This window comes from Anastrepha ludens, chromosome 6 (assembly GCF_028408465.1).
Source record: "Anastrepha ludens isolate Willacy chromosome 6, idAnaLude1.1, whole genome shotgun sequence".
Taxonomy (NCBI): Eukaryota; Metazoa; Arthropoda; class Insecta; order Diptera; family Tephritidae; genus Anastrepha; species Anastrepha ludens.
In genome coordinates this window covers 46709162-46778263 of record NC_071502.1, presented here as the reverse complement: position 1 = coordinate 46778263, position 69102 = coordinate 46709162, and the positions used below count along the sequence as shown (strand labels likewise).

At 34.6% G+C, this 69102-nt stretch overlaps 5 protein-coding genes across 5 annotated transcripts; 2 read left to right on the top strand and 3 right to left on the bottom strand.

Annotated features, from left to right (window-relative positions):
• Positions 1 to 6335: 6335 nt before the first annotated feature.
• LOC128865985 (polypeptide N-acetylgalactosaminyltransferase 3) lies at positions 6336 to 10115 on the top strand. Its single transcript, XM_054106434.1, has 7 exons — positions 6336 to 7008; positions 7339 to 7439; positions 7658 to 7838; positions 8113 to 8282; positions 8449 to 8906; positions 9022 to 9810; positions 9898 to 10115. The coding sequence occupies exons 1-7, from the start codon at positions 6875 to 6877 to the stop codon at positions 10057 to 10059; spliced, it is 1995 nt and encodes a 664-aa protein (XP_053962409.1). The 5' UTR covers positions 6336 to 6874; the 3' UTR covers positions 10060 to 10115.
• A 1766-nt stretch (positions 10116 to 11881) lies between these two features.
• Positions 11882 to 17811, top strand: LOC128865986 (protein late bloomer). Its single transcript, XM_054106436.1, has 5 exons — positions 11882 to 12094; positions 13868 to 14041; positions 14132 to 14287; positions 17265 to 17462; positions 17532 to 17811. The coding sequence occupies exons 1-5, from the start codon at positions 12035 to 12037 to the stop codon at positions 17688 to 17690; spliced, it is 747 nt and encodes a 248-aa protein (XP_053962411.1). The 5' UTR covers positions 11882 to 12034; the 3' UTR covers positions 17691 to 17811.
• LOC128865987 (tetraspanin-9-like) lies at positions 17722 to 29230 on the bottom strand. The gene is made up of 5 exons (XM_054106437.1): positions 28871 to 29230; positions 28533 to 28700; positions 25367 to 25522; positions 24852 to 25043; positions 17722 to 18189 (listed from the first exon to the last, which is right to left on the bottom strand). Exons 1-5 carry the CDS (start codon positions 28928 to 28930, stop codon positions 18118 to 18120), a joined length of 648 nt encoding a protein of 215 aa, XP_053962412.1. The 5' UTR covers positions 28931 to 29230; the 3' UTR covers positions 17722 to 18117.
• An 8439-nt stretch (positions 29231 to 37669) lies between these two features.
• On the bottom strand, positions 37670 to 49665 carry LOC128867333 (protein late bloomer-like). The gene is made up of 5 exons (XM_054108457.1): positions 49473 to 49665; positions 38347 to 38520; positions 38111 to 38266; positions 37846 to 38043; positions 37670 to 37788 (listed from the first exon to the last, which is right to left on the bottom strand). The coding sequence occupies exons 1-5, from the start codon at positions 49542 to 49544 to the stop codon at positions 37717 to 37719; spliced, it is 672 nt and encodes a 223-aa protein (XP_053964432.1). The 5' UTR covers positions 49545 to 49665; the 3' UTR covers positions 37670 to 37716.
• Positions 49666 to 56856: 7191 nt separating this feature from the next.
• LOC128867690 (23 kDa integral membrane protein) lies at positions 56857 to 67113 on the bottom strand. Its single transcript, XM_054109134.1, has 5 exons — positions 66662 to 67113; positions 66427 to 66600; positions 62694 to 62849; positions 62448 to 62633; positions 56857 to 57186 (listed from the first exon to the last, which is right to left on the bottom strand). The coding sequence occupies exons 1-5, from the start codon at positions 66719 to 66721 to the stop codon at positions 57106 to 57108; spliced, it is 657 nt and encodes a 218-aa protein (XP_053965109.1). The 5' UTR covers positions 66722 to 67113; the 3' UTR covers positions 56857 to 57105.
• Positions 67114 to 69102: the final 1989 nt, after the last annotated feature.

Genomic DNA, 69102 nt, shown 5'->3' with positions numbered 1-69102 from the left:
CTTGTGTACCTGTGTCCAGATCCCGCTTTTCATCTGGTGAATTTTTTTTTGTGAAACCCACATTTCCTCGCTGTTCGGCATCTTTTCGATTACATTTTCAGTGGTTATGTGACCGACTGTATTCTCCAGCATTTGACGTTCTTACGTTTAGCTATTCGGCTATGTCACCGCATATGCATGTGGACTGTCTTGCTATAGCCTTAGAGTTTCATCCTTTGTTTCGAGCGCTTCAGGTTTACTAACTCCTTTTTCCATCACCTCGTTCTTTAATGACCACAATTTTTTCCTCTCAAAGGCTACAAAATCTATCGGTATTGGACTGCTTATCTCTTGAACAGCCCTTGAACTTGGGCCTGATACTGTGCGGTAGGCAGGTACAATTGCCGTTCGTTGTACCGACATGCTGAAAAATAGCAGTTGGTTGAATCAAATTTGAATCATTGCCGCAACTTGCTTCAACAGAGTGGATGATGCGTTGCCGGAATAGTAAGACTTTTAAAAAGAAATTTCAATTGAAAATGAATTACAACAACTGTGACTTTTAGATCCATAAAGTGGCGCCAAAAGTAGCAGCTTATTTGAAGATGTGGGCCAAAAAGCTCCTTCGATTTTGTGCACTTTTAAAAGCTTCCCGCAATAGAATATTGTACTTTCAAAAGAACAAAAAAAATTGTGACTTAATCTTCAATGAAGTGATAAGTAAAGTCAAGGCGAATCTATTAAATGTGGTGTTGGTAAATCAGCTGAGTTGTTTTTTCTTCCTCCGTGTCCTTGTGGCTGTCAGCTCAGAATGAAACAAGGCGAATTATATATTTGTTTTTTAGTTTCTCAATACTTTGCTTTGACAATCAAACGTACAGAACAGTGTTGTTGGTCTAGTGCCACCTTAAGAATTTTCCCTTATAAATTTTAAAGAAATTAAGAATGTTCCCTTATAATTTTTTGCATAATCTGACGCTTGGAGGATGGTCAATACCTCGGCAGAAAAAATCGAGCTATTCGGAGTCAGCCAGCCATTGGATAATAGGCTTCCGTCATTCTCTACTACAGCAAAAGTTGTATTATGGTCAGTACGTGAACCATCGGGGAAAATCGTTACCCAACCCTTTTGGGGCTGCGAATGAATTATTTCCATAAAACGTTGTATAACAACTACCGCATTTTTGTTAATTTTACTGAGAGCATGAAGGTCGACATTTATTGAAGCAGGAAGGAGTTTCCAGGGGCTCTGACTACTAATTTTCGAGCAAGATGCCGGTAAAGATATACCTAGTTTGTTGCAGTTGTAGATGCAACTACGGATAACCGACCAAATTTTGAAAGAGCAATAATGCCGAGCTTAAATGTGATGAAAAGAAGTTTATTTGAAGTGCTTGAAAATTTGGTTATAAGTTTAAGAGTAGTTATTTGACATCTTTCAGTGATAGATGGAAGACCAGCTTCAGCTAAATCTATTATCCCCGAGGGCCCCAGGGGCCTAATGACAACTTTACAAACACGTGCAGATATCTTGGTCAGAAATCCCTTTTATATATGAAAAAACACGCAGTTAAAAATTATATTTCAAATTATTTCTGGAATATTAAAAAGAAAATTTCATTGAAAATATGTGCACTGTCTTCAGTGTTTTTTACTAGGAGTTCAAAAACTAGACTGTGAGAGAGATCAGATGGCTATTCGCTAGAACTTTGTCGCTGGAGAATTACTATTGGAAAAGTAAGCGAATGCGTTTGCATTCATCGACGATATTATTAATGGTAACATCTGAAATGGAATTGATACAATTTTATGTCCCTATAAAAAATCTTACGCAACATTTTTTGCCTTGTTGATGCTTGTACATAAGTCCAACTATGCCTTGAATGGACCAATCACTAGATCTTTAATTGAGTTTAATGCCATTATCCATTAAGTCACTTTTCATTTAAGATATCATTATTTTCTTTTATCTGGTAATTTGTAATTGCTCATTAAGTTTCTGTGAATTTATTATACATAGGTATGTTTGTGTATGTAGCTAGTCAGTATGATCTTATTGTTTCGTTGACTTACTTAAATAAACAAAGAAAAACATACAAATGTAAGTTACAATATTGTTTTTCATTTAGGTAAAGATTGTTGAAAAAACCCGGCTAGCAATGCACTATGGGGTTTTTGGTGTTTTTTTTTTTTTTTGGCATATATTTAAAAAGAACGTATCCTGTATTTTAAAATAAGCTTTATTTTTGTTTTTACCATACCCTAATTATTTGAGAAATTAGTCGTTAAAATTTTTTACGGTCACGCTGATTGAACGGTACGCCTTCAAAGTCAGCTGATTATCGTGTTCGCTTTGTGCACAGTTTGGTGGAATACATTGAAAAAAGTTTGATTGCTCCAGTTCTCCAAATAAAACAAAGAATCCAAATTTAAATGATGGAAGGTCATAGTCCAGGTATATAAGATTATAGTTTAGTAACAATGTTTCAATTATGTGTGGTTTAGATTTTGTATAGCGTATTTTATTCATATGTATTATTTAAATTAGTCTTAACAAGTATAGGTGCGTTTCGTATAATAGAACTTCCAAGGCGCACAGAAGTGCACAGAGTTTTAAATGTAGAGTTACTTACTAAAATGTCCACAATAATATGTAACTAACTTTGTTTGCACAAATTTGCCCCTTTTTGATAAAATCGCCTTTTACAGAGGGACCTTAAAAGACCTTAGTCTTACTATGTACTATTTATATAAACAAATAAATAAATATACGTTCGGAAATGTAGAGCTGCTAGATATTTATATCAAAAATAATCGGGCAGAGGTCGCAGTTAAGCAGTATATATTAAAAAAAATTGGTGATTTGTTCCTTTACAACAACTTTGGGACCATACAACTACCCGCATCCTTAAAATGCAACATGAGGTCCTAGGTATACTTCCAAACGTGACACATTGCAAGATAATTTTCAGTTATGGATATGAAGGTTCGACCGGGCACAGTATGTACAAGCGGCGTTTTCAAGACCATGTTAATATGTCTGACTATTCATTGTTCGTAACAACAATTATTCCTTTAAAACTGATTAATGAGACCGATTTGGGTCAATAAAGCACCCCATTCAGTTCGGTTTTGTCGGCCATTGAAGATTGAATTCATCAAGGAAAGTCATGCTCTCATTCTAACAGAAAAATAATACTTGGATACTGAGATTCGAAATCTGAAATCATATATATACGGGTATAAATGTAAAAAGATATTTGTAGAATATTTAGGACAAATGACCCTAATTGATGGGAAAGTTTTAAATATATTGTCGGGATGCAACTCATGCCAGTCTTGCCCCATCTGCGGAGCAAAGCCAATACAATTACTTAATATTAAAGATATTAATTCAGAAGTTTTCAAGGCCAAAACACATGCCCTTCAATATGGAATCAGCCCTTTGCATGCTTGGGTCCGCTTTTTCGAGTTTGTGTTGAAACTTTCATATAGAGTCGAGATGAAAAAGTGGCACGTTAAAGATTGCGATAAACCTCAATTAATAGCTCGAAAACAATTAATACAAAGGACACTTTTAAAGGAAATGGGCCTCAATGTAGACAAGCCTATTCCAAACGGCAGCGGAAACTCCAATGATGGCAACACAGCAAGGAGGGCATTTTCTGACGCAGCCTTATTAGCCCCAATTTTAAATGTTGAAGAACAATTACTGAAAAACTTCTATATAATTTTAGTGAGCATTTCCCGTGAGCATGAAATTAGCTCAAGTAAGTTTGAAACCTTTTGTGGAAAGGTTTTTGAACTGTACGATTATTGGTATCCTATGTCTCCTACTGTTCACAAGGTACTAGTACATGGTCATCAAATATTAAAACGCTCCTTGGTTCCTGTTGGCTGTCTTGGAGAACATGCATCCGAATCCCGAAATAAGTTTTATAAGAGCGATAGTAGGGGGCATGCAAGAAAATGCAGTTGGCTGTATTATGTGACAGAAGTTTTTAACAGAGCCTTAGATACTTCGGACCCATTTTTGTCCACTATCTTTTTAAAAGAACGACAAAACAAAAATAAAAAGAAAGGCATACCAAAAGAAGTTTTCGCGCTGCTTCAATCGCCATCTTTAAATATTTCAACAAATAATGTCAAAGATTATCAGGACGAAGATGAAGAATATGACGAAGATATTGAACTTGATGTGATTACTTCTGACGAAGAATATATTAAAATAGAAGAAAACTAAGTTCATATTGGTAGTAAGTAGTCTCAATAAGCTGTTTGTAAGTTACGTAATATTTTTCTTTCTTCTTAGAACACATATATGCAGTTTAAAAATGTACCTAAGCCATTTTGGAAGGGAATTATCCACCCAGACAAATTTAAGGCCGGCGGGCCAATTAGATGTCCTAAATTCAGTAGTTTTCGCGAAGCGTTGTAGGATGAAAAAAAAAAACAATTAGCGAAATGAAGTTTTGGGGATAGTTTAATATATATTTGAACTAAAAAAAAAAAAATTTGTACAATCTCGAACAATATATTGTAAGCCGAGTTATCAATAGATTCCCAGAGCGCCTTGCCACTGAAGTATCCAACTTCTGTACAAGATCCAACTTGCAATTTTCATCTGAAAACAAAAAAAAAAGATTATTAATTTTGATGTAATTATCTTCGATGTGAACTAAGAAAATTGGGAGAAACACGTAAAATTCGAATTTTTGGGGAAGGTAGAAAAAAAAGTGGGTTTTCAAGGAAAAAAAAACTTTTCAACTGGGTAAAAAAGTCGCTTAAAAAAAGTTTTTGGATGTTTTTTTTTAGTTCACATAGAAGAGAAAACAATACTGAAGATAACGCATTTTGAATGAAATGGATAGCTCGTTTAGTTTTTTTGCAATCGTGTACTTAAATTAGGTAAAATCGTGAAAATGAAAAGCCGAGAAAACGCGCTTCAAAGTTACAACAATAAGCGCACGGTTGCTCGACGCCGCACTACGCTCGGCTCTGTAGCTCTGCAAATACTTGGAATTTAACTCTGAAAATTTGTGTCTCATGTTCTTGAATATCTAAGCTATTGATTTCAGGAAAAAAAAAATCGATTTTTTTTACCTTTTAATTGGCCCGCCGGCCTTAAGGGGGTAGTATGGTATTTTTTTCATTTTTTTTTTTTTTTTTTTTTTAAATTATTCTATAACATCTTAAGATTATTGTGTGAAAGTTTGAAGTGCATTAGAGTAAAATTGACAAAGACACAAAGGATTAAGTATCTACCTCTCCAACCGGATTTCACGCTGCCGAAAATCTTTAAACGCGTTTTTCTCACACTTGCCTTTTTTACGGTCGGTGTCCACTGTAGATTCATATCTACTGCACCGATTCTTTTCAAATTTGGTTTTTTTGTTTCTTTACTTTATTCACGAGGTAATGACGTCGAGTTTTTTTTTTTAATTTTGTCATATTTTAAAACAACAAAGTTTTCAAGTTTTTTTTATGAAAAATCGGTGTTTTGACTTCAAAGCGCTTTAAAAAATTTAAAAAAAAAAAAAAAAAAAAAAAAAAAATTCGACGTTGTTGCCTGCGAAACTTTATTAGCTGATGAAATCAATTTGTTTTTTTGATTTTAGTTGATCCAGTAATGAGTTCTGAGGGACACCGCAATAAAACTTTTTTATGAGACGTCCGCGAAGATTCGCTGCCACCAACTCATTTCTTCATAAAAATCAATGAAAATTTCACACAATATTCTTTAAATATGACTTTATAATGAAGTATATTAATTTTAAAATTTTGAATAAATCAACTGTGTCGACAAAAAAAATTTCGAAAAATATGCTTGTTTTACACCGAATTAACCATACTACCCCCTTAATATAAAAACGAAGAAACAATTTAATTTATTTTTATCTACGTGATTCACCGCAAAAATTTAAGTCATTATCTTTAAATTTGTGATTTATGCCAAAAAAATTAAAAAAAAAACCCCACAGTGCAATATAAACCTCACCCTGTACTGGCGAACGCCTATTTGCATGCAACACATTTTTGCGCCATTCAGAACATCTTTGAGCACACTAAACACAGCACCTTGGGTCTATGACCTTAGCCTGCAGTATTGCTTCACTATAAAAACGATATAACTGAAATTGTAAGATGGCGAAGCACCGCAAAGCATTATGGCTAAATAAAAAAATCTAAAAGACCAAGAAATTGCTTATTCTGTACATATTTTTTTCCGAAACCGTAGGGAGCTTTTAATTGCATTTAGATGATCATAACACAAAAAAAATGTGTTTAATTACTGCCACACTTTACTCACTAAAAAATTATTTCATCATGACAATGCAACCCTGCGCAATGTCTCGCCAACACTTATTTACATTTGCACAATAGACGTGTTTTGCAAACAAAAGTCAGTTCGTCAATACTTTTTTATTAGTTTAGTTAGTTGCTTCTTTTGGCAACTTATAAACAAAACACACCGGAAAAACATGAAGTAAGCCATTTGTTTGTTGCAACGAGCGTATGCAGACGTTGCGAACGAGAGAGTAGTGCCAACACTTTAGTACCCAGCAGATCAGCCGTCCGTCGAACCGACAACCTGACCAGCAACAGCAACAGAAATCTCGATTGCCACTGCTGGAGTTTCGTGCATTGTAATCAAAACAAAAACAAGCCGTTAACAGCGTATGGAGCTCATTCTCGATTTGACCAAGCAACAGTGGTAATCGACAAAATAGCGCGCAACATCACGAATCGAATGAACCGCACCAATAACGTTACGTTACATAGTAGTCGCGCTTTCCGTGGTCATTAATAATACGTACATACATTTAGTAACAACAACCACAATATTAGCATATTCATTAGTGGCGTTAGCAAGAATAGAAAATCTTGTATAAAGATGGGATTGAGATTCCAACAATTGAAGAAGTTATGGCTGCTCTACCTGTTTCTGTTGTTCTTCGCATTCTTCATGTTTGCACTAAGTATCAATCTATATGTGTCCAGTATTCAAGGATTTGATCAGGACAGGGTGTAAGTATATATACATATAAATGTGTGGTTGAAGTGTTTTTTATATGAAAAATGTTACCGCGCACCATAAGTGGCATAGTAAAGAAGTAGTAAGCAATAGCAAAGCTCGCATATTGGGCAAAACCGTTACACCAACGATTTTGGCAACGATTGTGCCATTAAACAATGCTTGCTACTCTCTTTGCGCTATGACGATCGACGATCACAGTCGAACACCTTTAATTTGTTAAGTTCCACTATTTAGCATTTCTATGTAAATTTTTATTGCCTCTTTTTTACTCAACTTAATGCTTATCATCCACGTTTGCAATCATCATTCGCAACGCTTAGCCATCCAAAGCCGCAACCTCACCGCCGCTCACTCTGGCATGCGAAAAACATAGTGGCACACTACATTGGCAAAGGCGATATTTTCGGCAACATGACCGCAGGTAAATAAGAGAAAAATAAAACAAACCGCGCTAATACATACATACTTATTATGTAGTCAATAACTTTTAGTTGCAACGTTTTTTTTTTTTTTAGTTTTTCATTTTTTTTTTTTTTTCATTTTATTCCTTTCGATATCATTTATTATGCGTATGTATTACGTTATCTCCCAAATCAATAAAACGCAAACAAGTTCTTAGAATATCTACAATTTTTGCAGATGACTACAACGTCAATCTATTCAATCCCATCGATGGCGAAGGTGCTGAGGGGCGACCAGTTGTGGTGCCTGCGCGCGAAAGCTTCCGCATGCAACGATTTTTCAGGCTAAATAGCTTTAATATACTGGCTAGTGACCGCATACCCTTGAATCGTACGTTGAAAGATTACAGAATAAAGGAGTAAGTACACAACAGACCATTGGCCATGCACAATTAAACATATCAACAAACCGAAACAAACAACATCATTACCACCAACAGTAAAAAATGTCTAAAATATGCATATGCATAGAACCGCATACCGACAAATAGCCCACACCAAACATTTAGTGTTACAATGACCCTGAGACGCTAACAAAGCATATAATCTTCCAACAATAGAAACCATCAAATTATTTGTGCTAGCGCATACACTTAATTAGATTTGTTTTGGTTTTTTGTTCGTCTACTGCAGGTGTCGCGACAAAAAATATGACAACAATGAACTACCTACAACATCGGTGATTATCGTTTTTCATAATGAGGCTTGGTCGGTGCTATTGCGCACAATAACCAGTGTTATCAACCGGTCACCGCGCAAACTACTTAAAGAAATCATATTAGTCGATGATGCGAGCGATCGTTGTAAGTAGTAAAAAAAACTGAAATGAAATAACTAAGAATAAGAAAAAATCAAAAAGCAATTGAGCATGTCTGCAACTAATTTCGACTTTGTCATAATACAGCAATTAACACATTTAGCGTTTCTAAGTTTGTTATCTATTTTTTTCGTATCATTTTTTCTTCACAGCTTACTTGAAGAAGCAACTGGAAGCCTACCTAAAAGTGCTCACTGTGCCAACGCGCTTGTTGCGCATGCAGAAACGCGGCGGATTAGTGCCGGCTCGCTTGATGGGCGCCGATCATGCTAAGGGCGATGTGTTGACCTTTTTGGATGCACACTGCGAGTGTTCGCGCGGATGGCTGGAGCCATTGCTGCGGCGTGTGCAGGAGTCACGCAGTACTGTTGTCGCCCCAGTTATTGATATCATTTCTGATGATAATTTTAGTTATACCAAAACATATGAAAATCATTGGGGTGCATTTAATTGGCAATTGAGTTTTCGTTGGTACAGCAACAAGCGTAGCATAGCGCCACGAAATGGTGATCCCACACAGCCGATTGCCTCACCGGTAATGGCTGGGGGACTGTTCGCCATAGACAAGCGATATTTCTTCGAAATTGGCACATACGATAAGGAAATGAAGGTAGGTTTGAAAAATTACAATATTTAAATTGTTTTTGCCGCTAACCAATTAATTTATGGCGAAGTTGTGCGTCTAATAATTGTTACTAAATATGCTCTCCTTTTTTGTTTTACAGATTTGGGGCGCTGAAAACATTGAGATGTCCTTCCGGGTGTGGCAGTGCGGCGGTCGTGTTGAAATCCTACCCTGCTCACATGTAGGTCACGTTTTCCGCAGCACCACCCCATACACTTTCCCGGGGGGGATGAGTGAAGTGTTGGGCAACAATTTAGCGCGCGCTGCCATGACTTGGATGGACGATTGGCAATATTTCGTACTACTCTATACATCCGACCTTTCGTTGGAGACGCGTGAACACATCGATGTTAGCGATCGACTGTCACTGCGCGAGAAACTGAAATGTAAATCGTTTTCCTGGTATTTGGAGCACATCTGGCCGGAACATTTCTTCCCTGCACCCGATCGCTTCTTCGGCAAAATCATATGGTTAGATGGTGAGACGGAGTGTGCCCAGGCATACACGAACCACATGAAAAATATACCGGGAAATCGATTGTCACGCGAATGGCCACGCATTTTCAGTGAGATTGACAGCAATAGTAAACAATTTATGTCGCTACTCGATTTGGATCGCGACAAGTGCTTACGACCGCTGGAAAAGGATGTGCCACGTACGTCAATGCAATCGATCACCGTTGGCGATTGTAATGCGCATGCCAAGTCAATGGACATGTTTGTTATTACACCAAAGGGGCAGATTATGACCAATGACAACGTGTGCCTGACATACAGTGAGCCGAAATTAGGGGTCATACAGCAGTTAAAGAGTCGAAATTTAACAACAAATGTGCAGCTGACACAATGTCTAGACAAGCCACAGCAGTATTGGAATTACGACATGGATGTGAGTAGTAATGTAGTCAGTACATAACGGAAAATTACTTTTTAATTACTTTCTATTTTTTTTATTTTTTTGTTTACACATTTATAGACTCAGCATATATCGCATCGACAATCAAAACTTTGCCTCACACTGAAGGCAGCCAAAATGCCACGTACCCAAAAAATGGAGAAAATCGTTGTTGCCATTAATTGTGATTACAAAGACATCACGCAGAAGTGGGGTCTTATACCACTGCCATGGAGAATTTAAAAAACGCACAAAAAAAAAACAGACACACACAAACACACTCGGTCGCAAAAGAGAAAGGAAGCGCACAGATTTAGCACAAACAATTAAAAATGCCAATTAAATTAAACATTTTTACGATAAAATTAAGAATTAAGCCACTTTTTTGTTTTTTTTTTTTCTTTTCGAGGAAAAAAATCGCATTAATGCGATGAAACACGAAGTGAATCACACTTGCGAAGTGTACTTGTGATATCTTTTTATTTGAAAATTTGGACAAGAAACAAGTTTTATGTTCGTTCGTCCAACAAACTCTGAGACCACAACGTAAGCCACCAGGAACCGACATTTAAACTAAGAACAGCATCATCAACTAGAACAATAACCACCAAGGAACATCATCAATACTTCTACCCACTTTAAACATATATGTATTTACCTACCGGTTTGACTAAAGTAGTTATTTACTCAATTAAACTATTTATTTTAACACTATTTTAATGAAATTTTGTAAACTACAAAAAACAAAAACATTTACATACATATTACGCATACACATTTGTATACAAAAAGTACTAAGATATAGTGTAGTTTGTAAGTTTTAATAAAAATATAGTAAACAATTAAATAATCTTGCTTAACTTGTTAGTTAAATGAATGCTACTAAAACAAATTCAAGCTTTGAACTGCTATCGCTGCTATTTACGAACTGCTACTGCTACTAGTAAAATTTAATAAAATTTGTTTTTTTGCCAGAAAACTTGAAAACCACAAATTTGTCTGCTTTCTGATTACCTCGGTTCTGTCAGGTAATAACTCTTTCGTGCGAGTACTAAATCACTTATATTTGTTTGTTTAATTGTAATTACGTAGATTTAATGGACTCTCTTAATAATTCGAAATGTTAGCGTCAATGCAAAACGAGCAATGAACGCTTAGCGCGCTAATAGTCAAAGGTCTTGCTGCCAAAGCTCCTGTGTTAATACGAGTATTTGTTAGTGCACTGAATATACTATTGCTCATTATCAGTAACGAAGTTCATTAACATGCGCTACTTGATAGGGGGAAAAATACAACAATATTTTTGTATAACGAAATACCCAATAAGCCAAAAATTGTTTTAAAAGGGTCTATATGAAATATTTGTGCGCGCATTAGAAATTCTGTCAGATCTGAAAGGCTTAAAGCACTTAAAATTGTGCCTTTTTAGTAACTTTTTAAACTAATGAAATGTAAGAACTAAACATCTAAAGTGCAAACTTTAAAGCTGTAAATGAAATGTCTCGCCTAAAATCGTATAGAAATAGAGAAGTTTTGAAAGATGCGATATTTTCAATTATGCCGGAGTGCGAAGAGAAAATTATTTAGTGAAAAACTAAACCACCCACAGACAGTGCCCTCTGCCCAGCATGTGAAGGGGTGGATAAGACGGCCCATAGAAAGTGGGCTGTGCGTCTGCCCGGACTTCACCCGAATCAGGCTTGAGGTCTTTGACACTGATGTGTTAAGAAGCGACAACCTTGGCTCCTTGGCACCTCAAAATCTGCTCAGATTTCTTCGGAGGTCGAGTGGGTTTAAAGAAAATTAAAAAGGGAACCCGAGTGCGGTAAATGGACTTAATTGTGTCTGAGTGCCGTACTTGCTAGTTTGCCCCGACAAAAAAATCAAAAAACTAATATCCACCCGCGAACTGCCGCTGCTGTTACTATTATGTCGTTACAACACCAATGGAAATAAATATTAATAGCTATAGAATGGCTAAAAAACCACTTTTCATAATACTGTTCGTTGGGCATACAAAGTAGAATAAAAATATCGCCCTGTGCCATTGACAAGTAATATTCAATATTTATTTCTTTACATAAAATTTTCTGACACCGGCTTCAGTTAATGTTTCGAGGCGTAAGGAAACAAATCGTTTGCAATTCCAGACAATAAATATTTTCATTGTTTTTAACATTTAACGCGGCTTAATAGTGAAATTAAACTATAATATAAAATGAGTGTAATCTTTTCGGCAGTCAAGTGTTTCGTATTCGCTTTCAATTTCTTTAGTTTGGTGAGTAGGCAATAAAAGCCAAAAATAAAACTAAACAAAAAACAAGCAAACAAAAATAGCATGCAAAATTTATTCAGTTGTTCTCTCCAACTATATACAGTCAGCGTCAAAATAAGGTGTATTGATACATTTTTACTATTTTTTTTTTCTTTTTTTGTAAAATCAATTACTTTTTTATAAAAATATAGTTCGTACTACAAAAACTACCATCTTTTCATCAAATATTTTACTCAGAATTTCTAGAAAAATTTCGGGTATGCAGTTTTATAGCTCAATGAAATCTGGTTGAGTCAAATGCAAGTTTCAAGTAGTGTGATTTTTTACACTGATTTTTGGGAATTGTTTTCGGTTGCGGTGTTGTGCATTTTCTCCATTTAAGCGGGAACACCACTATGAACGCGTGAAAATTAAGTGGTTTTCATGAATTTTTTTTTATAAGTAGGGATGATTATTTGATGATCGGACAAATTATAATTTATTTAACATATATTCAACTATACTGACACAAATTTTTATTAGGTTGAAGCGGTTGTCCTGTGGGACACACTCAGGCTCATAGCCCATTGTGATAAATTTTTATTAAAAAATATTAAAAATTAAAATTGTAAATAAATAAAAAACCGATGCACTCTGGTGGTCACGATACAGGGGTGAAAAATCATCTGAAAGCAAAAATCCAAAAAAATTCTTAATCTATACATCAATGGCTATCGTCGTACGTGGCGGTTTTTTTCTTGTTTTTTTTTTTTTTTTTTTGAGAAAATGGTGCAGGTTTGCAAAATGAATTTGTGTTTTTACCCTTTTTTTGTTTACGAAAGGCTTGAAAAAATATAAATTTTTGAAATTCAAAAAAACGGCTATGCACGACTGTAGCCAATACATGCACAAAAAAAAAAAAAAAATTAAGCTGATGGCCTAGTCGCTAATGCTTTTTAATTCATTGTGATTGTAATTCATTACTTTTCCAATTTTTCAAATAAAAAAAAAAAAAAAAAAAATAAAAAATAAAAAAAAAATGTAATTAGTTCATAAAACTTCGAAAAATCGAGGCCACCGCGTTCAGAAGAGTGGTTTTGAGAAAAACGCGTTTAAAGCTTTCATTGGGCCGTTGTAACTCACCACCTGCACTTATTGTATTGGGTATAACTTCGTCAATTTTCAAGATTTTAAGTTGCATTTCTTTTACACATTTTTGAATATATCTACTTTAAGAAAATGTAAAAAAAATCGATTTTTTTGAAAAATCACAGTGGTGTTCCACCTTAACGCCTACTCCACATTTTTTTAAACACCAGCACCGCCAGCAGAAAAAATTGCCAAAAATCAAGGCAATTTTTGAACCACTTGAAACTTGCATAATAAAGTGCAAATACCAAAGACCATAATTCTATGATCTATAAAACTGCATTCCCGAAATTTTTCTAAAAATGCTCAGTAAAAAGGTTGAAATGTTGATGAAAATTTGCCGAATTCTTACAAATTTTATACAAAGCTCGAAACTTTGCTTTACGAGTATGTGGTTCTTGTAGTATAAACTATATTTTTATAAAAAATAGTTGAACTTACAAAATAAATAAATAAATAGTCAAAACTTAGCAGTACGTGAAGGTATACTTTATTTTGACGCTGGCGGTATGTATGTACACGCACACTATTGCAATTAAAAATTTCACTTGTTGTGTTAGTGGCTGATTGACCTATATACGATTATTTTTGTTTGCTTATTATTTCATTTTTTGCACTTTTTCTTGCCTTTTTACCCTCTTTACTCAGATACTTGGCGTTTGCATTGTTTGCTTGAACACTTTCGGTTTGGAGTATGCCATACCGAATACAGACGAGCATACTTACTGCATAGTTGGTATCATTTTGGGGTCTTTTGTATGCATGGCCACGCTTTTTGGCTGTTACGGCGTCGTCTGTGAATCATTGGGCGTTAATGTGATTGTATGTGATGTGTTGTACATATAGTACATATGTATGTTGATGGTTTGTTTATTTATAAAATTTTTATTTTCAAACATTTACGCACTAAAGTACTCGTTCTTCATGCTAATGTTGTTGGCGACGCAATTACTACAAATGCAGACATATAAGCACCAGAAATTCTTCACGAATGCGTTGGATCTGCTGGAGGATGCCTGGGATGAAGTGGATGTGAATCCGAAGGCAATGCGTGCGGTGGAGACTAATGTGAGTGTGTATTTTTTTCTTTATTTAATTAAGATTGTTAGTATATTTTTAAATTCTTTTGCTTTTATTACATTTTATTTGATGTTAATATATAATATTTTATTTTGTTTTATTATGTTTTATTTTATTTTTTACTTGAGTTGATCTTTAATATTATATTATATAAGATATTATTTTACTCCTTTTCTGTATATTCTACTTTATTTTATAGCATTTTAATTTAGGTAGCATTATTTTTTTAAGTTCATTTAATTTACTATTATTCTTAATTTTTATTTTACTTGAAATTGGAATTTGAAATTTGAAAGGTCGAGCAAAGAAGTACAGAGAGATTTGGTAGCTCCTAAAACACTCAGGCTAAAAAGCTCATTGTATTTAAAGCTCAGGAAAGTTAAAGGGTAGATAGTCAAGTAGGAAAGGAGAGAAATAACAGAAGGAAAAAGATAGAATAGAATAGAGGAATAGAGGTAGTTAGACCTGTGAGATTTTTCCAGATCCTTTGATAAATCTGAAAATATCATCCAGTTTGAGAGAACGAATTTTACTTGTTCCCAAAATTCGTAACCTTAGCAAATGCGATACACTCACAGAGAAAATGCTCAGAGCCATCCGCCTCCGCTAAGCAAGAAAGACAGGCAAATCGAGACCTCAATGATTCCAATGGTGGTCGTATGCTGACCGCGCGGGTTGAGTCCTGTAATTATACCGACTATCAACCGAAAGTCTTTTCTGCCAAGTTTTAGTTTGAAAGTTGTCTGTTCGGGCTTGTCACAAAACATTTTGCAGTATTGCAGCGTTCCAGACGGGACCATTTATTTAACTTAAGTTTTTAATTGTTTAAATTTTTATTTTATATTATATTTTTTAATGTAATGCAGAAACATTAATATTTTCCATTTTTTTCTTTTGTTAACCCGATCCCATTTGAGCTAGTCTTAATTTAACCAGGAAATTTTAACAGGAAAGGAAAGATTTCCGGGATCAGTAGAGTAGAATTTTTTTTTTTTTTTTAAACTAAACTTTTATATAAATTATATAGATAAGTATCTACTATTAAACACAATAAATCCGTTTCAACGAATTTTGTGTTTTCTAATATCCATATATTTCCTTAAAATCACAAAGGGAGAAATAACTCCGAGAAGTTAAATTTGTTCCGACTAGATGGTACCTCCATCAGAGGAATTTGCCGATCCCAAAGGGTCTAACATTTTGACCCTTATACACAGACATTAAGGGGTTACATGGGTTTCGTCGGGAAATAAAAGGCTAATTTAAATTTTTTTTTTCTATGTAAAAAAATATTTATTTAATTCAAACTTTTTTCTGTCTTATAGATGCATATTTAAAGAATAATGTCTGAAATTTTCAAAACAAAAAATTAAACCTCCTCCATTGTGACGTCATTTCCGGTGACCCCTCGAAAAAAAGGTGCGTCCGCGTTGTCAGAATAACTCCTGACAGGATCATCGAAAATGAAAAAACAAACATAAGTGTTTTTGTTAAGACCATAAACTCGGGCGACCGCCGTGGCCGAATGGATTGGTGCGTGACTACCATTCAGAATTCACAGACAGAACGTAAGTTCGAATCTCAGAGAAACGCCAAAAATTAAGAAAAACATTTTTCTGATAGCGGTCGCCCCCCGGCAGGCAATGGCAAACCTATGAGCGTATGTCTGCCATGAAAAAGCTCCTCATAAAAAATATCTACCATTCGGAGTCGGCTTGAAACTGTAGGTTCCTCCATTTGTGGAACAACATCAAGACGCACCCCACAAATAGGAGGAGAAGCTCGCCCAAACACCCAAAAAGAGAGTACGCGCCAATTATATATATATACATACATACATAAACTCGTGCTTGAACGAAGGAAAGAAAAAAAAAGTAAAAATTGTAATTTTGGCAGACATTTTTCGTAAAAAACTAAAAATTTCGGTCAAATTTGCTTGACATTTTGTTTTTTTTTTTTAAATAGGTGTAATTTAAAAAAAAATCCTTCGTTCAAGCACGAGTAAATTGTATCTCGAACACTTGTGTAAAATTTCATCAAGATCGGTTAAGTAGTTTTCGAGAACATTTGACAACCGACTTTAAAAACACGGTTCCGAGAAAAACGCGTTTAAAGTTTTGAGTAACAATACCAGTGGCTTGGAGCGCACACCTTCCAAAGGCTGTATCTCCGAAACTATTATTCGGATCGACTTGAAAATTTAGGCTATTATTCTTGAGATATTGTAGAAATCAATAAGCAAAAAAATCGATTTTTTGAACCCACGAAACCCATGTAACCCCTTAAATCATTTAGTTTGATATGCAGAAATGACCCGGGCCCTTCTTTCATAATGTGCACAAAATTATTGGCGGTATATACATATTAACAGTAACTCATTAGAGGAAATGGAAAGAAAAGACTTTAGTTTTTTTGTTGCAGTAAATGAGCGATTTGTAAATACATATATGTATGTTTTTTTACTTAGCTACTTTTTATTCCATTCATACTAATTATTTAATTTTTTTCAGAATCAAATAATTGTTTTTATTTAATTGTATTTTATTCTCCTTTAGAAAATTTGGGTTTTTATCAATTTTGTTTTGATATTTTATTGTAATTTACTTTATTTTAATATACACTTTCTTTTTGTGTATTTAATTCAATTTAATCAATTTTTTTTCTCCATTTTGACCTATTTTTCTGTAATTTACTTTAATTTTAATAATTTTATTTTATTTTATTTGATTTTAATAATTTTATTTTATTTTTATGTTTTTGTGTATCTTAGTAAATTTAATCTCTTTTTCTCTGTTTTGATTTATTTTGTTGTAATCTACTTTATTTCATTTTAATTCGATTCTTTTTTTCAATTTTAATTTTATTAAATGTAGTACATTTTTTTAACAATACACAATTTCCTTCTGTATTCTTTCCCCCGAGCATTTTCCTTATTTATATACCATATTTTGTTATCATCCAACAGTATCACTGCTGTGGTCTCTATAATGCCAATGATTACAAGTACAGACGTATGTCAATACCTTCGAGCTGTTATCGCTACCAAAATTCCACGCTTGAAACGAATTTATTTTCTCGCGGCTGCGTTGAGGCAATGGAAACCTCGTATCATAAAACAATGGAGCGTGAAAATATTTTCAACTGGTCGCTATTGATCAGTGAAGTAAGTGAAGGCATATTATCGCCGCACAAGCTGGAATAATAATTTTATTTCGTTCCATTTGTATTACAGTGCGCAGTTTTCCTTTATTCGTGCGTTTTGAGCCTTTTGCTTTTCAAACGCCATCGCTCACCCGATCGCACACGCAATGCAGAGGATGGTTATGTGGCTCAACAGCCGGTGCCACCCCTAAACCATGTCAACTCGCGGACCCACTTGCTATCCAATTAATGTAAATGCCAACAACAGTAAAAAAAACTAATGCAGAAAACTTAATGAAATGGCATTTAGTTGTTCATAAAATTAATGTATAAAAATTAGAGTTATAAATTTTTTATAAATATAAATTCTTAGTACAGTTTTGTAGAGTTATGTAAGACATACTTATATATATACACACTTATATAGAAAATGTAAATTCATGTCATCCTTCATATCCTTCTCATTACTCTTAAATATAGTATAAATTTTTGTATTGTACAGTTACATAAATATGTACATATATTGTAGTCTAAATTAATGCGATTCGACTATTTTTTAATAAAAACCTTTAATAGAAATGCAGTGGAATCAAATATTTGTCTGTTTTTCAGATAAAATTTAATTAACAGTAAAATTTAAATGCTAAACTTGAAAAAAATAAATATTAATTCTATTATTAAAATGCTTCATACTCTCCTGTTCGATGATATATTAAAGTGAGTGTGATTGAAAATATTAAAGCTAGCAGCTGAAAGAAAAACAAAAGAAAAGGTTTATTAAAGTATGCATCTGTTTATACGTTTCAACGAGATAATAATAATGATGAGGTACAAACGTGACTGATTTCGGTCAAGTTTCTTTTTAGTTTTTTAGTGCAAGGGGGCACAACAAAAACAAGGAAAAAAGCTACCAAAGCTACAAAGCAAGCCGACCAGTTTCGAAGCATGTAGCGCCAATATGGTATATTCACTGGGGACTAGTAGGATGTTTCCGATAAGAGAAACTGGTGAGAACTGTTGGTGAGAAGTTGACTAACGAGATCGAAAACGCTTACAAGTTCATATGTATATGAGGCTTGGTGTACTAGTTACCCATAGTAGAAATATCACATTTGAGTAAAGCGAAGAAGATAACCTTGGGGAAAAATTGGCCAACATTTTGTGATTTATAATCTAACTAGAGCAGCAGGTGCCGACATTTTAGAAGTGCTACGAAACAATATAAATAAAAAATAGCACGACAGCATAAAAAAAATTGATAACTTCTCAATATACCACCAATACACCATATCGCTAAGAATATTTTTAAACCTTCCCAAATGTCTTGTTTTTTTCGTCCGTCATCCGTCAACAATATTCAGTTCATTGTTTGTTACGTTTCATACAATAATGCATTTTTGTCGCTCTTAAAAATGTTGAATTTCGTGCCTTCTAACTACGATTTGCGGACATCGTGAAGCCGCTTGTGAAATGCTGCTCTCCCGGTACAAAAGGAAGTCTTTTTTGCATCGAATCGTTACGGGTGATGAAAAATGGGCGTATTTCTCCAATCCCAAGCGTAAACGATCGTATGGTCCGCCCGGCCACAAGCCATAAACAACAGCCAAACCAAATCGCTGCGGCCGCAAGGCAATGCTGTGTGTTTTCTAGGATCAGCGTGGTATGATTTGGTACGAGCTATTAAAACCAGGTGAAGCAGTTGACGGTGCACGCTACCAACGACAATTTGTCTATTTGAACAGCGCTATACACCGAAAATGCCCAGAATATGCTGATCGGCGTGACAAAGTAATTTTTCTTGATGCCAATGCACCGCCACATCGAACAAGAGCGGCCCGGGAATTGGTGGAGACGTACGATATTGGGAACCGCTGGTGCATGCGGCTTACTCACCAGACTTGGCGCCTTCCGATTATCATTTGTTTGCATCGATGGGCCACTCACTTGGCGAGCAGCGCTTCAATTCTCACGAAGAAGCCAAAAACTGGCTCGATGATTGGTTTGCGGCCAGAGACGGCCAATTTTTTTGGCGCGGCATCCACAAATTGCCTGAGAGATGGGAAAAATGTGTCGCTAGCGATGGCTATCATTTCGAAGATTAAATTTGTAACCATTTTTTGTTAATAAACGTTTGAAATTGAAAAAAGTCTCATTTCATAGGTATACACCTGATAGGTCATCAACAATCCATTAAGAAATCAGCCAGTCCTCTTCAAATATATTTTATAAAGGAAACTTCGCCGATTCTGCAATAAACATTCCGTCTTTCGAAGTCTTTCTTAAGTTCGAAAGAAAATCGTCTCTTATTTTCCATTGTTTACTGTCCACCATCCAGCAATCCCCAGTAAAAGCACTGCTTATATGAAGCAATTCATCAGTATTTACATAGCAGTTATCCACACCAGATACGAAATTTCATCAGTGATTCATCAAGGTATTACTTTAGACTTTTTACAAATATATAATTTACCTAAGTAGGTCGCTTAAAACCATGTCTCTTGAAAATTCCATATCAGAACATCTTTTTTCGGTCATCCCGGCTGTAGGCGTTAATTCGGAAAATATATGAATATTTCAAACCTTTCGATGCCATGTCACTTTCTCGAAAACGTCTAAGAACAAAGACTCGAGTTATATCAGTCATAAATTTGGGGTAATCTATTTATTTTCTCGCCATTATGAGTTCGCAGGGGTAACCGCGCTTCGTGTGGTGTGACTATTAAATAAAAAGACTAACAGGCCTCACCCATGCAGACACCTACTTGAGCCTGAGCCACCTCCCAGGCACATCAGAAGGCATTTCCTCAACTACGCTGACGACATCCTAGACAAACCAGACAGACAGCGTCTGGATCGGACAATGTACAGACAGACCATAAACGACATTCATCGTGAGACTCTCACCACCTTCTTAATCTCCCGACCCCCAAATGCCGTTATAGGAGTCCAATCACCACCAACCGCAGACGAAGAGCTCCAACTTCCCCGAGAGTCCCGCGTAACCTTGGCACAATTACGTTCTGGATACGGTAGCAGGTTAAACTCCTACTTAGCCAGAATCGAATCCGACATACTAAACATATGTCTAGCATGTGAAGGCATCCGCACGACACTAACCACCTTTTCACATGCCCCATCAAACCCACTCATCTAACATCCCTATCCCTCTGGATCCAACCCGTCGAAACAGCTAGTCTCCTGGGCCTACCATTAGATGAGCTAGGCGAAGAGGACCGGTGATTACACTACTCTGACAGGGCAAAGTTACTGCTACAACAGCAACAACAACAGCGGTCATGATGAGAGCCTTGTAGAGTGTTAGTTTTGTTCGTCGAGAGACGACTTCACTACTCAATTGCTTACTTCGTCTAAAGTAGCACTTGTTGGCAAGAGAGATTCTTCATTCGATTTCAACGCCATCGGTGTTAATGCTGGTTCCTAAATATACGAAGCCTTTTACAATCTCGAAATCATAACTGTCAACAGTCACGTAGGTGCTGATATGCAAGTGCCCTGACTGTTTGTTTGATGACAGGAGGTACTTCGTTTTGCCCTCGATCTACACCAGACCCATTCGCTTTTCTTCTTTATCCAATTTGGAAAACGCAGAACCAACAGCGCGGTTATACGCTCTTATAAAAAATTATGCTTAAACGATTAAGTTCCGTGGTTCGCACGATCTTTTCCAGCACGACAGCGAGTCACACTGTCTCAAACGGCTCAGAGAGGTCCTTCCCAATTTCGATGGCGTTGCCGGTATTGAGCAACGTCATTTTGCATAGAGGTATTAGTTTTGCGGGGATACCAAATTAAGACACCGCGGCATATAGGAAACTTATTTTTAAAAAGATGGTGAGTGTCGATTCTCCTTTCATAGGTCTATTCCAAGACTTCCAAGACTTTCAACTTTCAAATTTCACAACTGCTCAATACTTTATATTATACTTGCATTTTTTTTGAAAAATTATGCGAATGAAGTCTATAACTATAGAGTTTGATCGAACCAAAATAATTGCGGTAGTGTTATTTTTTATGAGATGGCTCACGTACTGTCACAAATTTACAGCAACAATGCCAACGTCGCGCGTTTTGTCAGTAAAATGTTAACAATCTGATGCTCATCACTAGCTAATCAAGCTAAATATAAAAATCTTCACTACCGAGTTGAAATGAAAGACTAAAAGTGAGTTTTTATTTAAGACATACTACTTGAAGTTTAATATTATTCATTTATTAGTTTAAGCGTAAAATTGAGTGAAAATGAAACGAAGTTATGGATCCAAGTTTCCATATTTAAAAACAACACGTTCGGCGCGAAATAACTTCTGCAATAATGCAACTACTAATCAGTTGAGTATCAGCAAAAGGCTATTAAAAAGTAATGGGGTCACAATGTTGCTGTAATTATTGAGAGCGGCGAACACACCCATATACTGATAAGTGTACAGAAGCGTGAGGTAATGTATTCGAAAGGGAATACCAAATAAACAGCTGAGTAGCGCTGGTGTTCGGCACATATGCATTTCCTTTATACCATAGCAGCCTTAGTCTTGCTATTTAACAAACACACCTCGTATATTTACTACCAAATGCCATACTCAGTACCATATAAGGGATATATAATATTATATTTATAATCTTCAGATAGTTAGAAAGATGTACAAAACTGTGGTATTTTGATTAGACAAAGTGCTAAGTCGACTTCAGCTACTTGGTCAAAAGTCCATAGATGGTTACCAGGAAAGTCATCCTAGTTGAGTAAGAACATTAATAATTATATAATTTCTAGTTAATTTGGTTACATAATATGATGTTCAGAACTTAAACGTTTTCGAGATTTTCGTTTCGAAAGATTATTTAATAAAAATGTGTTTTTTTTGCTTGTAAGTCCACTTATTTTTAAATGTTAGTTTGAGGTTTAAACATTTTTTTCGTTTCAATCTGTTTTCAATCAAAATTGCACCAAACCTTGACAGTTAAAAATGACTGCGTGATAAAGTTTTGAATTTATGATTTCACAGTAGAAACTCGATTCTTGCACACCTCAATACTTGCGACCCCAAATTTTTTTTCCTTGCGTACTCAGTACTTGCTGCATTCAAAAATGTTTAATTCGATAATTGTGACATTATTTGTTTTGTCTTTCTTTTTTGCTTTAACCCTCTGCTTTTTACGTTATATTTTTGCTCGGGAAAGTACCGTTGATGTCGTTCTGGTAATGATATTTTTTGAATTGAATCAGCTGAATGAATTTAGGGGAAGTACTGTCTAATTCATTTGCTCAGGAAATGACAGTTTTGCATTAACTTTTGCATGGTGTGGTCTCATAGTGGCAAAGAGAGAATTTACGCTGTTTACAATAAAAGAAAAAGCTGACACTTTAGACAAATTAAATGCGGGAATTTACATTAATGAATTAGGTAAAAATGTCCACGTATATAGATCAACAATATTAAAAAAAAATGAACAGTGCTTAAAGAAGTTTGTTAAGTGATCTGAATGCGGTCCATGTAAAAGGAAAACTCTTAACATTACTGACGATTACAAGTTCTGTTCTAAAAGAAAAAGGGAAGTTATTATATGCCAAAATTCAGAAAAAGCCTGCAGGCTTCCACGCTAGCAATGGTTGGGTTGCAAGCTTTAAAAAGAGGCATGGAATACGATGGCTAAAAATTTGCGGAGAAACATTACCAAATAAAAATGACTTTATCCACCCATTTTCGGACAAATTTAACAAAACAATTATGGACTTCAGTTTCACAAAAGATCAGATATACAATGCCGATGAGTCTGACTTATTTTGGAAGCTCTTACCCAATAAAACTCTTGTGGGCTCAAAAAAAGCTTCAGCTCCGGAGCATAAGCTCAGTAAGGAGATAATAATGTTGCTTGCTTGTACAAATGCCGGTGGAAATCATAAGGTATAAATGAGTGGCTCAGTGCCATCCTTGCCTAAGCCTCAATTTAGTCATTTCCTAATAATTAGTAAGAAAGTTAATAGGTAATTAAAAATTAAACAGCCTTTTTAGGAAAGTTTGAATCATCTAATTAGATGTCAGCCTTGTCTCGTTCAAAAATTAGGGATGTGCAACTTTAGCACGGATAGTTTGGAGTATTTCTAAGTAGTGTCGCATAATAACTCCATATATGAAATTTTGAGGGTTAGGCAAGGATGGCACTGAGCCACTCAAATAATACTTATTGGGAAATCGAGCATTCAATATATACTTAGATTGGGCACAGCAAACAATGCTTGCTTAAACGATATTACGACGCTGCAGAGGCTCAGAAACCAAAATCGAATATTCTTTTGATTTCAGATAATTGCTTTAAAATGTATTAGATTAATGTAGTAAAAATAAATTATTTGGATTGCTGTCATTTAAAAAAAAATGCCTAAATACTTGCAGCAACCTCGCAACTTACACCGCGCCCGGTTTTCATTACGTGCAAGAATCGAGTTTCTACTGTACATACAAACTTTCTCCGGGCATAAAGCACCAATTGATAAAAGCAGTTTTTTTCAAATAGCCGTCGCTCTTCGGCAGGCAATGGCAAGTCTCCGTTTGTATTTCTGCCACGAAAAAGGTCATTACAAAACAATATCTACCCTTCGGAGACAGCTCAGGATGCATACCATAAATAGGGGAGGATCTCGACCAAACATCCAATAAAGGGTGCAAGCGCCAATTAGATACTTTACATCATTAGAAAAAAAATAATGGAAACTATTCTACAAATTATTCTAAAAATTAGTGTGCTCCTGTATGCCACTTAAGAATACATGAAAATACAGTTTTTAATTATGTAAATACATCTATGTATGCACAGGGTGGGCCAAATCAGACCTACTAATGTTAAGCACAAATAACTTTTTTATTTTTTGATATATTTATTTTTCTCTTTTTGTAGGTTATAATTGAATTGTTGGAAATTTATTATGGAACCCTACAGTACAACACAACGCGTTAAAATTATCGAGTTTTTCTATTCTTGTCAACGATCAATTGTTTTAACGCAGCGTAAATATCGGCATATGTCGGATGTAGCGCATTTCCATTTAAATGGTTATGTCAACAAACAAAACTGTAGATTGTGGGGCTCTGAAAATCCAATGGCAACACACCAACATCAGTTGCACCCATCTAAATGTACTGTTTGGTGCGGTGTTATGGTCACTACAGTTATCGGTCCATATTTCTTCGGAAATGAGGATAAAATGCTTCAGGAGCTTCTTACAGAACATTGATTGAAAACTTTTTGCGGCCAATGGCGGAGTAGTATTCTAATTTGTGGTTTCAACAAGATGGAGCAACTGCGCATACTGCTAGGCAAACTAGGGACCTTAGTACGGACATTAGTAGGTCTTATTTGGCCCACCCTGTATATACATAAGTATTTGCATGCCTACCTGCGTCGCAGTCAGAAGAAATCCAGTGATGGACAAAGCATTACTTGCCCGATAAGCGGCGAATTTCACTTTCTCCAAACAGCCATCAGTATAGTAAATCCAAGCGTCGTTTTCCGTATAAAAACAACTGGCAGGCAGTGGCATATTCGTAGACGTGTAATCACTGTAATTATTTAGACCACAGCAGTGGAACTGCAAATGTGAGATAAAAAATAAGCAAAACAAAACAAAATCAACGGTTATGCTTAAAATCATTTAATTCATTAAACACTCAAATGGCATCATTTAACAGGCCAAATATTACTTTAACAATAAAATGGATTTTAGGTGTTATTTTCAGTCTAATTTTCGTAGAAGTTCACTAATCGTGAAGCATTTTAAAGTCAATTTATATATTTTATGGAATACAAAGCTTGTGGAAAAAAAGCTGTTTGACTAAACTTTTAATTTTTACGGCTGCATATTTTTTGCATTCAGAGCTCACTTGAATTTATTTACTTAGCTTTTGCACTTACCCGACTTTCAATACTGGCCATTGGACCTTCGCTCACCAATTCCCTTTCCCAAAGCAACTCAATGTCTTCTACTGTAGCAGTAACTATATTTCTCGCTTGGAAATGCGTCACAATGTACATTTGGATGACGAATAGAATTGTAAACAAAGCGCAATACTTTAAAGAAATAAAATTTAATAATGTAATTTGCATGCCGTTACATTCTAGACATATCTAATAGTGGTACTTGTATATACAGCATGTGGAACTCAGCTAAAGAGTAAAAGGTACATATTTAGGGTATTTAAGTACTCAATCTAAAGAAGGTCCATTTGAGAAGAGTTACTGAGAGCTACATCTATGGTAAGTATCTTCCTCTCTCGCTGTTGTACCAAATAATTTGGTTGTAATCTCTTCTTACATTTGTGGAACAACATCAAGACGCATGTCACAAATAGGAGGAGGAGCTCGGCCAATCCCTCAAAAAGGGTGTACGCGTAATAACTTCTTGGTGCTGTTGTCGTTTCACGAATTCGCCTTGACGTATTCAACCTATCTTTTTTAAGAAGACAGCACTGAATATAAGTCATATTTTTTTGATGTAAGTGAGCCATAAGATAAGCTTCTATGAATTTTCTACATACCTTTATTATAATTGTATGATATAAGCGTAATAAGGCGGATTGAACTTCAAACTAAATAGTGGCCCAGTGGCGGGTAATATTAGGCCTCCGAGTATATTTCTGCTACGAAAAAGCTCCTCATAAAACATAAACATCTGCCGTTTGGAGGTGGCTTAAAACATTGCATGCATTGCCTGTTGGTCTTTTTATGACAATAAGTGGATTGAAGCCGCGGGAGCCGGTGGACTGCCGTCTGAACTATGCAAACATGGCGGCGAGAAGCTGGTAAGGTGCATGCATCAGTTTCAGATATTCACAATACCCCAAGTCTTGGAAAATACCCATGAAAGGAGAATCGACACGCACCATATTTTTGGCGATTTTAAAGCTGAATTCTACAGCACGAAAAAGAGTTTCCTATATGCCGCGATGTGTGAATTTGGTATCCCCGCAAAACTGATACGGCTATGCAAAATTGCGTTGTTCAATACCAGCAACGCCATCGAAATTGGGAAGGACCTCTCCGAGCCGTTTGATACCAAACGAGACAGGGAGACTCGCTGTCGTGTGACTTCTTTAACCTGATTTGGATCGTACTAGTCGCAGAACACAATATTTTATAAGAGCGTACAATTGTTGGCGTATGCCGATGATATTGACAAGAAGAAGAAGAAGTGGATTGACTCGGTAGTCGCAAATGACTGAGATGTAGATGCTTGTATTGTTACAAACACAGGATAACAATATACGTGAAATTAAAGCCAAACCTGCTTGCTTTGGTATGCAATTTACAATCATTGGCAGTTTTATGCCTACCCTCTTTAGGGTTAGAGCTAATTCTTTTAACATGGCTTGTCTAGAGACGAACAACTGATCCCCATAACAAATGAGCTTGACTTGTTTACAGTAGCACAGAAAACAAACTATGTGACATATCACGCTGAAATTTGCCATGTGAGCTTATAACAGTCCTACCAAAAAACAAAAAATTTATTTTTGCCATATATCATCCGCGGACCGTTTTATTGATACCGTCTCGTTCATATTTGAGCAGAAGGTATGTACCGGCTAGTACCGACATTGGGGTAGATTACAGTGGAAAACCATGTATATCATATATATAGTATATAGTATAAGAGTGTAAACCCTTCCAATTTGTGGTGTGATGTTTTCCATAAATGGAGGGACCAAAAGTTTCACGCCGCCTCTGAACGGCAGATGATTTGTTATGAGTTTCTAAAATTTGTGGTGTTCGGTATCCACAGCGGATTTTGAACACGGGCACTACTAAATGGTAGGCACGCACAACCCATTCCGGTTCGGCGGCCATCTGCGGCGGATATAATTTTTTTTTATTTTTTTTTTGTATTTCGTTGCCTCCGACAAGGACCTTCTGCACACTGAAAGTTTTGTCTTGACTAATATGTGTTCTCTAGTAAGTTCAGCTGAGCTCAGTTCAAAGACTACTGCGCGTCCAACATTTTATGCCCGCAAATGAAAATTTGCACGCGTGGTAGGTATTAAAGTAATAGTCGGTGAAATAAGATTTCGAGACTACGACTTTGAAGTTCACTCCTCTCCTCTAAGAATAGTCCCATCATGAGCTTTCTGGAGACTATTGTGATGGTTTGGGCGCTAAAATAGCCTGCCTATAACACCATCACCAAAGCGAATGGATAAAATCGACGGCGAGTAAAAATCTTTCAATGACTACAGCGTGAACGTGTTATCTGATGGTTCCTCATAGTACGTCTAGTTTATTTCCCTTTTACCTTTTACAGAGGTTTATATGCCGTATCTTTTTAAAAATTAAATAAAATGAAGAAAGCTCAATTTTTTTTTCGATACGCTATGACACTTCTGGCTCTATTTTACTGGACTGAATCACTTTTGGACTATTTACATAACATTGATCTTTACAAAGTTGTCACCAAGTCAACTTTTATTCGATTATTAAACTCAATGCGCAATAGATCGATTGTTCGATGATGGTTTAGCATCCCGCTGCGCTAGCTTGTTTAAATATAAGCGCACAAAAAGTTGGGAATTATGGCCATATAATCGATTCATCGTTTCTAGTAACATTTTCTAATTTAATAGTTCACTGATGCTATAACTCCCAGAGACTCGCCAAATTATACGCGTATACATTGATTTATATGCGTAGATTACGGAGTTTTTTCTCACGGAAATCTCATAGAGGCCGCTTTACAGCAACTCTCTGAGTACTTTCCTGCTATCAAAAGGTTGCTCATAAAAAAACATTTACCTTTTAAAGGCGACATAAAGTAATTTGAACAATTCGCTATCTTTTTTTCAAATAAGTTTGTAGTATTTTCAAGACATGTTCAGCCGTAAAGCAATTAACATTATTTCATGGAGGTACCTATGATGCCAACTGCAAGTTAAGATTTACAGATACCTATATTTGGAACACCCTGTATTATGTATACCTATATTTTTTACAATTGCATTCAAAGTGTACGGTATGCACTTATTTTATAAAAGTGTTAATTACATTTCGTACTTTTATGTACTTTTTAGAGCATCATTCCCATTCTTACCAACCACATCATCGCTGTTTTCGGTGGCCTAATAGCGCTATAGCCCACCAAAGCTGCCACAGCTGTTAGCAGACCCACCAGTAAGCCAAATAGGCAATAAACCAAATGCGTATTCTGTACGGAATCCATGAAGACCACGCAAATTAAGGCCGTAATCAAACCAACGACCTGTAAATATTTTCACACAAAAAATTACCACAAAGCAGAATAGTAAAATAAATAAACTGTTAGTTTTGTAATGAATTGAGAATTAGAGCAGATTTGAAGTTATCAGTAAAGTCGGTCACAGTCCGCAAATAAGTACACGCACATACACACGCACTCACTCACTTACTTACCAGCCCAAGCGTGTTAGCACACCAAAAGAGGTGTTTAACTAAAGAAATCGCCCAAATCATTTCTATTTTAATTAAGTATTTACTTGGTTTTTTATATTGTTTTTGGTTTTTATTTTTTTTATTTTTATTTTTTATTTGTTTCTTTATTTTTTCTTATTGGCATTCTTTGATAATTAAACACTTTCTGGCTTTAGATATAATTGTTTGTTGCTGTTTTGTTTTTAATTCACGAACACGATTGATTTACATACTTTATTATTAGGCTAATGTTTTTCGCACTGAGTTTCCCATGCATTTGTTCTTATTGGACTAAAACCGTTTCGCCGATTAAAAGCGTGAAGTTTACTCACTTCCAATTACTAAAATAAACTAAAACATTTTGTGAATCCCTCTTGAAACATAAATACATATGCATACATACATACGAGGGTTCTTTGAAACGTCCGTGCAAAAAAAACTGCTCAATTGTTTGGGGTAAGCCTTTTTTTTATTTTTCGACATAGTCTACTTTAAGTTTTATACCCTTCGTCCAACGCTATTCTAGTTTGTTGATCACTTCCGATTAATAGAATTTGTTCAGGTCAGAAAAAAAGTCATTCCTTTGTGTAATCCTCGTTTGAATAAAATCTTTTTTTCCTCCGGCCATTTCTTCAAATTAGGCAACAAATAGTAGTCCTAGGAATAAGAACGAGGCAAGTCTGGAGAATAGAGGGTAAGTGAAACGAGTTGCAACCCTATTTCCATAAATTTTGCGAGCACAACTGCTGAGCAGTAAGCTGCTGTGCTGTCCTGATGGAAAAGGTAAATCACTCGGCTTCCTTCATTCAAACAAATGCCAAACATAAATAAATAGACCGATCTGGCTGAAATTTGATGTATATTCTCCCAAGAGATGCTACTAACTAAACATAACCTCGATACGCACCAATAGTGCCACCTCTCTGACTTTGCACGGGCCTTTCAAACGCCCCTCGTAAGTACTATGTGATTTCCCGTGTAATGCGTGCCGATAACTTCAATACTTGTAAGAAGTCTTTGTGATGGTATTTACCAACTGTTGCGTCACCTACATGCGGCATAACTGACTAACGGTTGATATGAAGCAGTTTTGAAATATTCTCGAAATTTCCCTTGGATATTTTTTGTAAAACTGAAAAATATCAATAAAAAGTTTGGGATTGCAAAAAATGTATTTGAAGCTTTGAAATATAAATAGGTAATTTTGTTAGGTTAAGTTAATGTTGCTATGAAAGGTTACCGAATTAAAAAAAAACTCTAAAAATTAAAAGAATTCAAACGTCGATTCTATAAAATTCACTGATTGTTGTATCTTTGTATTTATTAGACCACTATGAAATGCAACACAACAGATCGGTAAGCAAATTTAAAGAAGTTTTTTTATTTAAATTTTTTTTTTAATTTTTTTATATTTTTTGTTTAAATATTTTTATTATGTTTTTTATTTATTTCTACATATTTTATATATTTTTTAATTAACTTTTTTTTAAATATAATTTTTTATTTTTTTTTGTACTTAATTTTATTTTTTTACCTCTAATTGTTGTTATTGCTTATTTATATTGTTTATAGTTTTATTTCAATTTTTTTTATATTTTTTTATTTAAATATTTTTATTATGTTTTTTATTTATTTCTACATATTTTATATATTTTTTAATTAACTTTTTTTTAAATATAATTTTTTATTTTTTTTTGTACTTAATTTTATTTTTTTACCTCTAATTGTTGTTATTGCTTATTTATATTGTTTATAGTTTTATTTCAATTTCTTTTATATTTTTTTATTTAAATATTTGTATTATGTTTTTTATTTATTTCTACATATTTTATGTATTTTTTTTGTACTTCATTTTATTTTTTTACCTGTAATTGTTTTTATTGTTTATTTATGTTGTTATGTTTTTTACTTAATATATTTTTTTATTTTTGTTATTTTGATTTTAATTTTTTATTTATTTGTTTATGTTTTTACTTATTTTTTAATTTAATTAAGTTTTATTACAGGTTCACTACATATAGTATATTAAGTACTATCATCATCATCATCATCATAGCATCACAGTTCGGGGTGAACCATTGCTTCCGTTACAATTCACCTCCACATCACTCGGTCATCAGCTTTTCGTATGATATCAGATATGCCCATAGCTCTAAAGTCGCCTTCGATGTCATCTCTCTATCGATTTTTCGGCCGGTCTCTTCTTCTGTCGCCTTAGAGTTCTATAGTTGCTTATTCATAAAATGTGACCATACCATCGAATCCTTTCCACTTTGATGTATCTGATTACATTTGCATCCCTGAGAAATGTGTCTAACTCGTCGTTGTACCGAATGCTGTAAGTACCGTCTTCAAGTGGCAGAGGTCCATATAGTTTTCTCAGAATATTTCTTTCAGTCCTATATCTGACTTCAGCAAATGTTTTAATAAACGTGAAGCATCCATATGAAATATCTTCCTCGAAGAGCTACAGGGCGAAATTTCAATTCCGCTTCGAAGTTATTAAATAGAGAGCGTAAAAAACACATTTTAGCTGCTTTGAATAAAATAAGCAGACGCGGGGTTAAGGTTTTGAAATGTGCATATTTTTAAAACGACAAAAAAAAAAAACTCATTCAAATTATGTTAATGGCCAATAATACTGGGGCACCACAGAATTATTTATAAGACCAGGGTGATACCAAATGGGGTAAAAGCAGAGTTTTAAAATACATAATGCTAGTTTCCTAAACAAAACTATTGGAATGATTCTAGCATTTTACAATAAAACAAACATCAAAAATTTATTTTTTCAGTGAAAAACCATAAAAATAGACAGTGCCACCTAGCGGAAGCTTTAGGCAAAACTGAGCTCCAGAAATGAATGTCCCGACTTTAAAAACAATAAACTACCATAACTTTCTAGAAGAATTCTAGAAAAAAGGAAATTTTTCGATGTAATTTTACTAAATACTAAATTCCTATATACGTAAAAACAGACATATCTATTGTCGTGATCCTTTGCTAGACATTTGGTTAAGCTGCTTACCCGACAAATGAAGGGTAGTAAAATTTTATATCGATTCCGAATGTTAGTTGATGTGTATGAGAAGCTGGTAGAGAGAGGTTACATTTCTTGGTTTTTTGTTTTGGTTAAAGCTTAATTTTGTGTAAAAAATATAGCTCATACTATAGCAAAAGCAACATACTTTAAAGTTTGAAACTTTATACAATTTTAAAAGAGAAATAATCAGAGAAAAAAAAAGAAATGCAATTTTCAAAAAAAGTTTCGGAATTTTTACGCAGGTTCTTAGTTTTTTTCCTGGTTTGCAATTTTGTGGTTCATTTAATTTTAGTGTAAAAATGTGGCACCATAAAGTTGCTCAAATCTCCTTTTGTTGTTGTTGTTGTTGTACGGTCTTCCATATGCGTCCATGCAAGCTTATAACTAAGTGTCAACCTCTTGCTGAGGGTCGACCGCTATGAAAAATTCTTCTCCAATAACTTGGTGCTTCCTGATCACAGTGGACATCGATTCCTTAAACTGAATGGTTGTCAATCACAAGCTCGCAATCGTGACCAATAACCAAGTTGGAAATTTTGCTGAAAGATCTATGTCTTTGAATAATCTTCTATGAAAACTGTACCATTATTTTATTTTCCAAATAAACTGTACCGCAATTTCATGTCCACACAACCTAATATAAAGTACAAAATCACATTTATAAACCATATAAAGAAACGAGACGTACTGACTAATGACTCATTCTTTCAATTGATATTTTTATTTAATTCTTTCTTGTATATTTGTATTGTTATCGGTATTTTACCAGACATTGAATGAAATTTCAACGCGTCACTGAGAAACCAGCTGGTAAGCATAGAAAAGTTATTGTTCGATTAAAGTACACTGAAACTGTTTTGAATTTTGATAAGTGTCTTTATAGATGTCTGTATACTATGTACTATATACAGGGTGGACCATCTAATGTTCGAAACTAGAGTTACTGATTCTACTAAAATATATTGGTACGCGTATAATGCGAGACAGACTAAAATCTGCGGTTTACGAAATGGGTCCATTTACGCTTGAACAACGTTGGAAAATGTTAAAAGAGTACTTGCAAAGAGGTGAATCAACTTCTGAAACTGTAAGAAAACTACTTCTACCAAAAAATCAACTTTTCCGATGAAGCTCATTTCCACCTCGATAAGCAAAACTGCGGAATTTTTGAGCAAAAAAAATCCTCACGCGACTATTGAGAAGTCAATGCATCGAACATCGCGTTATTAGCAACGATTTGACTTCGTTAAATAATTCTTTTTGGGAAGCCATTCAGGATAAAATGCTGCCTGAATCATTCAGCATCGATTGACGCTCTCAAAAATGAAATTAGTGCAGCCACCGATCGCATACATCTCCATACAGTCGAAAATATGAGTCGTTTAAGGCCAGCTGTAAAAATAATTCAAATAAAATATTATTCCATAATTCACCGTAAGGATTGTACTTTCAAATAAAATACTGGCTTTGAAAAAAAAAAAATTTCCGTTTCTTACTCCAAGTTATTCTAAATTTCAAGCGCTAGATGACCCACCCAGTATATGGAATACGCATATCAACAGCTACAAAACTTATTTAGTTTAATAACGTCACTTAAATTAAGGCGTCACAAACAAAATATTAAATATTTGAATAATATAGGGGAGGAACTTTGGCTAGCAAAAGCCACATGTTTCTGATTTATGCAAAGCTTGAAAAAATACATACCATTTTGGGGGCTCACTGGAGCCCTTGTAAGCGAAATTATCAAAAACTGGGAAAACACGGCACTCATACGATGCGGGAAAAAATTACGTAGGAAATAATTTAGCCTGTCTTTTAGAAGTGTTTCAAGTAGGTTCCCAAGTCTGGAGTTGTAGTCCTCGGAGACTTCCAGTCAATAGATCACATCAGAGGTGGTAGTACACTATGGTCCATTAAAACTAACTAACTAGCTAAATTTGACCCCCTGCTCGTAAAGAAAGCTTCAGTGGGGGACCACAGAAGCCCCATGTGGTGTGACTGTGCAGGTCTTCGAAGAATTGGTTCACCAAGAATTTAAAGCAGGCATTCGTACTGGCGGGTGCCATTCGAAAAAACTGGTTCTACAATTTTATGTTTTATGTTCAGAGTGGGGAAATCAAACAAGGTTTCAATCGAATATTAGCTCGGCAAGTCCACACAATTTGCAATACAGTGAAATAAGTAAAACTAGTCTTCTTAACCCATTAGCGCATGAACTAGTAAAGCGTAAAAAAAATGTTTCACGGTAGAAATAGCTGTTTTTAACTAATATTAAGACGTATCAAAAGAACCATATATAAAAGGAGTAGTAGTAATAATTCTTTATTTATTTATAAATATTTCATCTTACATTTCAATAATTTTTACAATAATTCGTTTAAATATACAAATACATAAAGAAAGATATAAAAAAAGATTTGTGGCAATAACGATGTTGTCTGTCACAACTCAAAAATTAATCAAAAATTAGACTCTGCAATAAAACAATTTCTATAGCGTAAGGCTGAGTATATAAAGCAAGTTAGTCTTTTCCAATTATGGCCATTAAGTATATCTATTACTTCTGCTTCATTTAACTTCGCTGCGTTTAGGTATTTTGTTCTGATCTCCTTCAGTATCGGACATCTTCCCAAGAAGTGCTGCATATCTTCTTCCTCGTTTAAATTGCAGAGGGTGCATATTTTCTGAGCATTTCTATACGTAGTTGCATTTAGCTTCAGTAAACCACATCTTGCTTTGAAAATTGTCGTAATATCAGCTAGCCGCATATCTTCTTTAATATATGATTCCCCTTTTGAGTAGTCTAAATGTTTATAAATTCGCTTCGCGCTTGACTGTGCTTTTTGTCTAGCCATGCTGATATCTTTTATTTTCATTTCCTTAAGAAGTTGCACACAGCGATCTTGCCACTCCATAGCGGTGATGTTTTCTTCAAACTTCAGACCGAACTCCATTCCCATGTCGTTCAGATGCTTAAACCAAAACACATTTTTACTTAAGATGCCTTGTGTTAATATAGTTTGTGTGGGAGTCTTTTGCAATTATATTTATAAATAGTGTTCTAGATATACTTCATGTGTAGTTCTAAAGAATACATGTGGCTATCTTCTAAATTAGTTTCTAATGTTATTGCATAATTTGGAGTGAACTTGGGTAGTTTGAGGATTCTTTTAATAAAGTAACGTTGAAGTTTATTTACCTCATCGAATAAGGCATATCCCCAAACTTGCGCTGCGTAGGTTTGTATCGCTCTGCATACCGCTTGGAACAACTTCCATTTTGATTTTAATGAAGTATAGATAACACGTGTAAGGCGGAAAAATCAATATTCGTCGACAAAGATGAGTACGAGTATATCGACTTCGTGAAAATATTTTTTCTTTTGTCAGAAAGTTCTTATGTTTTACTCTGTTATCGTGTTTTGAAAATGAATTACTCGCATTTGAATTCTACTTTTTCAGCCGCTTGCACAAAAGTGAGGTTGTTTGGAAATGTCATAAAATCATATTAAATTTTTTTTGCGTTTTATTATATTTGATGGATTAAAATAAAAAAGGCTGCAATACCATATACGGTAAAGGGTTACTATTTTAAAGATATCAAAAAGGAGTGAACATTTACAGAAAGTTCCAATTTCAATTCAGTTCCACATTTTTTCCAAATTTAACTAATTAAAATTTCCCTCACAGCAGCACATACATATACTAGGGCCTTCAGTGCTTAATGACGATTACAAAATGAATTATTTCTAACTGTACAATTTAAATATGGTCTGATATATAATATTAATACATTTAACATTTAATTGTACACTTTAATCACATTATCAAAAGTAACATTATTTAACAGAGTGGATGGTACCATAGTTCCAAATGCAGTAGTCCGTTTGGTGGTTAGTGTTGGACAGAGGTGTAGGATGTGTTTGATTGAGAGATGCCCTCCCCAAAACTGACAAGTCCAGGAAGGAGAGCCGACGAGAAGATGTTCGCGTGTTAGTTTAGTATGACCGAGTCTCAGACGTATGAAAGTTGTGATCTGGTGTTTGGAGAGGGAAGTTGGGAATAGGGAGTTTTTACAATCAGGATTTATAAGGGTGTATGGATGATTGAATTGAGACCATTCAACCTTTTTAACTGGGAAAAATGGAGGTTGATAGTTTTAAGGATGTCATTCGAGGAGAATGTGTCGAAAGTGATGGAGGGGTTGGAATATGTATTTTTGGCTGCTGCATCAGGTTTTATATTACCAGGGATGCCTATGGGGATAAGTTAAGAGAATTTAAAACTAAATAGTCCCACGCAATCCTTGCAAAAATGTGAAAAATGTTTACTTAGAAATTCTCGCCCTCGATATTCAGCTATTTTTGGCAAATTAACTTAACTACAATCAACCATTAGTCGAATTGACTTTGTAAAATGAAAAGTGGTTGATAATCATTAATCCAATAGTTAACTTATGACTGTAAAAGTGGGCCATAAGGGTCTTTATCACAATTTTTTTTGGAGTAATTTACATAAATCTTCAAAAACGTTTAGGAATGAAAATTTCAAAAAATAGTTGCTACATTTTTAGGAAGAAAATATATATGTTTGAATTCTCTTCACCATATTCTTTCAATTGATGTCAATGTTATATAGTTTTATAAAATTAGGATACTTTTTTTAATGCTGGGTTCTATTTGAAATTTTGAAGTCCTTAAAAAACGTGAAATCTAGACGTCATAGTGAAAAACTACAAAAGCAAAATTTAGTGTTCTTTTCGACATCGTTAACTACGCCTTAACAGCTGAAAATGGCCACCTGTATTGACATTTCTGTTCAGTAAGGTATGTCAAGTCATCATGAATCGTTTAACGCCAAAACAACGCTTCCAAATTGTGTAAATTTATTTTTGAAACAAATAAATCTCTTCGCGAAGTTCATAGAACACTTCGTCCATTTCACATGCGGCCTACACGCTGGCGATATTATTGACCTTATTTCTTTCGAAAGGAGAAAGGAGCTGCCGTTAAGGTCAAAGACGAGTGACATCGAACCATGCTTGCTGAATTTTTGCTTCCAAAAATTAATCAGCTAAATATCGACGACTTTTGGTTCCAATAAGACGGCAAAACTTGCCACAAATTGCAATAAATAATCGATTAATTGCACTGATCGAATGTACCCTGTTACTCGTAGCTCCAGCGGACGGATGCCAAATATCACATTCAAAAAACAATGCCATGAAATTATTTAAAAGAGTATAATAATAAAAAAATCATTCGACAAATATTTCAGTTTTATATTATAAGTTTAAGCTCTCAAGCTCTTAAAAACATCCAATAGTATCGCGCATATATCGATCTTCTCATATATGAAAAGTTTTGTTGCACGGTTTTATCGAAAAATTAGAAAAAACCCCGTATTAAGGTTTCGCAGGCTTTAGGAACTCACAAGCATTTGCGCAGAGAGAATTCGTTGAAATGAATTGTGTAGCGGTACTTCATATTTTACATAAACATAGTGCACAAGTTTTATTTTTTCCAAAAAAATGTCAACAAAATCACAACAACAAAATGTGTAAAACAGTTCCTGAATTTTTCACTTTTGCATAAAAAACTGGGAAATTTTACTGAATATAAAACACAAAAAGAATCCCTAATACATCTCACTCCAACCTAATGCGTGCCGCCGTTTAATTAAAAACTTATAAATTCTCAAATTATAATTTTTTATTCAAACTGTTTCTTTTTGCTTATTCAACTATGTACTATTAAAATAATTTAAACACAATCTGAAAATTATTAATAATTATATCTACGTGACTTCGTCAGCAACTGGCAAATTAACAGCAATGCTACCAATATGCCTATGCTCTGCAAAATAAAAGCATGAAGTATATTTAAAGAGCAAAATTAGCCGTAACTACTTACCTCAAAACCAACGAGTAGTGCATGTGCTAATCGTTCATAGCGATACACAGTCAGGTATGCGCGTTTTAGCGCAACTAAGCAGCCTTCGTCATAGGGATAAACGCTGCGCAAACCATTCTGATAGCGATAACAGGTGAGTGGAATTTTAATATTTAGCTTCTTATAGTCTAGGCTGCTCTGTTCGCCGCAGCATTCATACTGAATATACAGGAGCAAATTAATTTTTAGACACCAAAATTAGTGAAATCCTATAGGGTATTCTTACCGATTCTTGCAGTTCATTCATGGCGCCTGGTGTTACAAGTTCTGTCAACCAGGCTGCCGTGATCAATCCCTCTGTTGCTGCCATCCGTTTTTGTTCATTGTAATGCCATAATTTCCATATATGTGATACTATCAATGCTATCAACATTGTGATGAACTGCATAAACAAAAAAACAAGTATTTAATTATTACATAAAGTTATGCAGAGTAGTGCACTCTCTGGTATTTAGTGCTTACACAGCAGAGTATTCTAACAGAACCATTAACAGCGCCTAAACAGCCCACGAATGAGGAGAGCACCAGTAAACAAGCCGCTGCCAGTTGCACAATCTTTTCCATGTGCTCTGTTGAGCCTTCTGCGAATTTTTCCAATTCGTAAACGCAAGCGACCACCGATAATATACCAATTATCTGGAGAAAGAAACAAAAAAGAAATTCAAGCAAGTTAAAAGGGATGTACGAGTATGTGCAGGCGGAACTTAGTTTTACGTGTGTAACTGGCGCTTATTTTTAGAAAGTGTACAATTTATAACTTTAAGAACTTTTTACTTCTCTTAAAATATCTGTCTTAAAAGCGGAAACAGTTCGATTTCATTAGCCTTCAAATTCCGATTAAATGTGGATAATGCTTTTGCTTAATTTGACTAATAAATGACTAAAGGAGAGCAAAAATGTCATGATAACAATACAAAAGTAAAAGTTATATGTCATAACTAAAATAAAAATACATTTTTTACCCATTTTGTGATCATTTCTGCATACTTATCTAAACATTTTTTTATTATGATACTCTTTCCAGCCGCACACAATTCCATTACTTCCCATTCCAAGATGCTCATGCATGATGATGCTCACGCCTTTGATGGAACCGCAGAAACTGTTAGAGCTTAGCTCATAAGTTTGAATAGAAATGACCTCAACATAATTTCTTCTAAATATTTTGTATGGCAGTTATTTGCAAGAGATATCTGCAAGCATTTTCGTGAAATGAGAAAGAAGTGACGCAAAAGGTTCTTGCATGAAAAAACAGTCATGCAAACCAAACAATATCGCTGCGTTTATATAACAAATTATAATTGGCTGCACATATCACCACAACACAATTGGTATTGAACGTTCAACGGGCGAAGATACGAGCCTGAATAATATTGGCGGTTGTTCTATCTTCTTCTAATATCTGCTATAACCAATGAGAACTGATTAAAAACTTGAGAAGTTCCGTGATTTCCATAGTGCTGTGGTCTTTCAACTCATTAAAGACTTGTCTATATAAAGTGGTGAATCATCGCCAGAGCACATTGAAAAATCGTCCCTTCTTCTTATTCATCCTATTCATCTGCGCGCCTAACCTCTGGGCTTCTCTGTTTATTAGGCAGAACTCCTTAGCAGAGATTTTTTGTTTTTGTATTGAGAGTCGACCACAATAACGGGTAATTCTGCAGGTGGGCTCATTACATCAGCTTTCGTTCACTATCCTTACAAATCATATTTCAAAAATAAGTGGATTCAATCGCAATTCCCATGAGCAAAATATCATTATTTCGTAACTGTACTTATCAAAACACACCAGAGCTCACGGAATGGTATCAACCAAAGAAGTTCAAGGTGGATGAATCGTCCAGTAAGGTCATAGCGGCAAATATTTGAGAAACGTACGTCATGCACATCGATTATCTTGAAACGTGTAAAATAATCAACGGACACAAATTTTAAGCAAAATGGCTGTATTCGAAAAACGAAAAAAATTTCAAGCGAAAGAAAATCCAAAAATTACTTTTAGTATCTTTTTGGTGATTAGCTATTTGTATGGGGATTCTGAAAAAATTATTCGATTTCTTTTTATGATATAAAACATACGCTACAGACCATTAACAAGCTTACGACTACAAAAAAATCGGAGGCTTTTCTTGCGCCATTTTTTTTTTTTGCGCTGAATGCAAATCTGGTCTTTTAAAGGGTCCATTACATATTTTTATGAAATTTTGTGGAGGTTTCAATTTTGAAAATTGATTTACAATATGAATATTTGGCATTTTAAAGATATCCTTGGGTGCAGCGTCGGGTCCGAGAACTTAGTGTCACTGATGCTGGAGATTCAGGATATGATGGATGGAGCTATACAGACCCGACAGTGATCTTTCCTGAAATGATTTTAACAGTGGCTGGTAACAGAGAAATGCAACTTCTGCCGCCTGGCATCAGGATAGTAATTGACGTTGAGTTTAGTGCTCGAACCACCTCCCCACGAAATCCTTGATAGCAATACCGGGGGAATCGGCACTTTGACGGTAGGAGGCTTACTTCGGGTGTGGTACTTCCACTGTTGAGTGAGGCTGTTGATGTTTTCTTCTTGTAAAAAAAAGAAAACAAACATATTGTCAAACAGGCATGTTGCCCACGGCTGACTTACTGTGTACACTGTGCTCGAACCTACCGTGTTCTTAATAGCATACGAAGTATAAAGCAGGAAGTTAAGAGATTTACAAGAAAATAAAAATCTTCACACTTCTCCAAGCCAGTGTTATACTTATATATATATATGTATATTCTTTGCAATTAGACAAAAGTAAAATCAATTGCCACCAGTTTCTGAACGTAAAATATTTTCAAGCAATCCATATTATTGTTATACGAACTCCTATTTCAAGGCACTCTAGAAATCGTATTAGATTAAGATTTAGAGAAGAGTTGCATGAAATGTGTATTACAAAAAAACAAAAAAAAATCATTATATAGTTTGAGGAAATGATTATTTCCTATTTCAATTAAGGAACTTATTAACCCACACCAATATGAGTTATTAGCTAATAAAAAATCGATATATGTTTGACTTTTATTGTAAATTAATTAGCGTAATGGGTCTGATAATAGAATCCATTAATTTTCGAATAACTTAGCATTTCACCTACCGCAGAATCAATACAAAAATGTGCGGAAAAGACTACTTTACGGTCAATAAGTAATTATACACATCATAATAAATAAATACAAACCTACATAAATGACTAGAAGGAAAAAAAAATAAATAATAAGAGATAAATATTAAGAAATACTAAGACGGACTATGAGCCATTGAGTATGTGTTTACCTATATGAATACATATGCACATAAGCATACGCTTGTGTGTACACATTTACATATTTATATACTTATTATACTAGGGCGGGTTAATTTCTCTTTTGTCATCGTTCCTAGGTATATTTTATTAATAGGAAAATGGAGGGATCGTGGTAATGAAGATTGAAAGTAGAAAAACTGCATCTTCTCTGGCAAGTAAAAGGATCTAAAACCAAAATAGTGATAAACACGTTATTAATTTATTGATTAAAAAAGGAAAACTTTTTTTTGAAATAAAAAAAAATTTTGTTCGGTTTTGTGACAACTTTTAGTTTGTTTTCTGTACATATTCAAAGAAAAATTCCATACAGTTATTTATTATTTTACAATATTAAAAACTTACACATAATTTGCTTTCTAGCACCATTATGGGGTCCTTTAAATAAGAAGTAAGGCGTTTTTCAATAGGTGCGCTTCAACTTTTTTCCGATAGGGAGGGCGAACGACGCAATATTTTTTATTTTTCGCTTGTCATTTGTAAACTTCATTAGTATACATTTCATCACGGAACGCTACACACTTGAGCAACGATTGCAAATTGTGCAAATTTCGTATGAAAATAATCGTGCAAATTTTTTATGAATATTTATAAATTTTCCAAAAAATCATCTGCAGTGATGAAGCTCACTTTTGGCTCAATGGCTTTGTCAACAAGCAAAATATGCGTTAGTGGGCAGAGAGCAATCCACACGTGATTCATGAGGCACAGTTGCATCCCGAAAAATACACTGTTTGGTGCGTTTTACATGCCGGCGGCGTAATTGGCCCATATTTTTTCGTTGACGAGAACGATCGCCACGTTACTGTGAATGGAAATCGATACCGCGACATGATAAATAATTATTTTTGGCCGCAATTGAATGGTATGGACTTAGACGACATGTGGTTTCAACAGGACGGGGCCACAAGCCACACAGCACACGCTTCAATTGATTTGTTGAAGAGTAAGTTCGATGAGCGTATTATTTCCAGAAATGGACGGGTCGAATGGCCGCCGCACTCGTGTGATTTGACGCCTCTAGACTATTTTCTTTGGGGTTATGTGAAGTCATTGGTCTACAGTAACAAGCCGGCGACGATTTGTGAGCTCAGAGCCAATATTGAACGCGAAATTGCTGGAATTTCGGCCGATTTATGCAAAAGAGTGGTCGAAAATTGGGTTCAACGATTGGACTTCGTAAAACGTGCACGCGGTGGTCATGCAAAAGAAATCGAATTTCATACTTAAATGTATATGTTCAAACTCGATAATAAAAAAAAAATTAGTTAAAAAAGTCAAACCGTTTGTGTTTTATTCAAAAAAAATTTGAAGCGCTCTTACTGAAAAACGCTTTAGATATCAAAAAAAAAAATTATTCGTTCAAAGAACTCGACATTAATAATATATTTCCAATATTATTCTTTACATTACTATTACTCTCACAATAACTTCGAATTAATTAAAAAAACCTTATTTTAAAATTTTCGGAGGTGGTTCGAAATAGACTTTAAATCTTTGATCTTGTGAACCTTTTTCTTAGAATTTTATGTACTTATATTGTAGAATCCGCATCTGCTACGAGCGATTTCAAGAAAAATAGTTTCATACATATTGATCCACCCTAGTGCCCTATTCACACGCCTACAAAACCAGCTCACATATACCTTGGGAATATAAATTTTCTGATTTAATTTTTTGTAATTAAAATTTGATTATGTTTCAATAAAATTATAGTTTACTTTTAAGTAAAAACCATATGAATCGATGCTCCAAACCTTGTACGAAATTCGGAAAAATTCATAAAATCTTCATCAAAATTTCCAATTATTTATCAGAATTTTTAGAAAAATTTTGAGTGTGTAGTGTATTTTTAGTGCAATACTTTAAAGTGAAGGTTTGAAGTGCCTAAAAAATATTGTAGAGCTTCAACAATTTTTGTTATTGCATTTTGTTTCATATAAAACACATTTTTTATATGGAGGGAAAGTTCCACACCGTAAGCAAAAATTTCTCTTCGAAAATAAACGGGATTTTCGAAGCACTTTAAACCCAAAAATTTTCTTACCATTCTGATGAAAGTTGTAAATTTTTATGAAAATTTTTTAAAGTTTGCTGAATTTCACATAAAACTTTGTAGATTGATTTATAAGGCTCTTGCTAAAAATGAGCTGTGTTTTTATTTAAAACTAAAACCAATGTCAAAATTTAAATTTAGGGTACCCGATTTTTTTTTTCTGTCGACGGGTGTAGGAATATTTTTGTATAAATTCTAGTATGCCATTATTAAAAACTTTAGCTTGACAGCTTGGCACTGCCTAGTTAAAAACATATTTTTCATTTTGCCGTCCACGCACAATAAAAAGTGTCAAAAACATGAAAGCATTTTTTGAACGACGGAAAAAAGTTTATGGACACCAACATGGAAAGGGGCGCGATTCACCAAATGACATAGAGAGCTCGAGATTTTATGTTCACAATATGGGCACGTACGGCTGCATTTATACACTTAAGTTTATATGTACAATATGTATTTGTGCAAATGAAAATAAAATATTCACAATCACATAAGTATCTATGTATGTATGTGTATGCGTAAAAAAAATTCTAATTGATTATTACACTACAGACGCAAGGTTAGAAGTTCACCGCAGAGGATTAACGGATTTATAAATATTTTTATCACTTCAGAATTTTTGAAATAAAGCAAATAACTAAGAATTCTCCTTGAAATGATATTTGATCTATTAAAAGAAAATCAAAAAGTATTAGTGTAATAACTAGCTGATGCCCGCAATTTCATACTAAGAATATGTTTAATTTATATTTAGATTAGAGAGAGGACAAAAAAAGCCTAAAACAACAACAACAAACAAGCAAAAAATTCTGTTTACAAACAATGCTAAATGATGTATTTATGTATTAATTTTAAGGCAATTTGGTAGAAATCGTCATAATATTATTTATAGCATATTTAAATATGTACATATGGTTGTTTGCAAGCTTTGAGCTAAAGACGCGTAGCTGAGCGTGTGGAAGTGAACAGAAGGCCTATGAATGAGCCCAGCAATTTTTTACTTTGTCAGCACAAAAGTTTGACGGATGGGTAACTGGAGTATTTTTAATTCAAAAAACAGTATTTGTGTAAAAATTAATACACGACTCTATTCAATTGCCTCGTATATGGTTTGGAAAAAATGTTCACGATTGAACTAAGCAATAAAGCAAACCGAAGTTCATTTGCTCTCGAAGTAAAACTCCTGGAGTGTATAGAAATGACTTGAAGACACTCGAAGGCATGAGCGTTATTTTGTCCTAAAGCTTGTCCAAGTATCTTCCAGGCAGAAGTGTATGACATTCGTCTGTGCATAGATATCCAACTAAAAAGAAATCTCCGAAATGAGCGAATTGCAATTTTGAGTGACAGTCAGGCTGTACTCAAAGCCGTGTCATCCTTCGAATCTAACTCCTCAATAATACCCGCATATTGTGAACAGGGAGATTAAACTTATTAGGGACAAGTAATCATAATCAGTTGCCGGCTCACAAAGGTATACCCAGGAACGAGGCATTGGTTGCATTGGCTGGAAACGCTGCGACCACGAAACTAATAAGACCTGAACTCTTCCTGACTACGAAACAAACGTATGAATATCCAAAGCTCGGAGGGGAAGAGCTAAGACTACGAGACGTAAGCTGGCATCAACTGTGAGGTTAGGCAAAGCCCCTGTTGAGAGAATATAATCAGAATAAATTTAAACAACTCACTAACCTCACTTAGAACAAACTGAGATTACGCACTGGCATTCTTACTGGTATTACAGGTTGCGGAGCCATGTGCACAGGCTGTGAATATTGTCTAACAACTATTGTCGATTCCGAGATCTATCTCCAGAAATATCGTTACACGTACTTCTTGAATGCGATGCCATGACGAGAAGATAAAGTAAACATTTCGGTCTAGTACGATTGGAAGAGAGGCACATGACCTCAGCTCCAGCTTAGGTTTATTGAAGGGGCGATTCTGAATAAGGTATTGTGAAAATTAGAGAACACCAATTAACCGAAGGTCGAAGTGTAAACTTCTATTCCATTAATTTATACATTCATTGATACCCTCAAGTTTTCCTCTTCCCCCAGTTTAGGCAAAATCGGCAGAGTATAGTAATTTCTTCGAAGTCTACATACAGGGTTGCCCATATTCGACTGACCCGACGGATTTCGATGACTTTTTGGGCCCATTCCAATAGACGAGGCTTGTCCGCAGGCAACAATCTTTGCGTCAATTGAATCTTATACGGGAATAAATGCAAATCAATGCGGATAATTCGTTGTAAAGTGGTCCGAGCAATGCCCAACTGCTAAGAACGGCGATTTTGGGATGTCCTTGGCGACGTCTTGGTCGGTTTTGATTTGGCCTCTTTGGATTAGAAAGAGCATCACCAGTCGAAAACCTTTCGTACAAACGTTTAATGGTGTTCTTAGAAGGCGCACTTTTCACATTATTTAATTTTTTATACGCACGTTGAGTTTTCACAAATGACTTCTTTTGTTGAATGTAAATTTCAACAATTTGGGAGCGCTCGCGTGGCATGTATTGTTCCATGGTAAAAATCTGCTTGGACTGACGCTTTCAACGCGGTATGACATTAAGTGATCTGACGTCACTGTCAAAAGATACAGGGTTGCCAGGTAGGTCCGTCGAATATTGGCAACCGTGTATAAGGAGCAGGCTACAAAAATGCATTTAATATCGATTTGGATGAGCACTATTAGTAAGGCATTTGGCCGAGATTTTCCTTGCGTCTTGATGTTGATCTTACAAAAGGAGACACCTAAAGTTGTGTGCCGTCTTCGAATGTTTATGTTAAGTTTTTTCAAGGCTGAAATGCACCCGAAACTAAACGAATGTCTGACGAGGGGCGACTACAATTAGAAAGAACTTTCTTCTACAATTTTATTTTGTTTGTCCCCATGCGATATGACAACCTCTGAATACGAACCAACTCGAAGTATAAATAGGATTCTTTAAGCATTTGAACTGAAATTTTAATTGGCTATAAAAACTAAACTAGAATACTTCGATATCGATACTTTTATTACCTTTTTTAAGTTTAAGTTCGAATATCTACATATTGTTGAGTATATCTATCAGCAAATTAAGTCACATATTTTATCAAGTTGTCAAAGAGGTGCATAAAATCTTTATGACTACAACCCGCGACAAATGATAGCACAACAACATTTTGACTAGTGTTGATTATGTTTTTACAAAGTATAGCTCATTACGGTCGTCGTAGTCGAATGGGTTGGTACGCGGCTACCATTCGGAACTGCATAGGTTCGAATCTCCGTATATGAAACACCAAAATGGTATAATACCTTTTCCAAATAGCGGTCGCCCGTCGGCAGACAATGGCAAATCTCCGAGTGCATTTCTGTCATGAAAAAGCTCCTCATAAAGAACCATTTGCCGTTCGGAGTCAGCTTGAAACTATAGGTAATTGATATTTTTTCAATCTGTAAAAGCCAAATTATTGCTAGATTCCTGTGCAACAATTACAATTTTTGAAAAAAATTGATTTCGAAAATTTTTGTGGTACTTATGAAACAATATACTGAAAATCGGCATTTGACTGCATACTTCGAAGGCCGATTAAAAAAAAATTCGAAGTAACATAAAAAAACGGCGCGATACGGGTCTTCTAATTTCGCCTCTATTTTCACCCGCCACTCTCAGAATGGACCTAATTTTTGCTAACCTGAATTTGTTCCACAGTGTAATTGCATCGCAAAAAAGTTATGAATTTGTTATTTGGAAATATGCGCACCTCCGTCAAAGAAGAAAGTAACCAAAAATCAACTTGGTTTTCTAGCAACTCCAAAGTTGCGCTTTATTGCACTAAAATTTAATAAGCTTTCCAACTGCATCCCAAAATTTTTTTATAAAATTTCATAATTAGATTTGACTTTTATACGCCAATTTTTAATTCCAGGAAAAAATTTAGTATCGTTTTAGTCAGCATAACAATTTTATTAAGCCAAGTTTTTGGGGTTTTCCAGCGAAACGGTGTGTATTTTTTACTTTAGTCGGAAAATCTTTAATTTTCCAAAACGACAAATTTTCAAAGAAAATTCAGCCCATTGTCAGCGACTTAAATCCAAGTCACAAAAAGTGACGCGTCGCAAATCACATTATTTTTGAGAACAAATCGGAAAAATTCAGTCGCGTTGCAGATGCCGTCGTAATATAGATCAAACTTTAACTAAATCAAGTTTTGGACAGGTGAACAACTTGGTCAATAAATTGCTAAGATAGTTTCAGTAACTCCATCTAGACTATTAGGATTAATTTTGCGATGTAACTTAGGAAGCTTTTCGTTGTTACAATTCGGTTAGCCTATGAGTGGAAGATCACTGTGGGCATCAAGCATTGAAGGGTCTTTTAGTGTTATTCTGGTAGTTATTGTCGCAAATTATGTATCACATCTGTCATCACCTTTATTCACATAAAATGGCCAAGTTTATCTTATACATTCTTTTCCTTCTCTACTTCGTTTTTCTCAAATAAAATACAGGGTGGGGCAAACTCGATTCCCTAATGTAAACTGGCCATAATTTTTGACGTAGACGTAAATGCGGCTTAAAGTATGACATTTTAAAAAGTAGACGTCAGTAGAATTCTAACCATGTCGCAGTATACACCTGTCGAACGTTCTGAAATCGTCGAACTTTACATTAAGAATCAGAACTCAATTATTCTGACTCAACGCGCGTTTCGTGCAAAATTTCCTCGGAAAAAAGCACCTGATCCTAAGACAATTCGTGCATTATATGCTAAATTTAAATCTACTGGTATTCTCAGTAATGTGCCACGTCCAATTATACACCGCAGAGCTAGATCAAACATCAATATCACCATTGCACAGGAGCTTTTACAGGAAAATCCAAATCTTTCGACTGAACGCGGTGCTCAGGCTTTGGGCATCAGTAAAAGGTCAATGCGACGTATTTTACGGATCGATTTGAAGTTGTTTCCGTACAAGATTCAAACTGATGGCGCAACGGCCCATACAGCTCACCTGACTATTTATTTATTGAACGAAATGCTCCCAAGTCGATTAGTGTCAAAAAAAGGTGATTTTGACTGGCCGCCGCGTTCACCTGACTTAACTGCTCCCGACTTTTTTCTGTGGGGATATTTGAAGGGAAAGGTTTACACTAACCAGTCGAAGACACTTACAGTTTTAAAAGAAAATATTCGACAAGAAATTGCAGCCATAGGACCAGATACATTAAAAAAAGTCATGGAAAATGCAAAAAAACGAGCTCAACTTTGCGTTAAAGAAAAAGGCAAACATTTGCGTGACATCATATTTCACACATATTGTAATCGAATTCTATCGATTAACATTAATTAACAAAACCGATTAAACTTAAATCTGTTGTATATTTTTCACATAATATGAAAAAAAAAAATACGGAATGGAGTTTGCCCCTCACTGTATTGGAACAGTTATTTATATATTACTTTGGGAAAATATAAATGCATTATTGTTTCGGTAGATGGCCGTAGTGATCGATATTTCAAAAAGCATCGATGACACAATTTAAGGTTTATGCTCGTTGTTAAGGTGACAACGGTTTTTTTGCATTCAGTTGTGAGTTACAGGGTGTTAACAATGGAAGTCAAGAAAGCGTAAATTCTGCACATTTTACAGTTTTTCTTTTATAAAGGCGAAAATGCAAGCCAGGCCGCTGAAGATGTGAATGGTGCCTCTACTGTAACAGCTAATTTCGTGCAATTTTGGTTTCGTCGGTTCCGTTTGGGCAGTTTTGATGTTAAAGAAAATTTCGTTACAATCACAGAAATAACAAAAAATTGAGCGGCATGCTAACAGTCGTAGCATCGCCCAGAAGCTAAAGATCGATCATAAAATAGTTTTAAACCATTTGCGCAAAAATAAAATATAAATTCGTAACACTTATTGAAAGTCAGCGGTTCTACAAGAATATATTAATATCTAGCTTTGGATAATGCATCAATTTTCTAATTTATCCAGTTTTTTTTAATTTATAATTCAGCTTTGTTTTTTAGTTATACATGTTGTACATTTTTCTTGACATTACGTCGAAAAATATATGCAATATTGTTATTATCATTATTGGGCCATAATGCACTGCGACCTCTGATGGGATATATTGTGCTTGACATGTACATATATATTTTATTATTTTTATAATTTTTATTTTTTGCATTTAACCCACCAGACTCAGCGTGTTGAAAACGATAACAGTCCACTGCAGGCAAGCTCTGCTAAAAGCCATAGTTAACGGCATTTTTCTATTCTGTGTATTAAAACTTTTTTTTGTATATATATTTATGCTATATTTTTCAAAATTTTATTTAATGTTGATATTGATTTTTTGTTTTTCAAACGCAATATATTCAAAATAACGCGCTACTAACGCACGGCACCTTTAAAGGCAAACAATAAACTGTCCTCACGAAAGCGACTAAAAATTTTCAAAACACTCGCATTTTTCAAAAAATTCGACCAATTAAGTGCCAACAGCGTAAGGAACATGCCAATTTATGATATTGTGCGAGTGTATGAGTTTATGATGAGTCTGCCGGCAGTGGTTGTCATCTCTTAACACTAACACACATACGAGTACACATACATATATGTAGTTTTGTATATATGCATAAATGTATTTTTCCCCGTCCGCCCAACCTAATTTTTCCAAATTTTTACTACAGACTTACTGACGAGTCACTCACCGTATGTCGCCTATGTGTTTATTAGCTAACGAAAATAGCCAGCCGTGAAGGCTTTGTATGCGAGCTGCATTAAATTTGGAAATGCAAAGAGGCGCGAAATTTTGGCGGCCACAGTAAACGCGCCGCATAAATAGACAGTGGACGAGTAGGTGTCTTCGGTTTTTTGGGAATAATATTTACTTATATAATATATAAATTTATATATTTTTTCTGTACTTCACCTTCTGGTTGTGTTTTATATGCGAAAGTCTCGTCAAATTGGCTTTGTTTTTAAAAGTATTTATTTTCCATAAAAAAACTTTACTTAGCTTATTCTTATTTATATAGCCTGACACTTGTTAAGCCTTCTGTCATGTCTCGTAGCACCCAAAATTTTGCATAAGCTGGTTTGACTTAACAAACACTTAGGTTAGCTTAGGTTATACTGGTTGATTAAGGAAAACCTTTTTTTTTGTTTTGATTGCTTAATTTTTTTTTTTTTACAAAAGTAAAAGTAATCGAACTGCGCCGTTTCTGATGTCAAAGTACATTCAGGCATATATACTCGTACACGTACAGGGTGGCTGATGAATTTTGCTACATTAAGAAACTCAAATAACTTTTTTTTTAGTGTATGGAATTCATTTATTTTTTTTTCAAGTTGAAGGTCATTAAATTTTATTAAATGTAGCTTAACTAGTTTTAAAAATAATTGAATTTAAATGCCCCCCATGCTCGTTGACACAAGTGCGGCATCTTAGTAAAAAGTTGTTCATTGCTGCTTTGAAAGTTGCGACAGGAATAGCCGCAATTGTTGCCCGAATGGATTGTTTTAGTTCATTTGTTGGCTTTGTTTTATAAACTTCTTGTTTACATAAACCCCACAAGAAAAAGTCAGGTGCAGTAAGGTCAGGCGACCTGGGGGGCCAACGAAATTCGGAGTTTCTTGAAATCAGTTTATTGGGAAATTTTCGTCGCAACTCTGTCATAACAGTCTGGGCTATGTGAGACGTTGCCCCATCTTGTTGAAACCACACAGAGTTGAAAGGAATTCTCTTTCGGCGTAGTTTTGGATAGAAAAATTCTTTCAGCATTTTCAAATAACGGTCTCCAGTAACCGTAACGGTGTGACCATTTTCTTCAAAAAAATAAGGCCCGACAATACAGCGTGAAGAAACCGCACACCACACTGTCACGCGAAGAGGATGCAATTCCGTCTCGTGGAGTATCTGTGGGTTAGAAGTACTCCATATTCGACAATTTTGTTTGTTCACATTGCCGTTTAAATCGAAATGGGCCTCATCAGACATGAAAAGGCAGTTTCTTCCACCATTTGCAGGATCTTCTGGCAAAATTCCAAGCGAATCGGCAAGTCTGCTGCATTCAGTTTGTTAACCATTTGAATTTTGTAGGGAAATAAGTCTAAATCTTTGTGCATTATTGTTTGCAAAGACTGTCGGCTGACACCAAGTTGAGCAGATAAGCTTCTTGTTGAAACCCTTGGATTGCTTTGTATAGCTGCAGCTACAGCAGCGATCGTTTCCTCCGTCCGAACTGGTGGGTTTCGATGATAAGGCCTTCTTGCGACTGTTCCTTGCTCAGCAAAATTATTCACCAGTCTCATTATGGTCCATCTGCTCGGGGGATCGCCGCCAAACATCCGCCTGTACTCTCTCTGTACCAAAACTACGGACTCCAGTGCGTGATAGCGGCGGACTATCCAAATTCTTGTTTGCGTGTCCCAGTTATCCATTTTAATAAATTTTAAAGATCAATCTGCAAATTAAAACAAAAATGGAACAGATAACTTAAAAAGAAAAAAAGTTATTCAATTTTTTTTTGGTAGCGGCTTTCATCAGCCACCCTGTATTATATTTTGCTCTCTTGAGTGAGCCGACACCTGAGAGCTCGCATTGTCTTGGTGAGGAAAATTCTTGTTCGGCTGTTAGTTTTCCTTAATCTCCGAAAACTTCTTGCAAAAAAATGGTTGCGTACCACTTAGAATTGACAGTTTTAAGTTTCTCTAGAGGCACAGTTGCGACAGAACCAGATTTTCTGAGAAAAAAGGCGACCATTTGCTTTGAAGTGCTTCTTCAGCGAACATCTTTTGTTGGATAAAGCTGGTCTTGGAACACCCATACTGTCGATTGATGTTTTTTCGTCTCATATGTAAAGATCCAAAATTTTCCAACTGTTGTGATGCCGTAGACGTTCTTTGAACCAGATTTCTTCATCAATTCTTTATAGCAATCGACTTGAGTCCTTTTTTGGCAACTATCAAATTGTGCCATATCGTGCGAGATGTTCCGCAATGTTTCTGACGACCCAATGTTCCTGCAACCAATCGACTTGAGTCCTTTTTTGACAACTATCAAATTGTGCCATATCGTGCGAGATGTTCCGCAATGTTCCTGCGACCCAATGTTCCTGTCTGTTTTTCGATATATCACATGACGGTCTTGCATTATTAATAGACGCACAGCTTCGATTATTTCTGACAAAACAACCATTTTTCGATGGCCTTCACGAAATTCATCTTGCAAAGATCGGCGGTCATGTTGAAACTAGTTATATAAAAGTTTTACTGGGCCTGAGTGTGGTGCTCCAACGCCATGAGTCGAAGTAAGTTCATCAACGCAGTTAATAATTCCATGATGAATTTTTCAACTAACTAAAAAAAAAGAACAAATAAAGCTCGTAAATATAAGCGTTGTTTGTAAAGTTATGGTAAAAATTCCAAGCATTTCGATAAAAATATCGAATTGCAGTTCATCCCACGTAGTGCTGCAAAGGCGAAATTATATGTAATACGAGGTGTGTTTAAAAAATAAGGCAAATTTTCATTTTTCTCAAAAAATATTTATTTATTCATGAGTTTATATTTTCTCTCCATCAAAGTAGTGCCCCTCAGATATAATATACTTGTGCCAGCGTTTTTTCCAATCCTTGAAGCTGTTCTGATACGCACTTTTTGGTATGGCCTTGAGCTCCCTCAGCGAATCGGTTTTTATCGCCTTAATCGTCACAAAACGCCGTCCTTTCATGGGTCTATTCAATCTTGGGAACAGGAAAAAGTCGCAGAGGGCCAAATCTTGTGAATACGGTGGCTGAGGCATGATAACGTTTTTGTTTTTGGCCAAATAATCTGTCACAACCAAAGATGAGTGAAGGTGCATTATTATGATGCAAAAGCCATGCATTTTTTTCCACAATTCCGGTCATTTTTTTCGTATTACTTCACACAACCGGCGCATAACTGCAAGGTAATACTCCTTATTTACCGTACGATCTTGTAGTAAGAACTCCTGATGCACTACGCCATGGTAATCGAAGAAAACAGTGAGCAAAATCTTGAGATTTGATATGAACTTGACATGCTTTTTTTGGTCTTGACTCTCCTGGACTCTTCCATTGGGACGATTGAGCTTTGGTTTCGATGTCATAATCATATACCCTTGATTCGTCACCAGTTTTTAACGCCGTTCAACAATTCCTGAGCGGTGCTCATGCGACGTTGTTTTTGTTCGAAATTCAGCAATTGTGGAACGAACTTCGTTGCGACACGCTTCATGCCCCAAATTTCCGAAATGATTGCATGCCATAAGCCAACCGATATGTGAATATCCTTAACAACTTCTCTATTGTGATTCGACGATTCTTCATAACAATTTTCTTCACTTTCTTAAAATTTTTATCGGTTGTTGATGTGCTGGGCGTCCAGAGCGAGCTTCGTCATTCACATCTCCTCGACCTTCTGTGAAAAGCTCGTACCACTTGTAAGCATATTTTTGACTCAGAGTATTGAGCATTTAATTCCATTTTTTCACAAAATTTGATGCAACTTCTTTGATCCATTTTTTTCGATAGCAGAAAATCGCCGAATACGCAAAACACTTGTCTTATTTATGCCTCTCACAAACAAACTAAATATGCTATATAGCTAAAACCGTGAACATATCCTCGAGACGAGCGTACCAACATAAAAAAATTATAATAATAAATATAATAAATCGAAAGTCGAATGTACGTAGTCCGCGAAATTTGAAAATTCGCTTTAATCTTTGAACACACCTCGGATATGAAATAAACAATTTCTCGTAATCCCTTCGACTCCAGTGTTGCGTTAATTGTCTTAAATGTGTAAACGGAACATTATTCAGCAAATGATAAATTAAATATTCTTCCGAGGAAAGACTGTTTCGAGCAAATTGTATACCACTATAGACCAAATTTGCTTACAAGAAATTTTTTATACCGCCCGAAAATGGGTGTGCCAACTTGAAATTTGTATATATACATATGTGTATATATGGTATATGCCTATATTCTAAAATAAAATAATAATAATATTTACATGAAATTGAAATCATGAATTTTGTGATTCTAATTCAGCTTCCGTCAACCCTTTCGAACTCGACTTTTTTTTTGCTTTGACTCGAAATAGTCCTTTTCACTTGTAATTACTTTATTTTATATGTATTTTTTCAAGAAATAACTGTAGAAAATTTCAAACATATGTATGTATGTATATGTATGTATATATATGTATTTATTTATTGTAGTTTTAATTGTAATAAGAAAAATATGTATGTTTTTCGTCACGAAATTGATATTATAATTTTTTATACCTAGTTCGACTCTCGCTAGGCAATAAATTTTACTTCAAGAGAGGTATTCCGTTTGGTTAATTAACACGTAAATGGTTGAGAATGCGCATTTTTACCCGTTTATCGACTTTTGCGGGCGGGATTTGTTCACTTTCTAACAAAATATTTCTACCACAAGGGCTCTTTCAGCTGTGAGATGTCTAAACTACGATAGCACCAAATATCTTGACAAATTTTCATTATTTTTCTTTCGTTTCTTTTTTTTGTTTTGAATGTTTAATATTTTTTTTTTTACAAAAGTAAAAGTTCATTAACAAAAATCATATTAATAAATATTTCGAACTCATATTAATAAAAATTTCGAACTCATACTAATGCAAATTTCGAACTCTTTACAAATATTAAAAAAGGTAACTAAACTTTTTCTCACAACTGCACGGTTTTGTTTAAGAAAATCTAGAAAAATTATTGGTATGCAGTTTTATTGCTTATTAAGGGGGGAGCCTGGTTTATAAGGTCAAAAAAATCAATTTTTTTTTTCGTTTTAAGCGATTCCTAATATATTTCAGAATATTCACACAAAGTTACAGAGCCTAATTCTCAATATTTCCGTAAATACAAAGCTAAAGGTAGGCGAGCTTTAGGTAGTTACGCTATGACCGGACACCTATAGTACAAACTTTATCTTCTTTTCTCGACTTTTCATTTTTATGATTTCTTTGAACTGGCGTACATGAATAAAAAAAAAACTAATGAACCTTTTGAAATGAATCATAGCTTGTTCCCTTCAGTATTAAATTCTCTTCTATTTGAACTAACAAAATAATCAAAAAAAATTTTTTTCAAGATTTTATACCAAGTTGAAGTGAATTTTTTTTTTATAGAAAGGAATTTTTTTCTTTAAAACCTCCAAAAAGTTGCAATTTTGGAATTTCTCTCAGTTTTCTTAGTTCATCTAAAATAAAAAAATCATGATAATTAGAAATCCATTTGAATTTTTTGCTTTAGATAATAATTACGAGCTGCATCTTGTACGCCAGTTGGAAACTCCAGCGTTGCAGCGCTCTACTAATTTCTATGTTAAACATTTTTTTCAACTTATTTTAACCAGTACAAAAATTTTTTATACTTTTTAAATGTTCATTAAAAGATAGAAAAAACTTTGCAGTGCTAAATTAATTAAAAAAAAAATCGGAAAGAGATGCAATTTTTAGACCTCATAAACCAGGCTCCCCCCTTAAATTTTACTATAGCAAAATGCAAGTTAAACTAACTCAAATATCTCGTTGATTTTGGAACAAATTCTTCTCTAACATAACCAAAAATCGTGTATTTGTAGTGCTCATACTACTCATAGAACTAAATATCATAGGTTATAAAACTGCATACCCAACAATTTTCTAAAAATTCGAACGGTACTTAACTGGATAGCATTATATTTATATAGGTGATTCCTTTATCGGGCAGTTGTTTTAGTAGTTCTCCACTGGTGAGATCATACCCGGGTGCTTTCCTTGTTTTGAGAATTTTTATTGCTGCTTTTATCATACTTCGTTTTTCGAAAAATGTTTTATGGCCGGGTTCATCTGGTGGATAAGTTTCAGGGAGTCTTTGGGCAATGCTTAGCGAGCGTTTGACTATATGTAGCATTTAGACTAAATTGGATCTTGAAAAAGCTCATACATTTGCTCATTATTTATCCCGAGGTTCTTGGAGATGCAGTCTTAAAGATGAAATCAGCGTTACGGCAAAGGCTGAAAACCGAAGTGTTTTTGAAACGTTTGTGAAGGCACCATGCGCTCACCAGACGGAGCTATAGCAACTAATTTTAATTATTAAAGGCAGCATTTATATCTACATATTGAATGTAATCTAAATATAACTGATATTAATTAGTTATTTCAATGGATATCTTTTGGTCGCAGTGCGAATTAGGCTACTACTTAATTATTATAATGAACTGTTTTATAAATTTGCAAAATTTGTGTGTTAAAATTTAAATAAAACAAATAAGTAAAAACAGTGAAATAAGTACAACCAAATTCAGAGCTCACTCTATTGCCGTGACATAATTATCACACCATCTGAGCACCTGAACACATAATTATCACACCACCTCAGCACATAATAAATACTAACATCCATGTTTACTCTGGTACGAATTGTTTTCAAACAGGTAAAACAGGTTCTTGTTTACATAAATATATTTATTTATCCTACATTGTCTTTAATTTTTATTATTTGATCTAACATTGTACATTGACATACATTAAATTTGGTGTACATTTGTATAAAATAAATATTTAGGTAAATATAAAAAGCACTCCACAAAATAATTTATAATATATGCTGCTACGTATTGTATGGTTTTTTGTTTTATTTTTGTAGAGTAGACTGCTTCAGGCATTTATTCGTTTACTTACTTATAAATATTATTACTTTTCACTGTTTATATTGTATTAAATAAATAACTAAAAAAAAACTATTTTATTTTTCACAGTTTTACTGTCCATTTTTCTGCGTCGCGCTTCTAGTGGTCCACAAATTGGTCTCTTCTTCGCTTGTTTCGTATGGTAATGCCCAACAGACCAGAAAAGAACAAGGCAAGTACCTGTAGAATATAAATGTGATAGAAATTACAACAACATTTTTGAAAATGCATGAATTCACTATAACTATAAAATAGTTTGTATTAAAAATTATTTCCTATTACTTATTTATTATAATTGCACAAAGAAATACACTATGTTTATGGTCGATCTTTAGCTGCTGGGCGATGCTACGACTACTAATATGCCGGTCCACTACGATTATTTTTGTGATCTTATCGACATTTTCGAAATTATCAACATTTTCTTTACCATCAAAAATGCTTGAACGGAATCAACGAAAGCAAAATTTCACATAATCAGCTGTTATAGCATCGGCACCATAATCACTATTCACAATTTCAGCAACCTTGCAGAGGCTTGCATTTTCACCATCATCAAAGAAAATCTGTAAAATGTACCTAATTTTCTCTTTTCTGGCATCCGTTGTTAACACCCTGTAACTCGCAATTGAATGGAAAAAATAAAAAACCGCAAAACCATTTTTTTAATGTCAACGAGCATAAACTTTAAATTGTTTGTACTTCGTATCGATCACTACAGCCATCTACCAAGAAAATATTGGATTTCTTTTATCCCAAATTAATATCTTTTATTTTTTTCTTGACATTTGCTTTAAGTAGGAATTTTTCCCTTCCATTTCATTTAAGTGAATGAAATAATGAGGAGTAAGAGGTGTTACAGCTTCAAAAGCACTGATTTTGAAGACCAAGGCAGACAATTTTCTAAGACTCAGAATTGAAAGATGAATAAAGCCGGGTGAAACCATTGCAGGAGACTGGCATTGAATGTAATGAATGCATTGGATCCTAAAAGAAATGAAAATATTAATTAAAAATTAACTCGTGGACCGCCTAAAAACACAGGGATTTCTTCCGTTGCAGAATTCGTATATATTAAAAAAAAAAATTTTATATATACAGAAGTCACAATGGAAAGGGTATTTAGAAAGGATTTCTCGTATATACGTAATATTTATAAAAGAAAGAATACATACATACATATAGGGTTTTTCAGTAAGAGCGCTTCAACTTTTGAACTTTTTTGAATAAAACACAAACGGTTTGACTTTTTTAACTAATTTTTTTTTATTATCGAGTTTGAACATATACATTTAAGTATGAAATTCGATTTCTATTGCATGACCACTGCGTGCACGTTTTACGAAGTCCAATCGTTGAACCCAATTTTCGACCACTCTTTTGCATAAATCGGCCGAAATTCCAGCAATTTCGCGTTCAATATTGGCTCTGAGCTCACAAATCGTCGCCGGCTTGTTACTGTAGACCAATGACTTCACATAACCCCAAAACGGAACGGCTTGTTAAATGGACCGTAAAATGGCCGTAATGCTCTTAAAGTAGCAGCAACAGAACGATTATTTTCATAAAAAATTTGCACGATTTGCAATCGTTGCTCAAGTGTGTAGCGTTACATGATGAAATGTATACTAATGAAGTTTACAAATGACAAGCGAAAAATAAAAAATATTGCGTCGTTCGCACTCCCTATCGGAAAAAAGTTGAAGCGCACCTATTGAATAACCCTATATAAGAGTGATTTTCAGTGACAATTTCGATTTTTTTATATGCAATAATTACTGCACATCGTACACCAGTGTGAATGGACTGAGTGGTACTTAACCAACAGATTCTCCCACCCAGAATCGATTAACTATTGGACAAAGACATACCATATTTTACTGATTCTAAACTTTAACGGCGGCCGCCGTAGCCGAATGGGTTGGTGTGTGACTACCATTCGGAATTCACAGAAAGAACGTTGGTTCGAATCTCGGTCAAAGCAAAATCAATAAAAACATTTTTCTAATAGCGGTCGCCCCTCGGCAGGCAATGGCAAACCTCCGAGTGTATTTCTGCCATGAAAAAGCTCCTCATAAAAATGTCTGCCGTTCGGAGTCGGCTTGAAACTGTAGGTCCCTCCATTTGTGGAACAACATCAACACGCACACCACAAATAGGAGGAGGAGCTCGGCCAAGCACACCCAAAAAGGGTCTACGCTCCAATTATATATATGTGTACATATAAACTTTATCTACATCAGCGTATTACAAACTGAATTCTTCTGTTGGCGTGGCACTGAAACCTGTATTTTGCCGAATCTGCTTTATCGGTTTTAAATCTTGTGATATGTGACCGGTCTTACTTCTCCTTTCACAATGTAAGTGGAAAACAATTGGATAGTGGTCACTACCACAAAGACTATCTAGAATTCTCCAAGAAAGGAGTGGGTAAATGCTAGTGGAGGATATCGTTGCATCAACATGCGTGAATGAATTATGTATGGAAAAGTGTGTCGGGGATTTATCGTTTAAGGCAATTAAATCTTGGGTGAAAATTAGAACACCAATTGCTTTACCCCTCTTGTTTTTTATGGAAGAGCCCCAAACTGGACTCCAGGCATTTACATCTCCACAAAGAATAATTGATTTAAAAATTGATTTAAACTCGCCTATAACGAAATCCTTACCAGGTGGAAAATAAACAGATATCACCGTTAAGGTTATATTGGTCTTAATTTCAAAAGCAATAATGTTTAAATGGGTTCGAATATCGATTCTTTTATGCCAAATACCTTTTTTAATAAGGATACCAGTCCCGTGTTTATTCGTGTTACTTGTGTTATGGAAATAGGAAGTGTAAGGCGAAGGAGGAGAGGGATTAATGGAAACTGCTAGGTGGGTTTCTTATAAAGCTACAAGATCGGGTTAAAATCTGAGAGAAGTAGAAGAAGCTCATGGTAATTGTTAAAAAAGCCGTTTATATTCCATTGCAAAAAATTAACACAGTGATTGGTAAAAAAAGAAATTATTGAGAGAATTATTTGAAACTGGAAATTTACTATTTTGAGCATCATTCAACAGAACAATTTCCCATATTAGATAACTGAGTAAGAGAAAGAACTCTACTCATAGATGGAAGTGGAAGAGAGGAATGTATAATTAATGAAGCTGTTGTCAGTTATAGCTTTGGTATTATTAAGAGAACAACTAGAACTACAATAATCTATATCCGACTGGGCGGTGTCATTACTGCTTTTTGAATTTGCAAGAGAAGCATTCCCTTCTTTATGTTGTTGATTAGCTAAATTGTTGCTTGTACAGAGAGATGTTTGATCGTTGGAGACTTTTGGATTTGGAGAGTTATTTAATTTAGTATTCTGTGATTCAATGTAGTTGTTGTCTTGGCTTACTATTGTTTTAGACGTAGAGGTACTTTGTGCAAGATGAGCACGCGAGGATTCTGCTAATGAAAATGCAGTACTTTGAGAGTTCGTTTGTTTTTTATTCGATGATTGTAAGTGGTTGATTTCTTTATTTAATGTTGTTTTTGGAGTAGAGGTATTTTGGGTAGTAGTGGCATTTGGAGTTTCTGTTAATGAAAGGACAGCGACGTAGGATGTTGAAGAATTAAGTGGGGGTAAAGTAATTTGCGTACGATAGATATAGGGTGGGCCATGTAAAATTTGCTTTTTGAACCGGCTAGAAAAAAAACGAATCAATATTTTTTCAAACTTTTTTTTTTTTTTTTGAAGATTGAATATTGTTATTTATGAATGAAAAATAATATCGTTCAAATGACAGTAGGCCATTCGATCAACCCAATTTTTTAGCACATTTGCGATTGTTTGGGCTCCAATTTCATGAATGGCAAATTCGATTTCGTGTTTTAAAGCATCAATCGTCTCTGGATGGTTTGTATAGCATTTGTCCTTAACGGCTCCCCACAAAAAATAGTCCAACGGGCTTAAATCACAGCTCCGAGGCGGCCAATTGATATGGGAATTTCGGCTGATTATTCGGTTTTCAAAAAGGGTAGCCAAAAGTTCGAGTGTAACTTTGGCAGTGTGACAAGTTGCACCGTCCTGTTGAAACCAAATGTCGTCCATGTCATCCTCTTCAATTTTTGGAAACACAAACGGCCCACCCTGTATTTCTAGCCTCCATCGAGGAGCATTTACTTTTTTGTTTTTACAGCTAAGATATCTTTAGCTTGTTTAAATTTTTTGCATTAATTGGAGGATGAAGGATGTTGTTCCGAACAGTTTATACACATAATACGAGTGCAATCGTCTGGTTGATGGGAGGTAGTGCACACCCAACACATATTGGTTGCTTTTTGAATTAGGAATGTACTCCCTAACTTTTACAAAATGCCATGACACATCAATTTTGGTAGGTAATTTGTAAGAATCAAAAGATAGTAGGATAACAACACTGGGAGTTAGTTTTCCATTGAACATTTTATTGAATTTATAAATAGAAGTAACACCTTGGCTGCTGAGTTTATTCACAATTTCTTCATCAGACACTTTATTAAGATAAGGGGCATAGATTGTCCCCTTGGTGATGTTGAGTGAAGAATGAAATCAAAATGTGATACGGCACAGTCCTTATAATTGCGTGGTAGACAAAAATTGTTGTGCTGCTTTCTGGTCCTTTACCATTAGCAGATGGTTGCCATCCCTGAGTTCGGAGGCCGATATTACCTCTTTACTGATAAGTTGAATTGCCTTATGGACGGCAAAACATGAATAGTCTGAATTTTTTTTAGTTTCATCACTGCAGGATAAGATCAGAAAATTAGGATCTGCCACAGTAACACTTGGTAATTCAAGGAAAAGGTTAAGTGATGAACCATTACTTAATTTCTTTTTCTTGCGTGGGGTATCGCTTGCGAGTAATAGAAATAAATAACGCAATGCTTTTAGCTAATCAAAGAAGAGAAAAATATAACGGAACAACCCGCACTGAATAATACAACGATAGCGCACCTAAGACGACCAAACACCTTGAATGCCAGACCCTGTCTGAAAATCCAATTTAAAGAATATGTAAATATGTAAATAGCTAAGAACTCCTTTGTCAGTTGGATCACAATGGGTTAAATAATCTAACCTTAGGTTAACGGACGATTTTATACTTCGAGAAATCTGATTAATTTTCACACAAAAACATCAGTAATTGTAGACTACTTATTAATAACTGATAGTTAATGCTTACGAAAAAAAAATTTAATTTAATTTAAAGGTTGCATAGTTTACTGGAACTTTAAAGTTAATATTGGCATAAAAACTTGAAAACACTTAAATAAAGAAACCAAACATTCGTATTATTTTACATTTTTTTTTTTTTAATTTTCACCATCTATTTTACTATTTTACTCTGAATAATCTTAGATAATTATGATTGTAAATAAGTGCTTAAGTGGCATATGTAGATAGACAGTAGAAGGTACTCACTTCAAAACCAAATAACGTCAGTTTAATGGCCAATCCAGTGCTACCACTTTTACGCGCCATCTCCTGTAGAACCCTTAAGCAACTTTCGGTGTAAAGATCATTTTCAGCGCCAGAAAAATTTAAATAGCAATTTTTGGGTACACGTTGGGGGTAGTCCTGAGGACCCAGCTTACCACAGCACTCGTACTAGAAATACATGAAATGGCAAAAATGAAAGAGAGAGTGACAGGCTGTCACACCGCTAACCTGTTGCTCAATTTGGGCGATTTCTGCCGCATTAATGGTGGCATTGCTCCAAAGCGTATCGAAGTGATCGGTGGTATTTTGGACATAGTCAGTAACGCCAGCCACAGCAACCAAATAGATTTGGAATATAAGTAATATCAGCATACAACTTACATACTGAAAAGGGAGGAAAAAATTAAATATGAATGGAAAGAGGGAAATATTACAAAATTCATATGAACATATCGAGTGTTTTCTAAGAGCTTGAGAACTTAAAATGACAATACGTAATAGAAATATTAATGGAATGCATTTTTTTTTTAATTATTATATATTATAATATGGTATATAGTTTCATGACATTTATTTTTTGAATATGACATCCGGCATATGTACGCCGCAGTTACAAGTTACATGGTCCATTTGATCAGCCCAAGAAATCGATTGTTAAGCGCACTGTATGCTAAATTTCGCCGCCTTGTTGGGACCATGTCGTCGTTGTTTATTAGCTGATTAAATTAAAACAAAAATTCAGTCAGCATGGCTTTAGAGCGCTCGCCATTCATCATTTTCGATTTTTAAGTAAATTACCACAATATGAATTCATGATGACTTCGAACGACAGATACTTTTTATCAGAATCTTTTTGATGGCAGAAATACACTCAAAGGTTTGCCATTATCTGCCGAGGGGCGACCGCTACTAGAAAAGACTTTTTCTCCGGCGCTCTGAAAGTATTCGATGCAGTACCAGCTGGTGGCTAGGTTAGAAAGATCAGGTGGAGAAGGAGTTGACTTCACTTGGAGTTTCCAACTGGCGCCGGTTAGCACGAGAAAGAAACAATTTAAGCTCGGCCAAAATCGCATAAGCGGTTAACGCACCAATCAAGAAGAAGAAGAGACTCGAACCTACGTCTTCCAAATAGTAGTCACGCACCAACCCATTCGGCTACGGCAGCCGCCAAACTTTACTAAAGAGAAATGTCAAAACAATTTGCGATTTTCCGCTGTAAAATCATAGCCATCAAAATCGATAGTTCTCATGCAGCAAAAAAAAACACTCTATATTTAGGCTTGATGATAGAAAAGTTTCGAGTCACAATCAATAATGTAAACATGAGGATAGTCAAAAAAACGAAAATGCTGATGAAGCTATTGCTAAAATTCGTTGCATGACCAAAAAAATTAAGCACTTTTTTTATGTTCTATTTGATATTTATCCGTACTACCCACGTCTTAAGAAGTACCACTGAATTCCAAAAGGCAAAATAGGGGTTACCGTAAATTTTTCGTAGAGAATCTTCACAAATCATTAATTTTAATTTCCCTTCACAAATATCCAAAAATTATACCCTCAAACCTTTTATTTAAAAAAAATTTAAACTTTTTTTATAAGGGCCCTGAAGGTTCCTCAAAGTGAAAAAATGTTAAAAACTAAAAAAACAAGTATCTGTTCGGTTTTTTTTAGCATAAGAAAATTTTGCTAACAAAATGGTATATTACTATGCGTTTTTGAATGTTTTTTCCATTTTTTATTTTTTAAACAAATTAGTTTTGCTATTTAATAACTTTTTCATTTTTTTTCGGGATCCTTCTAAAGCAAAAATAAAGCATTAAGTATGTTTTTTGATGTTGGTTAAGGGGGTATTCAAGTGTAGAGGCATGAGTTTGATTAAAAATTAAAAACTGCAAATTTTATAAGCTGTTGCGGTGAGGGGTACAAAAAAAATGGTGCGCTAAACTTGTCATGATTGGAAGCTTTTTAATGATCTGAAACAAAAAAAGAAAAGAAAAAGGTTATTAATTTCGATGAATGCCATTATCGTACTAACTAAGAAAAAGGAAAACATTTTTTTTTTGCTAAATTACGGTTGTCTGAAAAAATAGTACATTTTTTCGTACTTTTGGACATTTCTGAATTTTTTAAAAATAGTAAAAAAATTGTATTTGGTTCAAATACTAGTTTTTCCGATAGCGGTATACATTGAAAAGACTCACACCAGCTTTCAAGTGAATCGGTTAGGTAGAACTTGAGATATCATGTCAAACGTTTTGAAAAATGATTGAAACTGATGCCAAGTTACCAAAATGGTTATAACTCTTGAAACAATAGGAATTAAAAAAAATGCTCCTAGTGACATATTCATAAATGTCTAAGCTTTGAAAACATGAAACAAATTTCGATTTTTTAAAAATTTTTTATTACATAAAGAAATTAATTAATGTTTTGAAACTATGCAGATTTTTGGACTCAGCGACCGACTTTACTTAGTAATTGAAAGGTCCGGTTATGCGGTAAAAAAATACGTAATTGCAAATAAAAATGTTTCATTACTATATGTATGTATATGTATATGTACGTGTATACTAATATAAGTTGCTCCCTTAGGATTATAATATCTTTGCTAAAGTGTTTATTCTTTTCTTAATAAACCAGGGTACAATCCCATTCATCCTAGTTGCATTATATCTTAAGTTTGCAGTTTTTCCAATACCATCCGTTTGGCGTCTAAGTATAACGTATTATTCAAGACTTATATTAAATTTTGATTTATAAATATTAAAAATTTCATACGAAAAATAAAGTACCAACTCTAAGCACAAATACTTCTCGACTTAAACTGTCTAAAATAACTTTCAGTCTAAGCCAATATTATAGTAAAATAATTTGATTTATATAATTTCAAACAGATGCCAATCTTATAGCTTTATTTTCGGGCATAATCAATATGAAGGTAAATTTAGAAAGGAAAATATTACAATACATGATCAAAAAATGTATTAAAATAATGTCAATATGTTTTATTAATAATAAACACACAATCTTGTTAACATTAATTTTTATTTACCTACTTTTTGCTAGAACGCAATAAAGTAGGGTGTAATTCTCGTCAAAATTAATTACTGTTTAAGCTTTTATTACCATATTTCATTTATTACCAGTTTATTGCATTTTAATTTTATTTCAAAAAGTTATTCACTCAAAGAAATTGTATTCAAAATATATACCAGTATATCGCAAAATAGTTTTAGATTAAAGTTATATAGAACTCAGCTCATCTTATACTTGAGGAATTTTATTTAATTTTTAAATAAGCTCCAAATATTCTTAGAGAAAATTAAAATCTATTCAGATAAAGCTTTTCAATCTCTTTTGCTAACGACGCATACGTACCATGTAGTATTTTATTTAATTTGCAAATAAATAAAAAGGATATTGAAAATGAGCTGGCAACTCTACAGAAAAAATTTTTGATTTAATACTACCAAACAGACTTTGGAGATATTTTATATACTTTTTAAATAAAGTTACGCTCTTACGCGAATAAACTGCTTTCTAGATAAACTTGGAAAGTAAAGTCATATCGAAATAGAAAGTTTTGTATAATTAGTTAAATTTGTTTCCGCTGAATTGTTTGACGCCGAAATGAAAAAGTGCAAAATGAATAGTATTGTATTTTTTAAGATACATATATCATATTTTCCAAGTATGAAATTAAAACAAGTATGAAATTAAAAATAAACAATTCGTGCAAAAATTTGACAGTGAGCATTCATGTAACAGTAAATACCGTTGTAAAAATAAGTGCAATAGAAAAATTAAATAACTGTACTCTGTAGACTAATCACTTGCCTCATTTTTAACTAATAACTAACTAAGCTCTTAGATTAAAATCAATATAAAATAAAAAAAAAAATGTGTACTCTTAATTCATTTTGAACCACACTTCATGCCAATTTTCATATTTACTTACACTCCAAGTGAGACCCAACGATTCGCGACACAATCCGAAACAGCCCAGAAATGAGGTGAGCACCACAAATGATCCAATGAATATTTGTATAACAATCGAAATGTGTTGCATAGTTCCAGGCGTTGAAGTATTTAACTCGTAAACAGAAAGCGCTATCAGTCCAATACCAAGCAGCTGTGTTAACAAAATAAACAAATGTAAATAAACAAACACTTTAAAAGTTACTCATACGCACCGGCAGCACTGTGTTAACAACGGCCAAAACGGCTCTTAATATGGAAATTTTTAGTGCCATTATTGATTAAAAATAATAATTTTGTTCTTTTTTACATCCACTAATTTTGTATTTTTCGTTGGGTTTCCGCTGGCACTCTACGCTTGTGCGCCAAGTTAATTTTATTTTTGTCTAACTAAAATCAATATACTATATTATGCGTGCGTTTGTAAGTACATATGGTACATTTACACTTATCTGCGTGCATATTTAATTATACAGCAGTTCATTTTGAAAGTTGTCTAAAGTTGCATTAAAATTTCATGGCTCGTTTTCAAAACAAAAAGTATTCACATTAAGGAATGACACCTTTTGCCCATTAATTTTTCCACTTATTTACATTTATTTTATTTATATTATTTCGAATTGTAACTATTTTCTTCATTCAAAAGCACTTCCTGCACTTACTGCTGTTGGCATACAACTAAACTCTTATTTCGCCAACACGTCGCTCAACTGTTCCAATACTGACTGCATGGCCAAGCCTCTAGCAGGCAGCCCACAGTTCAAATGCAACAACCAACTAACTACGCATTTCTGTGCCATATTACCACTTTAACAGTTTTTGACCCACATACCCACTCACCGAGCCTAGCCCTTATTTTCACTACTAACTCAGCTTTCAATGCTATAATCAACGACCAATGTTGTTGTTATTATTGTCACTATTTGTTTTGTTTTCTTTTTGGCACACAGTTCCCTCTGGTTTTTTATATCCTTTTATCAATATACGTACACACGTATGTATGTGTATATCCGTGCGTGATAAATATTTTGCGTTTTACTCTGTTCAATGATGTCATAGTTAAAGCTTTCCGTTATTTGGTTTACGTGATGTTGTTTTTATTTTTTAGTGAGCTTTTTTGCTTTGCTGAAATCTCATTTTCATTTGAGAATAATTTCTGGGCTTATTTTGGTTTAATATTAGAATTTATAGAATTTACGAGTAATCCTACAGATGATATTTTTAATGGGATATATAAAAAATAAATAGTTTTAAATGCTTGTCATTAAATTTGTTCTGAAAGGACGAAGTGCTTAAGATGGATTTTGTTCTTTCGCAAGAGAGCACTTTTCGATAATGCCGACTATGTTGCATATAGTATTTGACTGATAGGGATAGGCGGCGGCCGTAGCTGAATGGGTTGGATGCATAAACACCAAAATGATAGAAACAATTTTTTCTCTCTGCAGACAATGGCACGCCTCCGAGTGTATTTCTGCCATGAAAAAACTCCTTATAAAAACATTTGCCGTTTAGAATCGCACAGTGCGGATTTTTTTACACATTTTGTTCAAAAATGGCTACAGGGTCGAATTATTGACCGATTTTAATAATATTTTTCTTAAAATGCTCGTAAATGATTTTAAAAGAGATTATCTATAGCTAAATTTCAGTCAAATATTCTGTGTTTGCCCTTCAACTGACCTTCAAATTTCACCCCAAAAGGAAACCTGAGAGCGAATTCGGACTCAACAACTTCGAAAACATATATATCAATATTTTTTTTAATTATCTGTTGAATATTTTGCGTTTGACCTTGAATTGACCTTTAATTTGACCACGAAAGGACAAACTGATAACGAATTCGGACTCAGAAACTCTGAAAACATATAAATCAAAAACTCCGCAAACATAAAGAGGGCCGTACATCGGTTGAAAACTTGCCTCATGAACGTCGTCCAGCAACATCAGTAAACGACGAAAACATCGGAAAAGTAAAGGAAATTGTGCTTGAAAATCGCACAAATCGCAAAATCGGTTAACGCTGAATATTATTTAGACGTTTTAAAGCGTTTGCACGAGAACATTCGTCTTAAAAGGAAGGAATTGTGGGACAACAAGTCATGGTTCTTGCATCACGATAATGCACCAGCTCACAACTTAACGTCTTGTTCGCGATTATTTGAACAAAAATAATGTTAAAATCATTCCGCAAGCACCGTATTCGCCTGATATGGCTCCATGTGACTTTTTCCTGTTTCCCAAGCTCAAGTTGCCGCTCCGTGGAAAACATTTTGAGACAATTGAAGCATAAAAGAGAATTCGAAGAACACACTCGAGCTTGACTTGTTTAGAGTAGCACAGAAAACAAACTATGTGACATATCACGCTGAAATTTGCCATGTAAGCTTATAACAGTCCTACTAAAAAACGAAAAATTTATTTTTGCCATATGTCGTCCGCGGACCGTTTTATTGATAACGTCTCGTTCATATTTGAGCAGAAGGTATATGCATATGATTTTTTTTTTTTTTAGTGTAAATATTTTGGGTCTGACCTTCAACTGACCTTCAATTTGACCCCCAACGGGCAAACTGATAACAAATTCGAACTCAACAACTGCGAAAACATATTATATATGTATATCAATCTTTTTTTTATTTTCCGGCGAATTTAC

What these genes read in the sequence shown, in the direction of transcription:
- LOC128867333 (XM_054108457.1), bottom strand. Translation starts at nt 49,544, where the DNA reads ATGCCGTTAACTATGGCTTTTAGCAGAGCTTGCCTGCAGTGGACTGTT. An exon ending in CTGTTAGAATACTCTGCTGT is followed by an intron (nt 38,267 to 38,346) that starts GTAAGCACTAAA and finishes TTGTTTATGCAG; the next exon opens with TTCATCACAATGTTGATAGC. An exon ending in CACTACTCGTTGGTTTTGAG is followed by an intron (nt 37,789 to 37,845) that starts GTAAGTAGTTAC and finishes TTTATTTTGCAG; the next exon opens with AGCATAGGCATATTGGTAGC.
- LOC128865985 (XM_054106434.1), top strand. Translation starts at nt 6,875, where the DNA reads ATGGGATTGAGATTCCAACAATTGAAGAAGTTATGGCTGCTCTACCTG. An exon ending in AAAGATTACAGAATAAAGGA is followed by an intron (nt 7,839 to 8,112) that starts GTAAGTACACAA and finishes CGTCTACTGCAG; the next exon opens with GTGTCGCGACAAAAAATATG. An exon ending in ATTGGAATTACGACATGGAT is followed by an intron (nt 9,811 to 9,897) that starts GTGAGTAGTAAT and finishes ACACATTTATAG; the next exon opens with ACTCAGCATATATCGCATCG.
- LOC128865987 (XM_054106437.1), bottom strand. Translation starts at nt 28,930, where the DNA reads ATGATTTGGGCGATTTCTTTAGTTAAACACCTCTTTTGGTGTGCTAAC. An exon ending in AAACAGCGATGATGTGGTTG is followed by an intron (nt 25,523 to 28,532) that starts GTAAGAATGGGA and finishes ATTTCTTTAAAG; the next exon opens with TATTGCGCTTTGTTTACAAT. An exon ending in TGGCCAGTATTGAAAGTCGG is followed by an intron (nt 25,044 to 25,366) that starts GTAAGTGCAAAA and finishes TCACATTTGCAG; the next exon opens with TTCCACTGCTGTGGTCTAAA.
- LOC128865986 (XM_054106436.1), top strand. Translation starts at nt 12,035, where the DNA reads ATGAGTGTAATCTTTTCGGCAGTCAAGTGTTTCGTATTCGCTTTCAAT. An exon ending in CTTTCAATTTCTTTAGTTTG is followed by an intron (nt 12,095 to 13,867) that starts GTGAGTAGGCAA and finishes CTCTTTACTCAG; the next exon opens with ATACTTGGCGTTTGCATTGT. An exon ending in CATTGGGCGTTAATGTGATT is followed by an intron (nt 14,042 to 14,131) that starts GTATGTGATGTG and finishes TACGCACTAAAG; the next exon opens with TACTCGTTCTTCATGCTAAT.
- LOC128867690 (XM_054109134.1), bottom strand. Translation starts at nt 66,721, where the DNA reads ATGGCACTAAAAATTTCCATATTAAGAGCCGTTTTGGCCGTTGTTAAC. An exon ending in TTGTTAACACAGTGCTGCCG is followed by an intron (nt 66,601 to 66,661) that starts GTGCGTATGAGT and finishes TTGTTAACACAG; the next exon opens with CTGCTTGGTATTGGACTGAT. An exon ending in CGTTGGGTCTCACTTGGAGT is followed by an intron (nt 62,850 to 66,426) that starts GTAAGTAAATAT and finishes CTCCCTTTTCAG; the next exon opens with TATGTAAGTTGTATGCTGAT.